The sequence below is a fragment of the Magnolia sinica genome, chromosome 8 (assembly GCF_029962835.1).
Source record: "Magnolia sinica isolate HGM2019 chromosome 8, MsV1, whole genome shotgun sequence".
Taxonomy (NCBI): domain Eukaryota; kingdom Viridiplantae; phylum Streptophyta; class Magnoliopsida; order Magnoliales; family Magnoliaceae; genus Magnolia; species Magnolia sinica.
Genome location: NC_080580.1, coordinates 82,918,366 through 82,990,454, shown reverse-complemented (window position 1 = coordinate 82,990,454; position 72,089 = coordinate 82,918,366). Strand labels below are relative to the sequence as shown.

The 72,089-nt window shown below is 41.9% G+C and overlaps 1 protein-coding gene across 1 annotated transcript; it reads right to left on the bottom strand.

The window, feature by feature from the left end:
• Window positions 1–37,090: 37,090 nt before the first annotated feature.
• Window positions 37,091–63,163, bottom strand: LOC131253536 (ADP,ATP carrier protein ER-ANT1). Its single transcript, XM_058254568.1, has 3 exons — window positions 62,810–63,163; window positions 42,241–42,612; window positions 37,091–37,738 (listed from the first exon to the last, which is right to left on the bottom strand). Exons 1-3 carry the CDS (start codon window positions 63,071–63,073, stop codon window positions 37,427–37,429), a joined length of 948 nt encoding a protein of 315 aa, XP_058110551.1. The 5' UTR covers window positions 63,074–63,163; the 3' UTR covers window positions 37,091–37,426.
• Window positions 63,164–72,089: the final 8,926 nt, after the last annotated feature.

Sequence of the window (72,089 nt, the reverse complement as noted above, 5' to 3'; positions counted from 1 at the left end):
TACCATCCTGGCAAGGCCAACCTGGTGGCCGATGCGTTGAGCCACAAGAAAGTCATAGAATTTGCAGCCCACTAATGGTAAGAGAGTGGAATATGGTGGAGTTCATGCAAAATTTCAAACAGAGACTAACAGTGGAAGAGCCATTCGAGAGTTTCATGCACCTCCACGTACAACCATTAATTGACAATCGAGTCATTGTGGCTCAGAAAGGAGATGAGCTATTGTTGAGGATGAGAGAGCGGGCAAGCGACGGGGAAGAATCAGAATGGAGGATCGGCTTGGATGGAGGTTTGCGGTATCGTGGCCGCCTATGCATCCCAAACCTTCACAATCTGAGGAGAGAAGTTCTCGATGCCACTCATAATTTAAAGTTGGCGATGCACCCGGGTAGTACGAAGATGTATCGGGATGTGAAGTGTTTATACTAGTGGGACAATATGATGGCCCAAATAGTAGATTTTGTATCCTGATGCCTTACATGCCAGCAAGTCAAGGCTGAGCACCGCCAACCCTCGAGTTTACTTCAACCCATGCTCATAGCCGAGTGGAAGTGGGATTTCATTTTTGGTTTACCAAGGATGAGAAAGGGGCATGACTCTATTTGGGTGCTCATGGACTGGTTGACAAAGTCGGCCCATTTCCTCCCAATTCGGGTTTCTAATTCTGCAGATGACCTAGTCAGTTGTACATCAAAGAGATCGTACGACTGCACGGAATCCCTCTAGATATTGTGTCGGACCAAGACACACGGTTTACATCTATTTTCTGGACTCAAATCCAAGAGGTGATGGGGGTAAAGTTGAAATTCAGTACCGTTTTCCACCCTCAGACCGATGAGCAAACTGAGCGGGTGAATCAGATACTCAAGGACATATTGTGAGCGTGCGTACTTGACTTCAAGGATAGCTGGGATGATTGTCTCCCTTATGCCGAATTTACCTACAACAACAGTTTCCAGACAAGCATTGGCATGACTCCTTACGAAGCTTTGTATGGATGCCCATGTTGGGCTCTACATTGTTGAGCGGAAGTCGGCGAGAGGAGCTTAATTGGCCCAGACCTGGTTCAGGCGACCTCAGAAATGATAGATATTATCAGACATCGACTCCTTGCGGCCCAGAGTAGGCAAAAGAGCTACGCTGATACGAGGCGGAGACAGTTGGAATTCAAAGTTGGGGACCACGTATTCCTCAAAGTTTCTCCAATGAAGGGAGTACTTCATTTTGGCAAGAAAGGGAAGCTCACACCGAGATTCATTGGGCCTTTCCAGATTTTGGACCGAGTGGGTGTTGTGGCCTATCCCCTCGCCTTGCCCACACCACTCACAAGCGTGCATAAAGTGTTTCACGTGTCAATGCTGAAGAAGTACGTTCCCGACCCTACTCATATCATCAAGTGGGAGCAAGTAGAACTAAGGGAAGCCCCTACCTATGTATTGTGACCCACACGTGTTCTAGATAGGAAAGAACAAGTGTTGCACAGCAAAGTCATCTCACTCGTGAAAGTATTATGGACACACAACACCAAGGAGGAGGCTACTTGGGAGACGGAAGCTGAGGTCCGCAAGAACTATTCGCAAATCCTCGAGGAGTACGAAAAGGTATAAAATTTCAAGGATGAAATTTTCTTTAAGGGGGGTAGATTGTAACGTCCCGAAAAAATCCGTACAAAGACCCAAGTTCAACCTCGGGCGGAACCACCCGAGGTTCATACCCGGCTAGCTAATTTTGACGAGGTTTACTTAAATGTTAAACATTGGGTGGATCAAGCTCGGGCCACCATTTTCATGAATGGTGGAGGGCTAGAATTGTAAGTACCACTGGCCCAACGCCATCCGAAGATCCAAGAGAAATTCAAAGGGCCCGCCCCTCTCGAGAGTGTCCTGAAACTTTGTAATGGACCTAGACCGGACGTTGGGGGTCCGTTAGACTTAAAATTATGGAACAATATCAGCCTTACTGGGCTCGACGACCACCGTGGGAGTCAAGCCTAAATAGTGTCCATAAATGCTCAACTTGAGCCGAGAGTCAAGTGCGTAAGAAATGTAAATACTCTAAAGAAATGTGTTGAAACTTAAGTGAATTGGGTTGTCCACTCTTACGTAAAGTTGAGGATTTTGGATTGTTGGTTTATGACCAAACTTCACACATGGATAAAAGAAAATTTCCTATACACGTCCGTATAACTGTGGCCCCGATTGAACATTTATAATCGTTGATCTTACACAGGCATCCCACGGCCGATCTGTTTATCCGATCGCACCGAAACTATGTACTAGCATCAATCCATTGATTGGGAGCCTACCCCATGGCATAGATGAACCCATTGGCCCTTCTAAGAACCCCGTTAGTCAGAAATAGCCGCCCATAGGGTATAAATATAAATAAAGTAGCCCTAGGGCCATTTACACACCGTCTACGGCTATAATAGCTCCCAACTCACCCCCTCTCTCCCAAATACGAATTTAGAAAAACCTAAGGAGAGAAAGAAGAGAAAAGAGAAGATAGAGAAGAGGAGAGTCTGGAGTAATGCTTGTAATGGGGGGAAATCCTCTCTCATCGATCCACAAGCCTAACCACCACCACGTCCGCTACCGAAACTCCTCCGACTATGACCTAGGGTAAGTAAAATAAATATCTATAGTGATGTAGGTCCCCGAATGACTTTTCTCCAACCTAACTAACCCATGCACTCGTTTAGGCAACCGACGATCCTTCCTTGGAAACATAGTCCTAGGACCGAGTCCAAGTCGAGCGTGCTACCGAAAGGTGCGGACTATAAATGCTTAAGTTGCGATTTATTAATGCTTTCATTATAGTTAATGATTTATGCTTGCTATGATTGCTGATGTAAGATTCCTTGTCGTCACATGCATACATATTTCTTTATGTAATAAATTGATAAATGCGAGTTGTAGTTAACATAATCTATGTGTTTGATGAAATGCCTAAAATGAGAAATTCATCAGGATTGCTTATCGAATGTTGACTTATATATTATGAATGTGTATTATCATGATTTGGATAGGAATGGGGCTACGATCGTAGTCCAGGCAACCGGTAAACTTTCACGTTTGGGTGGCCGAATTGGGTTGGCCACCTTGGGTAAATTCAAAAGAGACGGGTCTGACGTTGACTATCGACTGTGGCTAAGACATGCGAGGCGCTTATGTGCTCCATGTCGATTACGTCAGCGTGCGCCCATACCAATCGAGGTTGCTTAAAGAACCGGTTGACATATTGTGTGTTTACCATATATGAACATGAATGATTGAATCTAAGGTACCCCTCATAATTGTAAACATCCCCTTTAACCATGGTACCATGATCCTTAAGACTCGTGAGCCGGGAATGGTGGTATGGGACACCGTGTTCTTGCTGTCGGCCTACGCTGCGGTGATCAGCCTCCCCATAGTGACCGTGAGCACCACTTCTTGCAACTTGCCTATCGTATATGTTTATCTAAGAGTGACGAACCTAGACGGATCAAGAACATAGGAGTAGGACCGATACGGCTGTCCGATGCCTAGTGATTTGATTTGGATCAATATTTAAAAGGGAGGTATCCTAGCTTTCCCAAGTTACTGGATGAATGGGCATAATCAATCACTTGGCTAACATGATCATGCACCACATTGCATTAGTTAGAATGTGGCGAAAAGGCATTGGAGTCGCACGTTTGAGGAAGTGTTGTCATGTGCGAAACAGGTGATCGGAGTTGCGTGTTGAGGGAGTGTTGATGGGTGAGGGCATGCATCATTACATAAACTCCATTCTTGCATTAAAAATAGTAGTTAAGAAGTGATTACTTATTATTGTCTTATCATTACTGTATTGATTGACTTGATAACATGTGTAACTTTTGCTTTATAGAACCACTGAGTTGATCACTCACTCCCACTTTGGGATGGTATTTTAAAACACCAACCAGACGCTAGTGTTGATGCAAGTATGGTTAACATCGATGCATTGGAGTAGGACTTCTCGGATGATGAGGAGGAATTCTCCTATTTTCAGCTCTCAGGTGGGCCGATGTAGGCCACGTGCCGATGGACAGGAGGCACTGGGCACCTGGGCTTAGTTATATGTTACATTTACATTACCACATTTTGTTTACTTTTTGAAATTTTACATGTATATATTAAACCCAACTACAGTTTGGTTGCACCAAATTTCATGATATATATATATATATATATATATATATATATATATATATATATATATATATATATATATATATATATATATATATATATATATATATATATATATATATATCTATGTGTGTGTGTTTTGGATTTATGCATTGCCTTAATTACATTAAATCTGGAGTATGATACGTTGTTTAGTATAATTCTATATATGCTCAATTGCTCAATATGAAAGAAATCGGAATATTGTCTTCCACAGGACATAAGCGATGTTTGGAATCTCTGGAGTCGATCTTTGCTTGACCCCCAAAATTTAAGGTGTTACAGGTTTAACAGAGACATCTCATGTTTGCGTATTCTCTGATAACATATCTAAAAAATCTCAAGCCTCATTATGATCCTTGTCTTGAAAGGTTCCACCACACATCATCTCTATGAACTGACGGGTATCCATGGTGAGCCCCTTTTGGAACGCATCAATCACGTGTCATGGTTTATAACCATGATGTGGACAAGTAATTAGAAGGTCTTTGAAGCGATCCCAAGCTTGAAAAAATAGTTCATTCCCTTTTGGGGAGAATGGCATGATTTCTTATTTTAGTGCATTTGTTTTGTACTCAGGAAAGAACTTTTTCAAAAACTATAACACCTTAAAAATTGGGGGTCGCGCATACACTCGACTCCCGAGTTCCAAGGCATCACTTATAACTGATTTTCATTAATATTCATTTAATTTGGTTTAAATGCACAGCTTGGAATTTCTTGAAACATGAAGTACAACCACACAAGTCTATTAAAATGAAAGAGATCAAATATATACAGGTCCAAAAGAATATAAATGGGTCGCACAAGGCGTCGCCCAACACGACTCAAAGCGACTAGGGCCCTAATCCATACCCTACGGTAGTCCGAACTCAATTAAACGGACCCGGCAAAAGTCTGGAAGCAGAGAAGCTCATCTTCCCTATCCTTGCTCACCTAGCTCGGCTTATCGAGCCCCACCTCACCTGCAACTACGGGAGAGTCTGGTTGGTGTTTTAAAACACCGTCCCAGAGTGGGAATGAGTGTCAACTCAGTGGGTGCTATTAGTCCTAAGTTGTAACAAGCATCAATTGTATTATAAACTTAATGAAAGGCAATCATTCATAACACCTAGCTAATCTTGTTAATGCATATGCATGATAGATGATATGATGTATGTCCTCGCCACAACACTCCTTCAAGCGACTCCGTCTAAAGATTGCGTATGACCAACACTCCCTCAATGCGACCTCGACTATCGAGTCGTCAAATCCTAACTAATGCAATGCATGAGAAATGTTAACCGAGTATTTAGTTAGTTCAGTTCATCCAGTAGATTGAAAAAACTGGTACACCCCACGTATCAATGCCTTAAACTGGTTGAAAGGCCGAGGCCCCCCAACGTGTGAGGCTAAGAACTCGCGATCCTTGATCCCGTCAGGTTTCCTCCATCCCCGACTTTAAGCACATGGGGAGTGCTGAAATATGAGATCGCTCGCGGTCACTACAGGGAGGCGCTTCACCCCAGCGTAGGCCGACAGCTCGGACACAGTGTCCCATTCCACCATGCCCGGCTCTCGAGTCAATGGATCGATTTCAAATGGTTGGCAATGGGCTCCAATGGTTGAAGAGTGTTCCAGGTTCCATATGTGTAGGCAAACATGGTTAACAAACATGATTGATCAGTACGTGGATTAGACCTTGCAAGTCTAGGCGTGTACAAGACAGACGACATCGGGTACAACGCTACACTACCAACTACTGTTGCCCATCCTTACTCGCCCAAATCCGCCAACCTAGCTTCAAGGCAATCCTACCAATGGGGCCACCTTCTCTCACCTCAGTTTTCTGACCAACCTAGAGATTTAATAGTATTTAGTAACACTTCAATAATTCATGGTTTACTATCTAAACTCAAATAATATCATGCACTCATACATCAACATAGGAATCTAGATTTTTCCATAAATATAAGTACTAGCAATATTACGAAATGAATGTGCATGTGTATTGTGAGGGGTTAGCGGAGAGATCAAGAATTATATATTTCATAGCACAAAAATATAACAAGGGTAAACGTATCATACCTACTACAAGGAAACATGGAACAAGAATACATATATGAGACGAACATGCACTCACCAAATTCATGCCTAAACATGTTTGAGGAACAACAAGCAATACAAAATCGTTCATATCATTCGGATGATCTATCATGTGAGGGTTTGACTAGGTTCTCCCTATGCTACTCAAATATTCTACCCAAACACTCATAATCATGAAATTCATACTAAAATTGTTGCTAGGCCACCTAAGCATAATAGTCCGCACCTATGGATCTTTGGAGGCTTGGAAAACAACCTAGGAGCACCGAACTCGGAGTCGATCGGCCGGAACCCTAAGACAATGTACTTGCATGTTAGAATCTCATGCAAATCCACCTTCAACACAAAGGATTACAAAAAGATGGGTGCTTATCTCCCCAATCGGTTGGGAATCGAGCTTGGAGTGTGGATGTGGGAGAAAGGAAGGAGATTGCTAAAGTTCCAAGTTTCCTTGGGCTCCTCCACCAACAACACCCTCCTTCACTCTCTTCTTTCTCACTTCTTTCTCCTCTTTCTCTTCTCCCTTTTCCCTTTTCTTCTTAGGGCAAATTCGTATGGGGAGAGGGGTGCCCCAAAGAAGCCCCTTTTATAATGTCAGATTTGATGCAAATGACCCCCAAGTGTTGGGTTTTTACTATACTAGCCCTATGGGAGAGTTTTTCTAGCCTCTAGGGCCCACTATGGGGTATACATATTGATATACACCGTAGGATAGTTAGCCCTAATGATGATCTATGTATGGACATGTTCGGCCCGCCATTTGGATGCGCCGATCGACAGATATGATGAGAAGTCTGTTCAATGGTCACCGATGGTTGATCGGGGCCACGGCTAGACGGATATGAGCAGTGAAATATTCTTACTCCACATGTGAAGTTTGGTTATAAACCGATGGTCCGAAATCCTCAACTTTGCCTAAGAGTGGACGACCCAATTCACTTAAGTTTCAGCTTCTTCCTTTAGGGTATTTGCACTTCTCATGCACTCGTCCTTTGGCTCAAGTTGAGCGGTTCTGGATAGTACCCATGTCCGACTCCCGCGATGGATGTCAAGCCCAGTAAGATGGACATTATTCTATAGTTTTGGAACTAGTGGCCCGCCAACGAGCGGTCTAGAGCTTGTTCGGAAAATCGGGGCATTTCTGGAATGAATTAGGTATTGAGATTTCTCATGGACAATGATTAGGGTTTGGATTAACTATGTTCATAGTGTGACCTATTTATAACTAGTAAAAGTGGAGATTTGGTCAAGATTACTCTAAACCGTCGGTTTTAGGCTAAAAGAGTAACGGAGTTGATTTGGTCTATTAGTCAAGATCCGGGCCTTATCTGACTCGGCTTCGGTTAGATCTTTACTTTAGTTATGATTGTCTTGATTAGTTAGCGATGGGTCGGTTAGATTTGGGCCCTATGTGAGTAAATCATGGGGCTAAACTTGGTGTTCAAGTGATCGGGCGGATTCGTTGGCTTCCTACGGTTGATTAATCGGACTTGTGCGGTTCTTTACTGGTTCCACTTGTGCGTAAACTAACATTGAGTGTTAATGGTCAGTAAGTGACAATATAAGTTAATTACAAAAAAAAATTCAAGAATTTTTGGAAATCCAAAACAGTGAAAATTCAGGATATTACAAAAACTCTCTACTTAAGGCTTGCCATGTAGTGATGGAATTAGGTCTTAGAGAGTTGAGACATGCTTTGGCCCGATCCTTTAGAGAAAATGAGAATAACCTAAGCTTAAGTACGTCCCTATTGTCATTGTTTACTTATAATGTTCCAATTACTTCCTCAAAGTCCTTGAGGTGCAAGTAGGAGCTTTCAAAATCCAAGCCATGAAATTTAGGAATCAATTGAATTACACCTGGTTTAAAATCAATGTTCCATGTGTAAGAAAAGAACACTATGCAAGATGGTAAAATTGATCTCTCAGGGTGTAGATGTTCATGTAAAGTCCGTAGTTGGTTTAACACATTCCTATGAACTTCATTTCCATCCTTAAGAGAAGGATTAGGTTGATTTTCTTTGTTTTGATTTATAGTTGGATCTGGCAGATTTGGATTTGGATTATCAACTAGGTCTGCCATGGAATCCAAGTGATGTTGAGTGCCTCTTCTAAATGAATGATTAAGGCCTAGAACTAATCCGCCTTTGGAGGAGAGTCAATTGTTTTGTCCCTACTCCAATGGGACATAAACCATGCACACCATACAACAAATACCATTAATTCAAATAACAAGTATAATACTTAAAATAAATACAAAAATTTAACCAACAACCCAGGCGGCAGGGCTGACCGTGAGGGTTCATTCCACAAAGCAAAAAACTTAATCAACAACCCAAGCGGCAGGGCCGACCATGAGGGTTCAATCCACAAAGCAAAAATAAAAAATAAATTAACAAAAGTAAAACTAATGCAGAAATTAAACTATACTAATCTAGAAAATATATTCAGCGGATGATCTTTGTGATCAAACAGCAACTGGAGGACAACCATAGCACTTGAGTGATAAAATCCCAAGCAGAGCAACCTTATGTCATAATTAGTGCTTGAAAGACCCAACTGAATTTACTTTCAAAGAAAAAAAGAAAATCTACAAAAAATTTGGAGGGTTTAGAAGAGAACTTACCTTAGAAAAGAACTTACCTTAAATATCTTGCACAGATCTAATCTCTCTCAGTCTGTCCCCGGCAATGATGTCAAAAACTTGATTGCTTGCCTCTAAGTGCAAAGGATCGTAACTAATATCCCGTGAATAAAGGGTCGATCCCATAGGGAGATGAATTGCGAGAAGGAGAAAATTAAATGCAAAACAAACTAAGTAATAAAAACCAAACTGATGATTTGATTTTGGGATTTTTGAATGGATGTAATTTAACTGAATTAAAATAAAACCCGAGCTTTAAAGTTCCACACATAGGTTAATGTTCCAAAATCATAATGACTTAGATAACACAACTAGGATTTGAGCACTATGGTTAGCCTAATCAGAAAATAAAATAGTTTAAATATTTTAATAAATGATATAAAAGATTAGAAAATCATGTATTTGCACCATTGACATATATTCTCAAGCGTCAGTGATTTTAAGTATTCAATATCCATAAGATAATGAAAATCAAAGAAATATAGCAGGTTGAGAATCTCTCCTATCTAGGAAATCTGATTGATTCGGGGTAAGCCTATCCATCAATGTGGATCTCATATGATGGAAACATATGGATCTCACAAGAGGATCAAAAACCTAAACTTAAATAATAGATAACATGCATACACCATTGTTCTCATCATTAAAACAATCAATCATCATAACTTAAAGAATTATTAAACCCATGTGCTTCCCTTCTAGCTTGGGCTAGAAGGAACTTAGAAAAATATAACTAGAATAGAAAAAGAAAGCAATAAGAAATAAATAAATGCAAATAGAAAAGATTTAAAAGGAAAAAACAACTTATAAAATTGAAAACCCTTTAAAAACCCTAAATCTTGCACTTAAATGCTTTTAATCATGCTTAGGAATGCCCTAGGAAGCACTATTTATAAGTGGGGAGCTCCAGTTTTCATACAAAGTTGGAAAACTCTAGAAACCGTCTCAAATTTACATAGTTTTTCAAAATAAACTCCACGTTGCACAGTTTTCCAAAATAGACTTCACGGTTTCATAATACGCTTTTTCAGAACAATTTCAGGATTTTTCACTTCAAATCTTCAATTATCTTCATTCTTCACTTCATTTTCTTGGATCTTTGCCATTTGAATTCTTCAATCTTGGTCTCCTAGATCTATCCCATGCCTTGGTGATCTTGAGCATCAAATCCATGCTTTTAGCACCTTTTTTCAATCCAAGATCTTTAATTCACCTTGCAATACATACATGAGTAAAATAGAACATTAAGCTAATTCATGTTCATAAAACCAAGATATAAATGGGGGAAATTATGCATTATTTGAGTCTTAACACTTAGCAATTTGTCACGCCGCCATAATATAGATTCAATGACACTATCACTTAGGCATTTTATCAAACATGTGAGCCTCAATAGAGTAATACATTCACTAGAGCATTTAATCAAACATGTTAACATCAACAAATCAACGCATTTAATCGAGCATTCAATCAAACATATAAGCATCATTAGAATAACACTTTTAATCACATAAGCATTTTATCAAACATGTACGCGTCCATAAATAACCGATGACACATAATACAATCAAACATTAAATATGAATATGCTAGCTATTACAAACCATTCACCACAAGACATCATTAACTGAGACCCTCAGGGGTCGATAAATGGAAACCTGGGCATAATGGTTCGCACCTTTGCAATGATTCGCCCGACTCAAAGCACTCCTAGGATTAGGGATTGGGAAAATGATTCCTATACAAATTTCAAGGTAACTAGGTGAGATTCATGCACTTCAACATAGAAAAGCCTAGGTTGGGAAGTATGGTTCATTTCTTACGTCCCAATCGTGAGTGAGACGGATTCAATTGAGGAGAACGTCGAAGCTAAGGCTTGATCGAAGGGAATCCATTAAGAACACTCCAAGATCTCCCTCACAAGATCTCCCTCCTTCTCTCTTTCTCTCCTTCTTTCTTTCATTTTTGGACAAAATTCGTATGGAATGATGGGGTGCCCAAATAAAGCCCTTATATAGTTCCAGAAGTTGTGTAAATGGCCCTAAGGGCTAGGTTTTCATTATACTAATCCTATGGAAGAGTGTTTCTAACTTCTATGGCCCATTATGGGGTATACATATCAATATACACCATAAGATAGTTAGCCCTAATGATGATCTATGTGTGGATATGATCGGCCCGCCATTTGGATGCGTCGATCGATGGATATGATCAGAAGTCTATTTGATGGTCATCAATAATCCATCGGGGTCACGGCTATACGAATATGAGCAGGAAAATTTCCTTAACTCATACCTCGAGTTTGGTTGCGATCTAACGGTCGGAAAGCCATAACTTCGCGAAAGAGTGAAAAGTCTATTTCACTTAAGTTTCAAGCTTCATTATAGGTTATTTGCGCATTTCAAGCACTCGACCTCTGGCCCAAGTTGCGCAGTTCTAGGTACTATATTAATTCTCCACCCACGATGGATGTCAAGCTCAGCGAGACGGACATTATTCTCTAGTTTCGAAACTAGTGGCCCACTAATGAGCGATATACAACTTATTCGGAAAATCGAGGCATTTCTAGAATGAATTAGATATTAAGATTTCTTGTGTGTAATTATTAGGGTTTAGATTAAGTACATTCATAGTGTAGCCTATTTATAATTAGCGAAAACGGCGATTCAGTCTTAACAACCCTAAACTGTTGATTTTTAGGCTAAAGGAGTAACTGGATTGATTTAATTTGTTAATTAAGATCTGACCCCTACTTGTCTTGCCTTTGGGTAGATCTTTATTTAATTACGGTTGTCTTGATTAGTCAGTAATAGGTCGGCTAGATTTGGACCCTACGTGAACAAACCCCGAAGCTAAGCTCGATGTTTTAGTGATTGGGGCAGATTCAATAGCTTCCTACGGTTGATTGATCAGATTTGTGCGGTTCTTTACTAGTACTACCCATGTACAGGCTCACTTCGAGTGTCAATGGCCAATAAGCGACAACGTAGGATAGTCATATCGAAGATTTTCAAGGGTTTTTGAAAATTCAAAATAACAAAAATTCGAGACGTTACACCCATAAACTAAAGGGTACCCATCAAATGCATCGTGTTGATATCTGACACACATCACAGTGGGGCCCATACAGCTCAACCTCACGGAAAATTCCCACGAGATCGACCTTATAGTGTGTGTGTGTGTGGGAGGTTTTATCCGGTCGAGCTCATGGGAACTTCCCATGAGGTTGAGCTGTGTGGGCCCCACCATAATGTGTGTCGAACATCTACAACACTAATCAAATGCACCATTCCATGGTAGGCCTAGGGCTTAAAAATCAAGTCAATCCATGACTTTTGTGGGCCACACCACATACAGAAGTTAAGAGGGGCTACCCTTGATTAAAACATTCATAATCATTTGTTGGGCCCACCGAGATATGGTTCACAAATCCAGCCCATCCATTATGTGTGTCCCACTTGGATGAGGGGTCAGACCAAGTTTCGATGCATCCAAATTTTAAGTAGATCCCACCAAGTGTTTTTATATGTTTTAGCTATGTCTTCACATGATTTTAGATGATATGGCCCATCGGAGTTCCGTATACGGCTGATTTTTGGGATATCCCATAACTTAAAGGTGACCCATCAAATACATGGTGTTAATGTTCGATATACATCATAGTGGGGCCCACACAGCTCAACCACATGGGAAGTTCCCATGAGCTTGACCGCATAGAACCTTTGTGTGGATATATATATCCAAAACTTGTGTGGTCCACGGGAAGATTTTAATGGTCAAGCACAACTATTTCCGATGGCACGTTCCACGTGGTGTTTGGATCTGTTTCATTTTTGTGCTTGTGCCTGCTATGATCTAGAAAAACGGATGAAAGGCATGGATATAGAATAGATACATCAAGGTGGGCCCCACAGTAAGGGCGAACCGTCCCTTGAGATTGACATCTTGTGACGTCAGCACATGCCATGCCGACATAAGCAACGATAAACCACAATCATTTTAACCGAATTTTCGGCTCCAATAATAATTAAAGTTGCCCACGTTCTGACTTGGGCATTTATTGGGATCCCCACCTGCTAAGGATCTGTGGGCCCACTCCTGATTGCTTTCCTATTGTCGATCACACATGCCAACCGTCCCATCCAACATTGGACGGCTGTTGATTTCTCTCTCAAAAAACCATGTTGAAAAAGCGACTCCAGTGCCATTCCTCGCTTTTTATGGAAGTTAATTGATACTCCGGCAGTTTATAATGTTTCATACTCATGCATTCAGAAACCGTGCAGATGGAATTCATATAAATAAAAATAAACCGTCAGAATTACTCAATTCACTTCAGATAGACCTAAAATCAAGTAAATTTTCTAGATTCGAAACTCTTATTTTGGACATTTACATAAAGAATCTGGACTGTTTAGTATTCCTATTTTGGTATCCATTAGATGTCCAGTAATAAATTGAGATATATTTCCAGTTTAGGGACTCATATAAAGTGGGTCCCACTATTTAAACGGTTTGATTTATCTGCGTGCTGGTTGTGTATGAACCTTCATACTCCTCCAGAGTTTGAAAGTCTCCACCCTCACAGCCCCACCGTTCTGCCGACTCCTGCACTGAGGAATTACTGGTCCTGCTCATAAGCCAGTGTGGATTGTTGACGTTTGCTTACGTACATGATTACGGCCCACGATCCGATGATCTGAACCGTTCATCTGATAGTTATTATTCTCGATAGGGGATCCATTGAATCTACCCATTGGAAGATTCTAACCCTTCAATATTTTACGATTTTTTCCTCGTAACCGTTGACTGGGCTGGCCATGATTTTGAAAGGATTGATGTATTAATTTCAAAGATTTTTCATGTTGGTCCCAACAGACATGTGGTTTGGATTCAGAACGGCCGCTGATGAGGGACACGGATCAGCTACTGAACCTGACAGTAGCGAGTCGGCTACTGAAGTGACGTAACCATGTTCTATGGGCCCCACCATGATGTAAGTGTTGTATCCACACCATCCATACATTTGGAAAGATCATTTTAGAGCATGATCCAAAGAAGGAGACAGATCCAAATTTCAAGTGGACCCCACCACAGAAAACAGCAGGAATGACGCCCACCATTAAAACATTCTTATGACCCACCATGATGTTTATTTGAGATCTAACCTGTTTTTAAGTTAACACAGATATGGAATAAGAGAAAACATATATATCAGCTTGATCGAAAACTTTTGTGGCTCAAAGAAGTTTTTAATGGTAGACGTTCAATCCCCACTATTTTCTGAGCTTTGGATCTACCTCATTCTTTTGATCATGCTCTAGAATGATCTCGCCAGATGTATTGACGGTGTGGATACAACACACACTTCATGATAAGGCCCACAGAACGTGGTGACGTCACTTGTCGGGTTCGTAGCTCATCCGCGTCCGCTGATGAGTGCACGAGTGGGAAACAAGGACGCGGATTAGATACTGACATGTTGAGTAGCCAGTCGGCTACTGTAGTGACGTCACCGAGTTTTGTGGGCCCAACTATGATGTGTGTGTTGCATCCACATCATCCATCCATTTTGAAATATCATTTTACGGCCTGAGTCAAAGAATAAAGCAGATAAAAATCTGTAGTGGACCCTATCAGAGAAAACAATGGGAGAGTGATTCCTACCCGAGAAATTCTCTGTTGCATCCCACCGTAATGTTTATTTGAAATCCAACCTGTTCTAAAGGTAAAAAAGTTATGAAATACGGGAAAACACAAATATCATCTTGGTCAAGAACTTTTGTGGCCTTTAGAAGTTTTTAACTGTGCACGTCACTGTCCCCACTGTTTTCTATGCTGGGTTCCACGGGAGCTTTGGATTTAACTCATTCTTTCGATATTGACTTAAAATGATCTTTTCAAATGGATGGAAGGTGTGGATACGAAACATACATCATAGTGGGGCCCACGGAACTTGGTGACGTCACTTCACTAGCCAGTCTTGTTACTCAACCTGTTAGCTAATCTATGTGGACCCTACCATGATGTATGTCTTTGTCAACGCGGTCCATCCATTTTGCTAGCTCATCTTCGAGTATGAATCCAAAAAAGAGACAGATCCAAATCTCAAGTGGACCACACTACAGAAAAAAAAAATAATAATAAAAATAAAAATAAAAATGGTGATTGAACACCCACCATTAAAAACTTCTCGAGGCCACAAAAGTTTTAGATCAAACTAATATTTTTGTTTTTCCTTTCTACATATCTGCGTGAATAACCAACAGGTTGGATGGAAAATGAACATTACAGTGGGCCCTAGGAAATTTTTAACGGTTGGCATTCAATCACCACTATCTTCCTATGGTGTGGTCTACTGAGATTTGGATCTGCCTCGTTTCTTTGTCTCATGCCCTTAAATGAGATAAAATAAACGATGGACAGCGTTATAGTGGGGCCCACAGAGCACTAGTACTGGCAGCGTCAGTATGCGGTCCCGGAGCGTAGATTCCCTGTTTACTTGGAAAGAAAGGAAGCGATTGCGTACTGAGTAATTCATACGCTACAGCGCACTGAGAAAACTCTGGGCCCACTGTGGATGTATGTGCCTTATCCACTCCATTCATCAGTTTCGAACTCCGTGGGGCCCACTGTGGATATTTGTATCTTATCCACGCCATCCATCAGTTTTTACAGATGAATTTAGGGCATGAGCTCAAAATTAAAGCATAGTCAAAGCTCAAGTGGACCACACCACATGAAATAGTGAGGATAATGATATCCACCGTTGAAATCTTCCTCAGGCCAAGGTGATGTTTTTGTGTCATCCAACCTTTTCATAAGGTAAAAGAAAATAAAACACAAATATCGGCTTGATTCAAAATTTCTGTGACCCCAAAAATTCACACTGTTTACTATGGTGTGGTCCACTTGAGCTTTATGTATGCTTAAATTTTGGGCTAGTTTGTTAAAATTAGCTAATAAAACGGATGGACGGCGTGGATAGGATGCATACATCACTGTGGCCCCCACAGAGGTGGACCTTACATTGATATTTTCACCCGTCCATTTCTTTTGTACACGTCCGAACCATCCGATGAGTAGATTAGTGTGATTTTTGAGTCAGTGAATGTTCATGGCAGGGCCAACTTGATGAGTGGCTTCAATCTGGCACGGTTGCAACAGGTGTGGCCAATCTGAGTAGTAGATAGGCATGATTTTTGGCGACACAATGTACATTGCAGGCCCTGCCTGATTAGTGGCTTATATCTCACACACGTGTCACATTGACACGCCTGAACCGTCCAATTCATATCAGAATTTGGTCAGCATTTTTTTTGTTTTTGTTGATAGAGTTTTGAATGGGGGTGTCTTTGTTGAATGCATGTGAAATTCCAATGCCGGAACTTCTCATTGGTCCACGTCATTTGATTACTTCAGCTTACTGGTAACAAGGTACGCCGGATTTCTCTCCCATGGATTGTTGACTGCACCACAAATTTTAACGCCTGTAACCTTTTTTGAGTCTCATCATGACTTCTGTGTTAGATATTGTAACATTCCGTATAACCAGAATAGTATCCTGGGCGTCCACGTAAGATTTGCCACATAACCATTCACTTAAATCACTCGTACGTAGGGTACCACAAATAAATTAACCCAGGATTATCCCATTAAGAAGGACCAGTCTGGTTATGATCAGACTAAGTGCGGGCCGTCAATCCAAATAGTCTGTTTGCACTTAGCAATAGCCCGTGCGGGCCATGCAGCGGCCAAGGAAGGTCAGAAAAATCTAAAAATTTAGAGAACCGCAAATCTCATTGAGTTTGTGTTCCATCGCGGACCATGGACTCAGTAGATACCCAGAAATTAATTATCCACGTCATCACGGCGGCACTTCCCAAACGCAACTCACCCAAAGGCCAGAATTAAAATCTGACACTTGTAAATAAAACTGAGATAGCAGGTTTTGCAACCGTCGGATCTCTTCTACATTTACGGTGAAGGCCTAACGTATTTTTCTACGCCTGTCCACAAAATCTGGAACCCGATCGTGAAACGGTGACCGTTGATTGCAAATCGAGCTCGTACGGTAAAACCCCTCGTCCGTTTACCTTCAAATTTTGCATGACCCTTTATTGAGCCATGGAGCACCTATCCTATAAATTTCATAGCCATGGGGCCATCAGAACCACTCCAACGGCCAGAATGGACCCCACAGGGTCATTTATAGATCGGAACCGTACGATCAAACCTCACATCCGATCGCTCCCGAATTTTGCACAGCCCCTCATCGAGCCATAAGACACCTACTCACCAAATTTTGTGGCCAAGGGGGCGATAGGACAGCCCCAAAGCCAAAAGGGGGTCCTAGAGGTCATTGAGGGCAATTGTTAAAACTTAAGGCCAATTGACCCAAGCATAGGAAATAAAGCTCTAAGGCTCTTTCTCTCATGCTCCCACCATTACTCCAACAAACAAGAGAGAGAGAGGAGAGCAAAGAGAGAAGAGAGAGAGAAAGAGAGAGTGTAGGAGAGTGATGGTGGGCCATAACTCAAGTGGGGCCCAAAAGAGTCCGATTCTTGTAACTCCTCACCTCTTCCTCAACGAATCTTCACCCACAACCAGAAGAACCCCTCTCCATCGATTAGGTAGGTAATCCCTCATTTTTCTTGAAACTCCCTTATGTTGAAAAGGGATTTGCATGGAATTCTAACATGCAAATGTTATACCTTAGGGATTCCGACCAATCGACCCCAAATCCGTTCACTCCTAGGTCGTTTCTCAAGAACTCAACTGTAACGACCTTGGAATTTTTGTGCTAATCTTTTAATATAAATCTAATGATTTTGCATGTTGGATGATGTATTTGGGTAATTTAGAAAAACCTAGACAAGACTTTATACTTTAGGTCCTCCCAAATCAATATGGAATGATTATGGAATGTTTGATTTTTCTCAACATGATTGGGTATGCATTTTATGATTGCTTGTATATTTCGTGCTCGATGTTTGTATGATGTTTCCTCATAACATGTTTGATGCCCTAACCCTTGTGTATTTTGTACTATGAGACACATGAAATGCTTGGCTTCCTCACTAATCCACACAACACACATGCACCTTTATTTTATAATATTATTAGTACTTGCGTTGTAGAAACATCTAAATTTTATGTTTGGAAATATGAATTCATAACGTCGTTTGTGTTAATAGATTAACCCTGATTATTGAAGCGTTATTGAATACCCTCAAATCCCTAGGATGGTCAGTGTAAAGTCCCGTCCAACCAACACAGTGTCATGGGGCGTCCACGTAGGATTTTCCGCAGGACCATTCGGTTAAACCACTCGTGGTGGGGTACCACAAGTTAAATTAACCTAGGATTAGCCCATTAGAGTAAACCAGACAAGTCATGATAGGGCCTAGTGGGGGCCACTAAGCCAGATGGTCGGATACACTTAGCATCAACCCGTACGGGCTATACCGCGACGCAGGAAGGTCAGAAAATTATAAAAAATTTAGAGAACCATAGATCTCACTGGGTTTGTGGTCCATTGCCAACCACGGACTCATCAGACACCTAGAAGTTAATTATCTGTGTTGTTCCAGCAGCACTTGTCAACCCACCCAAGGCCAGAGTTGAAATTTGGCACTGGTAAATGAAACTGAGACTCCAGGCTTTTCAGCCGTCGGTTTTCTTCTACATTCACGGTGAAGGTCTAATGAATTTTCCTACACCCGTCCATAAATTCTGGTACCCAATCGAAGAACAGTGACCGTTGATCACAAATCGGACCCATGTGACCAAACTCCATATCCGATCGTTCCCAAATTTTGCATGGCCCTTCATCAGGCCATGGAACACCTATCCTATAAGTTTCATGGCCAGGGGGCCACCAGAACTGTTCCAACTACCGGAACGGACCCCATAGGGCCATTTGAAGATCGGAGCCGTATGATCAAATCCCATATTCGTTTATCCGTTGGATCCCAAACTTTACATGAACCCTTGTTGGGCCGTGTGACTCCTACACACCCAATTTGGTGGCCAAGGGAGTGTTAGGGCCACCCCAACACCAATGGGGAGTCCTAGGAGGCTATTTAGGGAAATTGTGGAAACTTAAGGCCAAAGGGCCCAAGTCTAGGAAATAAACCCTAGCTCTCTCCTTCATAACTTCCTCCATCTTTTTCCAACAACCAAGCTCTCCCTCATATCTCCCACCATTCTCCAACAACAACAAATCCCCCTCATAAACTCCCCCCATCCACCAACAACCAACCTCTCTTATCTCATAACTCTCACCACAACTACCATTGCCAAGGGAGTGAAAAGAGAGAGCTAGGGAGCAAGGAGAGAAGAAAGAGAGAGTGACGGAGCTAAGGTGGACCTTAGATCGAGGTGAGGCCCAAGGGAATCAACCCTTTCAACTCCCTATCCCTTCTCCAAAGGAAATCCTACACCACTACCACAATAATCATTCCGTTGAGCATCTAGGTAAGATCTTTCACCTCTTCTTCTTGAAATCCATGTATTGAGAAGAGATTGGCTTGGATTTCTCACATGCAAGACCTTGTTTTTAGAGATTTCGGCCGAATGACCCCAAAGCCCTCATTCCTAAGTCGATTTCCGAGACTCCAACGACCCATAGGTGCGGACTATTGTTCTTAGGTGGCCTAGCACCAATTTTAGTACGAGCTTAATGATTTTGATTGCTTGGATGTTATATTTGAAAGTCTAGGGAAACCCTAGGAATTGTATGTTTGTTGGAATTGTATGGATTTGCATGTTTGGCTCTCTCATGATGTTGTTCGTGTTTCTCACATGATTTTGTGTATGGATGATTACATGCTCATGCCGTGTTGATTTTTTTCATATATTGTTGCTTCATAGTATGTATGATTTCATTACTCTTGTGTATATGATTTCCTAAGATGGAGGAAGTGCTTAACTTCCTCACACACACCCACATCTCACATGCACTTGTTTCATGATATTGTTAGCCTTGCTTGCTATGAGAATCTGAATTGTATGTGAGAAGTATGAGGACATGATGTTGTTTATGCTAGATGATACATTGGTAGTCGGCATGCTATGAATCACTATTCGTACCCTTGGGTTGGTCAGGAACAGGAGGAGAGCGAAGGTGGTTCCGTTGGAAGGACCACCTCGAGGCTAAACCCATAGTTTTGGGTGAGGCGTGGGCGACAGTAGTTAGACTACATGGGTTGCTTGCACCCGATGTCGTTCCGTCACGTACTTGCCTGGACTTATGCGGTCTAGTCTACGGGCTGACCAACCTTGTTTGTTAACCCTATTTGCTCACATATGTATGGAACCTAATCCACCCTACAACTGTTGTAGCCCATCAATAACCCACTTGAAACTAGTCCACAGCCTCGTGAGCCGGGCATGGTGGAATGGGACACGGTGTCCAAGCTGTCAGCCTACGCTGGGGTGTCACGCCTCCCTGTAGTGACCGCGAGTAATCCCTTTCTCTCGGCACTCCTCATGTGCTTGAAGTCGGGGATGAGGAATCCGACGGGATCACGGACCGCGGGGTCTCGGCCTCACGCGTTGGGGGGCCTTGGCCTCACAACTAGCTTAGGGCCTTGATACGTGGGGTGTATCAGATTTCCCAACCTGCTGGATGAATGTGACGCAGAGTACGAGGAGCCTGGCGGCGCGAGTCTTGATGAGGAGGACGAGCTGTCTTACTTCCAGCTGATGGGCGGTTCTCCATCGGCCTAGTAGACGGATCTTGGATCGCTGGGTGTTGGACTCAGCTCATCATTCTTTTTGGACATATTTTTGTGATTTTGTTGGGCAACGCCTTGTGCGACCCATTTATATTATTTTGGACTTGTATATATTTAGCCACTTCATTTCAGTGGACTAGTCGTGGTTGTGCCTCATGTTTCAAGTAATTCCATACTGCACATTCAAACCTGATTAAACGTAAATTAGTAAAATTGGTTATAAGTGATACTCGGGAACTTGGGAGTCGAGTATATGCACGACCCTCAATTTTCAGGGCATTACAAGTTGGTATCAGAGCAATGGTTTGAAATTAATTGGGCCGTAGAACATGAACTCACTAACGCGTCCGCTGACTCTAGATGGAACGTGACAGAGACTTAGAATGTTAGGAACCATTACAGACCCTGAACCGATAATTGTAAACAGAGGGTACGATTCCAAGGAGTTAGGGATGAGTAGTAAGATGAGGTAGCGACGCTAGAGAATGAGTTCGGGAGTCTTACAAGACCCCAACCCATTGATAGAAGCAAGCTGGAGACTGAGTGATTGGACAGTGAAAACCATTGTCCTAGACCGAACGAGTTAATACCAGGCCGAAATTGATAATTCCGACCCAGTCTGGGATAAAGACTTAAGGGTGAACGAAAATTTACCAGAAATAAGAAAAATGTGGAAAAATTAGATTTTGGCCACTAACCGGGAGGAATCTCATGAAATAAATAGGCTCACTGCGTAAACCAGATCCTCCTACCACAAAATCATATATGGTACTTCCCCAAGGGCCTTACCGGCGCCTAGGAAATCGTAAAACAAGTGGACCCTGCCCAGGTACAAGGGGCCGGCGTGACCCCATCCGCGCACACCCCACCCGAGCACCCTGACCCTGCCTGCCATCCACGCTCGGCGTGACCCCGCCCAACAGTCCAGGGGCCCGGCGTGACCCTGCCCGACCTCAAATGTTGGGTCCGCTCCTTCCTTTCATTGTACACGCGAGTAAGGCCCATTTCCCTTACTATTTAGGACTATTTAGAGTATATAAAACCTATTCCTACTACTACCATTACCCTCCACCATCCCTTCTAAACCCTAGAGCAAACTCTCCCTCTGCCATTCTCAAAACCCAATCCTCAAACCCACCTTCTTCTTCTTCACTCTAACTCATCTCAATCTTCATTCTCTCAAACCCTTTCTAAACTTTTTTCAATCTCATTTCTTCAACTCATTCCTAATCACTTCTCAACTTCTATTCCTCAAATCCATTTTCTTAAACTCATGTTCAAATTCATCTCACTCAATATCTCCAAACCTATCTTTTTCTCCTTCACAAGTCCATCTTCAAACCCATTCTCAACACCATCTTCAAACCTATCTCAAACCCATCCACCAAATCCATTCTCAACACCATCTCAAACCCATTCACCAAATCCGCACCTCCCACCACATTGGCTATGGACCAAATAGGTCAAATGTTGCTTCTTATGAAACAACAGCAATAGATGTTAGCTGATATGATGGGAACTATGGCCCACAACATGGGGGTGCAACAACCGAAACTACCTGCCATGGCCGCACCCGTAACCAACATAAGCAACTTAATCGAGCAGTTTCAGAGATTTAGGCTGCCTACCTTCGCCAACACGCACCGCGCAAAGGAAGCCGAGTTCTGGCTCAACCGGGTCACCAAATTCTTCGACCTCTCCATTGTTCCGAAGTGGAGAGTGTCGAACTCCTCTCTTACCTCTTTGAGAAGGAGACTGACCTATGGTGGGAGAGCATTCTTAGGACCATTCCCAAGAATCACGTATGGACGTGGGAAGCATTTGAGGGCCACTTCAATCAGAAATACCTTCCTTAGACGTACCGGCATGAGAGGGAAAATGAATTCCTAAGCCTCCAAAAAGAAGGGATGTCTGTGGCGCAATACGAAAACTGTTTCATCGAATTGTCGCGCTACACTTCCCAGATAGTTGCCGACGAGGCGATTAAAATGAGGCAATTTACTAAGGGTTTGAAGAGCGGCATTCGCTCGAAAATGTGTTGTGCAAGCATCATGCATATACTGAGCTTGTTGAGATGTCAATACGAGCAGAACAAGACGAGGAGCGAGTCTCACGGACCCGTTCGCAGCTGGGCTTACGAAGCAGGATGGAGGGACCGTCCTCATCTTTTGCAGGAAAAAGGCCACGCCCGAATTCCCCGCCTAGGCTTGCGGTCACCCCGATCCCGTCCACACGACCTAATCGCGTGTGTGAGTACTGCAAGAGGATTGGCCATTCAGAGTCCTTTTGTTTCTCAAGGATGAAGGGCCACGGTTTCATGCCCCCTCAACGTATCAACAGGCCTTCACAGCAAGCCATGCAGATTCCTCCTTTGAGGGCGGTAGGACCAGACCAGCAATTCCGTCGCCCTCCTACACCACAAGTTAAGCCGCCACAACGGCCTATACAGCGACCGAACTTTCCACAGCAAGCACGAGTACATGCATTAGCGGCCGAGGGCCAGGATGCAGTCATCCCCACTCCTACGGCCTTCGAGGTGACAGCTCACATACAAGGTACTCTCGTGTTTCTGAAACCGGACTCACAAAATTTTCGATCGCCGAATCCGGCCGACACCTCCGTAGAACCCCATTCTCGGATCCCGGCACCCATTCACCAGGTTCCGATCCCGGGATACTACCAGGAGGGTTTAAATCATCAGTCTGATTCATAATGAGCATAACAAAAGCATAACCTACAAACAATAACCACAAGAACACCACAAAATCCACTATGATCAAAAACTTTTTAGTACAATGCGACAGAAGGAAAAATACAATGTAATGCAAAAGATAGAAACTCCAAAGCTCGACTACACGCTCCTGTTGCTCCTATGCTACGGCTGCGTCCTGGTGTCACCTGCACGCATCAATCGTGCATAAGCTTATAGAAAGCTTAGAGGGTGGTGTAAGTGTGTGCGCAATGTAAGCGTGCGCAAAATGCAAGGTCAGAGTAATGCGGAATCATGGTGATGAGCACATGAATGCAATCAACCATACCAAGGCTATGTGGTGCAGGATATGAATGCTATCGGCCATAACGCAGCCATGCGATGCGAGATGCAACTCAAGCATACCAATCCTCATCATGTATCAGTACAGTTCTCATTTTGGATAATCACCGGGGTTTAATACACTCCAAATGGCACTGTCGCTCTCGTAGCCGCACAGTCCAAGTGAGCGTAAGAAACCTCACTATCCGCCTGGTTAATAGTCTGCCAATACCTATCCCGCACGTCGATAGCAGACTCATTCGCGAGCTGGTCAAACTCAGCCTAGTATTGCCCCCCTATCCTCGGGCGAGTAAGGCCACACTCCTTTCCAACCGACCACGACATAGTGGGAGACACGGCCTCCTGGTATTCGGCCCTCGTGCGCTCATATATCCACTCGGTCTCGACATTGGAGTCATCCTCTGGTACCATTGGGTCAGGGACATCTATGGCGCCTGTATGCTAGAACCAAACATTTCCAGTATCCAACCCAGCCACCCACGATGTGTCTGTGAAGGCTATAGCCCTGATGTCGCTAGGGCATATAGTAACTACAATCACACAAATGCAAGTGCATGAGCCACACTATCAGTCATGCAACAATCCTGCGTGTACCATGCACTTATATGAGGCAACTCCGCCTATCAGGGAGCCCATAAGTAGTCCGCCCGAAGGCATATGATATGATCGGTCACTCCTCACATCAGACATACATATGATGCGGATGATCATGAATCATGGATCTATACTAAACATGTTATGTGGTAATGGGCTCTGATCAAAATGAAGATGGGCCTGGACGGCCTATATACTACAGGTATGGGCCTATTAATGGACCTTAGGGAGATTCGTAATGCGGATATTTAACCAACATTATCCTCACAATGTGCACTTCAAACCAACATTGCTCCCAAGGGATGGCCTTCCAAGAATCACACATTTCAATGGGCCTTTTGTACATCTTATTGGGCCTCGACTCATGGGCCTCTAATATATCAAATGGCCTCATACATGGGTCTTACATATATCAAGGTGGGCTCTCAACAAGGCCAAAATTGCATCAACATGGGCCTAGTCACACGGGCCTTGCATACATCACAGTGGGCCTCATGATATGGGCCCTAATACAAATCAAGGTGGGCCTCGACAAGGACCACCAATGCATGAATATGGGCCTCCACAATGGGCCTTAATTTATCTCCAAACGGTTGGACTGTTGGATGAAACACATGCATCATGATGGAGCCCACACTAATGGAGGGTATGATTTACAATACATACATAAGCAGGGCCCACCATAATGCTTGTTTTCCACCCTGCCTAGGGCCCAATATAATGTTTATTTTCCAACCACTGTTCATAAGGTCATGTGGACCAGGGTAGGGCCCACCAAAATATTTATTTATCATCCAATCTATTCATAAGGTCACGTGGGCCTGGATAGGGCCCACTGCTATTTATTTTCCGTCTAAAATAGGCCCACTGCAATGTTTGTTTTCCATACAACCTGTTGATAGGTCGTGTGGACCAGGGGCCCACTGAAATGTTTAGGTGCACCCAACCCCTTTCACAGGGCCATGCAGCCAGGGAGGGGCCCACCGTAATGTTTATTTTTCATCTAACCTGTTGAGCAGGTCACGTGGCAGGGAGCCCACTGTAATGTTTATTTAACGTCCAACCTGTTGATAAGGTCATTGGACCTTGGGGCGGATGTGGGGCCCACCGAAATGTGGTTTACAAATCCAGCCCACCCATTATGTGGGTCCCACTGGACTAACGGTCCAGGCCGAATTTCAGAAACATCCAAAACTCAGGTAGGCCCCACCAAGTGATTTTATATGTTTTGACATGTCTTCACCTGATTGTAAATGGTATGGCCCACATGAGTTCCGTATAAGGTTGATTTTTGGGATATCCCATAATTTAGAGGGTACGCAAAACTCACTAAAGCGACAAATCTTGGAATACCCTTTAATCCACCCTACTAAATAAATGATGAATTTGAAATACCCTCAAAGCCCCCAAATTTGTAGTGCCAAATGATAGGCTTTGTTATTTTATTTTATTTTTTCTAAATTAACTCTTGCTGAGAAGTTAAAAAGTAACGGGGAATGCTAATGTCCCCACCTTCATTGGGCAATACAAACCCATAGAGTCCAATATTGGGCTGTTTCAAATATACAGGAGCATCAGAGAGTAAATCAAAGGTAGGAAACTTGTTTCCTATGGTATGGCCCGTTCGAGAACCGTATTGGTTCCAAAATTTTTCTCAACGCCTAAAATAATCCAAGGAAGAGGATAGACGGCTTAGATTAAATACCTGAATCAAGGTAGGGCTTGCATGAGAGGCCCACCATTTTTTTCCCCTTAAAGTACACACCCATGCCTTCACTGTTCGCCAACGTCCAGTGTCCAGGGATGCTGGACGGCGTGCATAAACACCTTATTGTTGTGGGTCCCACGTAGATGTGGCCCACCAACATATATACATATAATATATATATTATATAATACATATATACATATAATATATATATTATATTATATATATAATACATATTATGTTATATATATTATATATATTATATAAAATATAACATATATATATATATGTATATATATAAAAAAAAGCATTTGGCCCACCTAAACAGTGGATGGTGTGGATCATCACCTGTAATAGAGTGGACCACACCGTCTGATGTAGATGGACGGGGTAGATGTAACACATATTGGTGGGATCCACACCATTACAAAGGAAGAGAGAGAGATAGAGAGAGAGATATACGGTGAGATAGAGGAACCCTGCTACTATGGGCCCTCTTGATTAAATCACATACATCCAAATGGGTCCCACCAACAAGTGGGCCCTGAAATTTAAAATAATGACAAAGCACCCACCTTATCTTCCTTCTTCTTGGTCCCTTAGACTCCAATGCTCCTTAGCTTCAACTTTGATGGAGGTTGATGGACTTTTGATGGTTGAGATGGAAGATGGGAAGGTGGACCACACTTGGGAGGGAGAGAAAGCTTGGACGTGTGGGGGTTGAGTTGCTTGGGAGAGATTTTCTTTTTGGAGAAATGAGGGAGAGAGAGAAGATATGGATGGGTGAGGTGAGGTGATGGAGTGATGGGTTGGGTTGAAAAATTGTAAAAGGTGTATGGTTGATGTTGAAAATGGGAAAAAGAGGAGTGGTGAGGTGGAAAGAGGGTAGACTTTTAAAAAAGGAGGAGATGGGTTATTGTACTTGAGGTAAGGCTTGCATTAATGGTTGATTGATGGGACTAATTGTAGAGATTCCCTCGAAATCCCTAACGCGCGGTGTTTCTTCAGAATAAACACTGATCGGCATCTTCTTGCCTGGGTATCGGTTTAGTGCGCAAGTCACGACATTGGAACCACGGCGACGACGCGGTAGCCAAGACATAAGTTTCGGATCGAGTCGACGTCGGTGCATGGGACCCGGCTTAGGATCGTGCACAAACTCTGGATACGGTGCTAAGGTTGCCGGAATTTGACCGGAAGGACCGCGGAAGCCAACGGAACAATACGGATTAGGACACGGGTCTTATACAAGGTACTCTTGTGTTTCTTTTGGTAGACACAGGATTCACTACTTCTCTCATATCGCATGCAACCGTCAAGCATTTAGATATACGCCTCACTCCTATCGTAGAGGTGAAAATCATTGCCACCGCCGGGACTTTTTCTGAAGCGACGAAGATGTGTTGTGACTGTCCTATAGACTTAGAGGACAAGGTGGTACTCGTGGACCTGATAGCGACCAAGATTTTCCATTACGACGTCATCCTGGGCATGGACTGGTTGACTAGGATGAAGGCAGAAATCGATTGTGACACTATATCTGTGGAAATACATGAGGACGACGGCACTTCCTTCACTTTCCCAGTCCAGGTCAGCCACGAACATCGAATTTTGTGTTATGCTTCATTGGAGGAGAGTTATGATGGACCCTCGATAACATGCACCCCTGTGGTTCAAGATTTTTGGGATGTGTTTAAAGCCATACCTGGACTTCCTCCTCGACGTGAGATAGACTTCACAATCGACCTAACTCCGGGTGCCACGCCTATTTCATTGCCGACTTACCGCATGCCCCATGTGAGATGGAAGAGCTTAGGACGCAGATCGATAACTTCTTAGAGTCATCCTGGGCATGGACTGGTTGACTAGGATGAAGGCAGAAATCGATTGTGACACTACCTGTGGAAATACATGAGGACGATAGCACTTCCTTCACTTTCCCAATCCAAGTCAGCCACGAACATCGAATTTTATGTTATACTTCATTGGAGGAGGGTTATAATGGACCCTCGATGACATGCACCCCCGTGGTTCAAGATTTTTGGAACGTGTTTAAAGCCATACCTGGACTTCTTCCTCAACGTGAGATAGACTTCACAATCGACCTAACTCAAAGTGTCACCCCTATTTCATTGCCGACTTACCGTATGCCCCCATGTGAGATGGAAGAGCTTACGACGCAAATCGATAACTTGTTAGAGTTAGGCTTCATCCGACCCAGCATCTCGCCGTGGGGAATTCTGGTCCTATTTGTGAAGAAGAAGGACGGCTCATTGCGATTGTGTGTAGATTATAGGCGATTGAACTATGTGACGGTTCGGAACAAATACCCGTTGCCCAGAATTGACGACTTGTTCGACCAGCTGAGGGGTGGTTAATGTTTCTCAAAGATCGATCTATAATCAGGATACCATCAACTACGAGTCAGGGACGAGGATATACAGAAAACGGCCTTTAAAACATGCTTTGGCCACTATGAGTTCCTAGTCATGCCGTTTGGACTCACTAATGCTCCAGCGGTGTTCATGTCCAACCAGAACAGTGTCCTGGGGCGTCCACATAGGATTTGCCACAGGACCATTCGCTTAAGCCACTCGTAGGTGGGGTACCACAAGTAAATTAACCCAGGATTAGCCCATTAAGGTGGACCAATCTGGTTATGATCAGACTAAGTGTGGGCCGTCAATCCAGATAACCCGTTTGCACTTAGCAACAGCCCGTGCGGGCCATACAACGGCCAAAGAAGGTCAGAAAAATCTAAAATTTTGGAGAACCGCAAATCTCATTGGGCTTGTGGTCCATCGCTGACCATGGATTCAGTAGACACCTAGAAATTAATTATCCACGCCGTCTCATCGGTACTTGCCAAACGCAACTCACCCAAAGGCCAGATTTGAAATCTAGTACTTGTAAATAAAATTAAGATACTAGGTTTTACTGCCGTCGGAATTTCCTCGGTCTCACCGACTATTACCGAAGGTTCATTAAGGATTTTTCAAAAATAACTCGGCCGTTATCCCAGCTTACACAGAAAGACCTCAAGTTTGTCCGAAATGAGAAGGTTGAGGCGACCTTCCAAGAGTTGAAAGATAAACTGACGTCAGCACCTGTACTCGTATTACCTGAGTAAGGGGTCAAGTACACCGTCTATACTGACGCATCTCGTGTGGGCTTGGGTTGCGTACTTATGCAGAAGGAGAGGGCGATTGCTTACACCTCTCGACAGCTAAGGAAGCATGAGGAGAATTATCCCACACATGACCTCAAACTAGCGGTGGTAGTATTTACCTTGAAGATATGGAGGCATTATCTCTACGGTGAAGAGTTTGAGCTCTTCTATGACCATAAAAGCCTCAAATACATCTTCACTTAAAAGGATCTCAATATGAAGCAGCGTCGCTGAATGGAAACGCTGAAGGACTTCAAGTTTGAAGTCTCATATCATCCTGGCAAGACTAATCTGGTGGCAGACGCCTTAAGCTGCAAGAGAACGCTCGAATTTGCAGCCCCGTTGATGGTGAGAGAATGGGACATGGTGAAATTTGTACGGGACTTCGACATGAAGTTAACTGTGGAGGAGCCATACGAGGTCATAGCCCACGTTCATCTCCAACCGTAAATTATCGGTAAAATCATCGATGCATAGGATGGCGATGAGGTGTTGAAAAAGATGAAGGAAAGAGCGGGGAATGATGTGGAATCCGAGTGGAGAGTCGATAACGATGGGGATTGCGGTACCAAGGTCGCTTATGTGTCCCAAATCTTCAAGGACTATGAGAAGAAGTTCTAAATGCCACTCACAACTCCAAATTGACGATGCACCCTGGTAGTACCAAGATGTACCGGGATCTGAGGAGAAACTATTGGTGGGACAATATGAAAAAGGAAATAGCGGAGTATGTGTCCCGATGCCTCATTTGTCAACAGGTCAAGGCCGAGGACTGCCGACCACCGGGCCTGCTGCAACCAATGCCCTTAGCAGAATGGAAGTGGAATTTCATATCCATGGATTTCATTTTCAGCTTGCCCAAGACTAGAAAGGGGCATGACTTAATATGGGTGATCGTGGATCGATTAACCAAATCAGCCCATTTTCTGCTGATAAAGACTTCTAGCTCCGCTGATGATTTAGCAAAGTTGTATATCAAGGAAATAGTACGACTTCATGGCGTCCCGTTGGAGATTGTGTCGGACCGAGACACTCGATTCACGCCGATTTTCTGGACGCACATCCAAGAAGCTATGGGAGTGAAGCTGAAATTTAGCATCACCTTCCACCCACAGACCGATGGGCAAACTGAGCGGGTAAATCAGATATTGGAAGACATGTTGTGGGCTTGTGTACTGGATTTTCAGGAGAGTTGGGACGACTGGCTCCCGTACGCCGAGTTCGCCTATAATAATAGCTTCCAGGCCAGCATCGGCATAGCGCCTTATGAGGCTTTGTATGGGCATCCGTGTCGAGCCCCACATTGCTGGGAGGAAATTGGCGAGAAAAACTTGTTAAGGCCGAATTTGGTGCGAATTACGACTGAGAATATTGGAATTATCTGGCGCCGCCTCTTGACGACCCAAAGCAGACAGAAGAGCTATGCCGACACTAGACGGAGGGACTTAGAATTTGAAGCTGGAGACCACATATTTCTCAAAATCTCGCCAATGAAGGGTGTTGTACGCTTCGACAAAAAAGGAAAGCTTACACCATAATTCATTGGGCCTTTCCAGATTTTAGACTGCGTAGGTGCAGTTGCTTATCACTTGGCCCTACCCACGCTACTCGCCGGAATGCACAACGTCTTTCATGTCTCCATGTTAAAGAAGTACATGCCCGATCCTTCACACATCATCAAGTGGGAATATGTGGAGCTCAAGGAAAATGCCACATATATCCTCCGACCCACTTGAATACTGGATAGGAATGAGCAAGTCATGCGCAATAAGGTCATCTCATTGGTCAAGATACTATGGACTATCCACGATGAAGAAGAATCCACTTGGGAGACGGAAGCAGAAGTCCATAAGAATTACCCAAGCCTGCTTTAGTAATACGAACAGGTATAAATTTTGAGAACAAAATTTATTTATAAGGGAGGTAGACTGTAATGTCACGTCCAACCAGAACAGTGTCCTGGGGCGTCCACGTAGGATTTGTGACAGGACCATTCACTTAAACCACTCGTAGGTGGGGTACCACAAATAAATTAACCCAGGATTAGCCCATTAAGGTAGACCATTCTGGTTATGATCAGACTAAATGCAGGCCGTCAATCCAAATAACCCGTTTGCACTTAGCAACAGCCCATGCGGGCCATACAGCGGTCAAGGAAGGTCAGAAAATCTAAAAATTTGGAGAACCGCAAATCTCATTGGGCTTGTAGTCCATCGTGGACCACAGACTCAGTAGACACCCAGAAATTAATTATCTACGCCGTCCCATCAGCACTTACCAAACGCAACTCACCCAAAGGCCAGAATTGAAATCTGGCACTTGTAAATAAAATTGAGATACCAGGCTTTATAGCTGTCAGATCTCTTCTACATTTACGGTGAAGGCCTAACGTATTTTTCTACGCCCGTCCACAAAATCTAGAACCCGATCGTGAAACGGTAACCGTTGATCGCAAATCAAGCCCGTACGGTAAAACCCCTCGTCCGTTTGCCTTCAAATTTTGCATGGCCCTTCATCGGGCCATGGAGCACCTATCCTGTAAATTTCATAGCCATGGGACCATCAGAACCGCCCCAACGGCCAGAATGGACCCCACAAGGCCATTTATAGATCGGAACCGTACGATCAAACCCCACATCCGATCGCTCTCGAATTTTGCACAGCCCCTCATCGAGCCATAAGACACCTACCTACCAAATTTGGTGGCAAGAGGGCGATAGGGCCACCCCAAAGCCAAAAGGGGGTCCTAGAGGGTCATTGAGGGCAATTGTTGAAACTTAAGGCCAATTGACCCAAGCCTAGAAAATAAAGCCCTAAGGCTCTTTCTCTCATGCTCCCACCATTACTCCAACAAACAAGAGAGAAAGAAGAGAGTAAAGAGAGAAGAGAGAGAGAGAGAGAAAGAGAGAGTGTAGGAGAGTGAAGGTGGGCCATAACTCAAGTGGGGCCTAAAGGAGTCCGATTCTTGCAACTCCTCACCTCTTCCTCAACGAATCCCTCACCCACAATCGGAAGAACCCCTCTCCACCATTTGGGTAGGTAATCCCTCATTTTTCTTGAAACTCCCTTGTGTTGAAAAGGGATTTGCATGGAATTCTAACATGCAAATGTTGTGCCTTAGGGATTCCGACCAATCGACCCCAAATCCGATCAATCCTATGTCGTTTCTCAAGAACTCAACGATCCATAGGTGCGGACTATTACTCTTAGGTGGCTTAGCACCAATTTTAATATGAATCTAATGATTTTGCATGTTGGATGATGTATTTGGATAATCTAGAGAAACCTAGACAAGACTTTATACTTTAGGTCCTCCCCAAATCAATATGGAATGATTATGGAATGTTTGATTTTTCTCAACATGATTGGGTATGCATTTTATGATTGCTTGTATATTCCTTGCTCGATGTTTGTATGATGTTTCCTCATAACATGTTTGATGCCCTAACCCTTGTGTATTTTGTACTATGAGACACATGAAATGCTTGGCTTCCTCACTAACCCACACAACACACATGCACCTTTATTTCATAATATTATTAGCATTTGCGTTGTAGAAACATCTAAATTTTATGTTTGGAAACATGTATGCATAACGTCGTTTGTGTTAGTAGATCAACCCTGATTATTGAAGTGTTATTGAATACCCTCAAATCCCTAGGATGGTCAGGAAACTGAGGTGAGAGAAGGTGGCCCCATTGGTAGGATTGCCTTGAGGCTAGGCTGGTGGATTTGGGCGAGTACGGATGGGCGACAGTAGTTGGACTACATGGGTCGTTTGTACTCGATGTCGTCCGTCTTGTACACGCCTGGACTCGCAAGGTCTAGTCCATGTACTGACCATTCATGTTTGTTAACCATGTTTGCCCACACCTGTATGGAACTTGGAACACCCTTCAACCATTAGAGCCCATTGACAACCATTTGAAACTAATTCACTGACTCAGGAGCCGGGCATGGTGGAATGGGACAATGTGTCTGAGCTGTCAGCCTACGCTAGGGTGACACGCCTTCCCGTAGTGACCGCGAGCGATCCCACATCTCAGCACTCCCCATGTACTTGAAGTCGGGGATGGGGAACCCGACGGGATCAAGGATCGCGTGGTCTTAGCCTCACATGTTGGGGGCCTTGGCCTCGCAACCAGTTTAGGGTATTGACATTGTGGGGTATACTAGTTTCCCCAATCTGTTGTTTGAATGGACTTAATTAAAAATCCGGCTAACATGATCATAACCACATCGTATTAGTTAGGTTGGCTACTCGGCAGTTGAGATCATACGCGATCGTTAGATGGAGTCGCTCGAGGGAGTGTTGTTGCGAGGGCATGCATCATATCATAATACGTGCACATGCATTAACAAGATTAGTTAAGATTTTATGAATGTATTGCCTTTCATTAAATTCATAAATAATTGATGTTTGTGTAACTTAAGATTAATAGCACCCACTGAGTTGATCACTCACTCCCACTCTGGGACGGTATTTTAAAACACCAACCAGACCCTCTCGTAGTTGCAGGTGACGCAGAGTACGAGGAGCCTGGTGGCGCGAGTCTTGATGAGGAGGATGAGTTGTCCTACTTCCAGCTGATGGGCAGATCTCCATCAGCCTAGTAGACGGATCTTGCATCGCTGGGTGTTGGACTCAGCTCATCATTCTTTTTGGACATATATTTTTTGTGATTTTGTTGGGCGACGCATTATGCAACCCATTCATATTATTTTGTACTTGTATATATTTAGCCTCTTTCATTTCAGTTGACTAGTTGTGGTTGTGCTTCATGTTTCAAGTAATTCCATATCTCGCACCTGAACCTGATTAAACACAAATTAATAAAATCAATTATAAGTGATACCCGGAAACTTGGGAGTCGAGTGTGTGCACGACCCAAAATTTTCAGGGCGTTACAGATCTACACCGTTCATTAATTTTTCCATATAAATATAGATCATGAGTTCAAAAATGAGGTACATCAAAAGCTCAAATGAATCACACCACATAAAGCAGTGGGATTAAAATAAACTACCATTGAAACTTTCCTAGGGCCAACCCTAAGGTTTATTAACTATTCCTAAGATCCCACATACCTGGAAGAAGTTAAAATATAAATATTAGCTTGATTATAGCCTTCTGTGTACGGAAATTTTCAACCCTAGTATCAATTCCTACCTTCTTCAATGGTGTGGTCCGCTCTTGCTTTGGATTTGCATTTTTTTTTCATTCATACCCTTATAATAATTTGGAAAAAAAAAAAATTTGGATAGACGGTATGGATATAAGAAATACATCATTGTGGGGCTATGTAAATTTCACACTTCTAGAAGTTCCAATGCTTGCTGCGTGGTGCAGGGGAGCGAATTGACGGTGCAGCCCTTACTGGAGGGTCTACCTTAATGTGTGTATTATGTATCCACACCGTTCATCTGTTTTCTCAGATCACTTTAGATCATGATACCAAAAACTAAGAAGATCCAATTATCAGGTGGACCACACTCAAGGAAACAGTAGTGATTGAACACTCTACCATTAAAAACTTCTTAGCGCTCACCTTATTAACGTTTCCATAGTTTTTATTTGCCATCCAATCTGTTGAGAAGTTCAAAAAATCCTGGATGAAGATTTTGTTTTTTTTTTTTTTTTTTAAAACAAATATCAGCTTGATATAAAACTTGTGTGGGCCATTAATGGTCAATCACCACTTTTTCCAATGTTATAGTCCAGCTGATAATTGTATCTGCTTCATATTTTGAATTATGACACAAAATGATCTGAAAAAACAGATGAACCAGGTGGATACAGAATACACACATCAAGATGGGCACCATGGTATGGGCCGCACCGTCTTTAGTGAGGCCGGGGTTGCACGTAAGCACATTCCAGGTCGAGAGAAGGAAACCTGAAGTATTGTCATGTGGAGCTTCTATGTGCCACATCATAATGTATGTATCAGATCCACACCGTCCATATATTTTTCCATAGTAAGTTACTGAGTAATACAAAACACAAGGTAGATCCATGGCTCAAGTGGGCCACACTATAGAAATAGTGGGAATTGGATGCTTACTATTGAAAACTTCATGTGGTCACATAAAGCTATGATCAAGCTGATATTTGTATTTTCCCTTCATCCAGGTCTGTGTGATATTAAGAAGAGGTTAGATGGCAAATAAACTTCACAGTAGGCTCTAGGAAGGTTTCAATGGTAGTCATTCAACTCGATTTACTTTCTTTGGTGTGGTCCACTAGAGTTTGGATGTATCTCATTTTTGGCTTATTCTTTATAATGATATGTAAAAATTGATTGATAGTATGGATCTAAAACAAATAATGGTGGAATCTGATAAGTTCCACAGGTTAAAAATCATGTTGTGTACCACACAATCTAAGCAACGCCACGTAACGATCCGCACTCGAAGAGTTTTTTATAATCTAAAAATTCATGCGAAAACTGGTGGTGATAAACACATAGATAGCTTAGTTATAGGGTAATGCGGACCGTCCAAATAGCTGACCTAAAGAGCATCGGCCAAAATGCGCTGAGGTAATACAGACCGAAAAATGCGCGTGCACGACTAATCGTACGTCCAACTAGTTGTTGTGTGGGTCCCACCATGGTGTTACAACATCTCGCTCTTTTTTCTTTTTTCTATTTAAATTTTTTTTCAAGGGTTAGCTTGTTAGTACACACCCATGTCAGTACACACACTCCATGTTAGCCACCCCCGCTAGGGATCGATACCAAGACCTCAAATGCCAGTTGATCTATGGATCTGGGTGTAACATCTCGCTCATCCAACAAGGTTGTCACACCAAAAAATGGAATGCCCCAATGATTAGGTTAATCCAACCATTAGATGTGTCCCACATGAATGTGGAGTTTCTTGGATGGTTGTTCATTGTTTTCTATGGTGTGTCCCACCTGATTAGTTGGATACACCCAACTTTTGGGGTATATCATTTTCATGGTGAGGCAACTTGCTGAACAGGCCAGATGTCATACAAACACATGGTGAGCCCCACACGCCAACTAGTTGGACGTACAACTAACCGTATGTGAGTCTTTCTCATATAAGCCATCCTATTTTTCCTTCGAATTTGACTAGCTAGCTATTTTACTCTTAACCATACATTTAATAGCTATTAATGGATGGTTAGGATTGCTCCATCAATGTGATTGTAGATATATGATCCATCCACAATTGGCCCCACAATTTGGACGGCCTGATAACTGCACATCAGTGCCACATGTGAGAAGGATGAGTCACCACCATTTTCTAAATAGAGCAAAACTAACAGTCTCATGCGACAGGATACATGGTGGGGGAGAGTACAGTAGAGTAGAAACAGAGTGAAGAAATAGAGATGGGTAAATCACCAGGCCTTGTTTGGATGCACTATTGCCATTGAATTAAAATAATTAGATTCAATAATTTAAAAAAATCACAAAAAGCCTATGAGAACTTTCAATACAGCCATTTATTTTCCACTAATGTATCACATATGCAGGATAATAAGGTGGGCCACACCATGATGATCACCTGGTGGGAAAATAAGGCTGACCCACTCATCAGGCAGGACATCTAAATCAATGGACAGCTGATGTTATGACTCAAGTGTATAGGTGTGGCCCACCCAATAGCAGATATGAGCTGATTTCATGACAAATCGCCTTCCTGGTGATACCCACCTTTTCAAGGATTGGATTTCCTTTGAGCCTATGTGATTACGGTTTACTAGTTTCTGCTTTGATGGAACAAATGCTTGAAATTCAATTCTACAGTGCTTCGGCGCCAGAAAAAAGGCCTCCTTCCTGGCCCGGAAGATCGCTTTGCTTCCAGCGACTAGCTTCTACCGCTGACACTTGGACTTGGAAGCAAGCTAAAGCTACCTTGAATCAATGAATGAATGAAAGCTTATCTCATTGCTTATGTGATGGGAAGAAATCAATGTACATTGACATCATGGGTAAAATGTAATTACAAGACTACCCCTTCAAAATATACAGAGAGGAATCAGTGAAACATTTCATGCTCTCTTCTTTTCTTTTATTTTTCTTTTTCTTTTTCTTTTTTAATTACATTTTTTATGTACAATTGAAAGATGCTCAACCCAATCAATTTCACAAGTTTTTTCCTTTTTACTTACATTGCACTGCTTGATGCAGTAGACAATCAATTGAATCGATGGAAAACGGCATTACGAATTCCACGTTGATTTAGTCATGTACATCGTAACCAATCACTTCAAGCGACTCAACTGCGGCTCAAAACCATATCCATGTCGATTTGCAATCCGATGGAGAAGATCATATCCAGCTAGGACTCCTGCCCCAGCCATTCCTAGAAGCATGTTCGCTGTCACCCCTCTATATAGTGCTGGGAAACCCTCTTCACGAACAATCTGTCGGAAGGCATGTCTGGCACTCTTATACTTGGAAGGTTGTCCAGAAGTCATCATCATTCTTCTGCGCAAAGTATCAAAGGGGTACGCACAAACCCCGGAAACCGTTGTAACACTCCAACCTAATGCAAAACTAGCAAAGAAGTTCCCCTGCAACAACAGACAAATTCGAACTTTGAGACCTAGCTACAAAGCGCAAATGGACACGAGGCATCTCACATGACAATATCTGAAAAACCCAATACACTGACATGTCCACTTCACTATAATATACAGGAATGCTACCATAAACTCTAAAGAAGCACACACCGAAATGTCTCTGTTGTACACATTGCAGTTGTGTAACATGATCTGAACCATTAATTTCGTTCAAGATCATATGGATGGGTAATCACTAGAAGGCTATATGGGTATGGTGGACAGCTAGTGACTAGAATATGGACTATTAACACAGTTGAAAAAAATTGCCAATGGCCAACATACAACGAGCTAAACTCACAATGATCAAATGGTTAGGATCACACAATATACTGGGATATCAACTGGTTCAACACTCCTGAACTGATAAACTAACCAACTCTCTGCAGCTAGGTGTTGCTTGTAAGATTTCATATACAGAATTGAGAGAGGATCCTCTACAAATGTTGTAAAATAAGCCTATTTGACAACTCTATAAAAGTAAATGTTATTCACCTGTAGGCGTGGCAATGGGTCAGGTCAGATTAGGTTTGGGTGGGGGTTGTTTTCTTTGTCCGCTACATGGCTTCTTAATAAATTGTTGCTTCTCACAAAAAAAAAAAAAAAAAGGAATTAGGTTTGGGTCACAACGGAAGACGGATCCATTCAAAGCATTTACTGAAAGGGTTGAAAATGTCAAGTGTCAACCCTAACCCAACCCATCTACAGATGGGTCAACCCCAACCCATCTTTTTTTTTTTTGGCCGTTAGAACAAAATTTTATTGAGAAAAAGGCCAAGGCCAGACTATACAAAATGGGAAAAACTATACACCCTCCCAAGAACCATTAAAGGTCCGCCTAGTTGGCCAAAAACTGATCTACAGCCTTAGTAGCCATTGCCCATTGAATTATATGAAGCTTTGCTTTCGTGAACACTTCCTCAACTCTACTCGAGCGATTTCTAAAAGTTCTATTATTCCTTTCCAACCATAGGAACCATAACCCCACCAACATAGAAAGGTGCCACACTTTACAATCCGTGATCCCATGCATGCCTTCATGCCACATAAAGAAGAATTGGCCAATGAAATTTGACGAAACCCATATGACTCCAAAGAGGTTGAAGAACCAATGCCACACCTGTCTCGCAAAGTCGCAATAAATAAATAGGTGATCCACCGTCTCCTCACCCTTGAAGCATATCACACAAATATTCAGAAGAATCATCTTCCTTTTCCTAAGACTATCAACTGTCAGAACCAAGGTATTCAAAATCGGTTACATAATGGCCATTATGTAATGGTAACGGTCGTAACCGTTACACGTTACAAGGTCGAAACGACCGTTACAAAAAAAACAAGCCATAAAGGCCCTATAACGGCCCCCTAACAGTCCTGTAACAGTTGTTTCAAAAAATAAAAAAGAGCCATTATGGCCCATATCATAACGGTAACGGTGGTGGCCGTTACGACCACTGTTACCGTTTTGGAACACCTTGGTCAGACCATTGTTGCACCCTACTAGCCAAGCAAAAGCCGCCACCTTTAAAGGCGCGTAACGCCCCACTTCTGCCAATGGACTTATCCCGCTATTGCTATGACCTACCTCCAAATACTTATAGAAGGATCTAACCAAAAATAACCCCAACCCATCTGACCCATTTAATTAAATAATATAAACAATAAATGGGAATTTTAGAAATTACTACATTAATTCAGTATTTACATCCAGGTACCTTTTTCAGAAAGGTTTTCCATAAGCTACCCCATTAATTCATCCCAGTACCTTCCACTAGATTTCTTGATGGAAGCTGGGGGGTTTTGCAGTGGTGGCTCGGGTGAGCTCCACTGTGATGTTTATATGAAATCCACTCCGACCACCACGTGTCACCCCATGTTAGGCCCAAAGCATCAAAAATCAGCCGCATCCATGATTCAAGTGGACTACACAATTGGAAACAATGTGCATGGCAATGCTCAGCCTCCACACTGTTTCCCTTGGTGTAGCCCACCTGAATCACGGATAGGTCTGATTTTTGAGCCCTAGGCCTAAATTTTGGTTTGAAATCTAATGGTTGGGGTGGATTTTCATATAATCATCATGATGGACCTTTAAAAATCGAGGGCGGACGTCTCTCTCCCAACTGTTTCCTTTGGTGTGGCCCACCTGAATCACATGTCAGCCCGATTTTTTATCCCTGGAAATAACATGGGATTACAAGTCTAATTGTCAGCATGGATCTCTCATACATATTTAGGTAGGCCCCATCAAAAATCAAGTGTGGCGTCTTGTAAAGTGTTTTTTATTAAGGAAAATGCATCAAGTCCAACCTGTTGGACCACGAGTTATGGTCCACTCAGTGGATAACTTCTAACCTATTAATCAAGTCAACATCCCTGCCTTCCAATAGGTTGGCCCCACAATAAGGATCACCTAATGAAAAACTCCATCTAATCATTTGGTTGGCCAAATGATTGGCCAAATGATAGAAAATAATTTTTACCAATGATAAATAGCAAAATACAAGTGAGGCCTAGTAAATGAGATGTGACTGATCTTTTCATGAAGAAATCATCATGATGATTCCAACCTCTTGGATGGGTTGGACATTGCACACGTATGAAAGGTTGGAAGGTATCTTTTGAATGGACCGTAATTTGTGGTCCGACTAGTTAGATGTGTGACCTTCTCTTTTTTGCAATATATCAACGTAAATTTATGAATAGTCTGCCATTGATTTTTTAAGAGGCCCCCGGTAATGTATGTGTGAAATTCACTCCGACCATTAGATGCATAATCCCACTTTAAGCTCAGGATAAATAAAAAATAAAAATAAAAATCAAGTTGACCTGTGATTTAGGGTGGACCACACCAAAGGAAACAATTGGGAGAGAGAAGTCCACCCTTGATTTTTACAGGGCCCATCATGACGATTATATGAAATCCACTCCAACCATTAGATTTCAAACCAAAATTTAGGCCTAGGGCCCAAAAATCAGACCTATCCGTGAGTCAGGTGGGCTACACCAAGGGAAACGGTGTGGAGGGTGAGCATTGCCCTGTACATTGTTTCCAATTATGTAGTCCACCGGAATCTTGGATGGGGCTGATTTTTCAGCCCTGGGCCTAACATGGGTTGACACACTTGGTGGTCGAAGTGGATTTCATATACACATCATGGGGGGCCCCCCAAATCCTCCGACCCCTTGCTCACACCATCAAACCCCAACTTCCATTAAGAAATCTAATAGAAGGTAGTGGGATGACAATTACTTGAATTAATGGGGTAGCTTATTGAAAACCTTTTTAAAAAAGGCATTGGGATGTAAATATCGAATTAATGTAGTACTTTGTAAATTTCCCAAAATAAATTGAAAAAAAAATAGTTGTGATTTTGTACAAAAATATGGAAATATCTAAAACATATTAATTAATATTAAATGAAACCTTAACATAACCAAACTAAAACCATCTTAACCAAGTTTTGGGTTTTTTTAACATATTACATCATAATATATAATACATGTATGTGGTCAACCTTCAGCTAGGAGGCAAGGATGGACAGTATTCATGATCCATTGGATCCAGCCTAGCAAAAACCCAACCCCAACCCATTTAATTTTGGGTTTGACAAAACACAACCCAAACCCAACCCATATGGGAAATGGGTCAACCCGAACCCTGACTTTCCGGGATGGATCCAGATGAGGTTGGTCGGTCATCATATTTTGCCACCGCTATTCTTTTTTCTTTTTAAAAAAAAATAAATAAATAAATAATTTGCGCACGCACACACTCACACCGTAGTGGGATTTCACCACATATGGATGCTCGAACCCCTGACTGGGTGTTGAAACTCCTGAGAGTCTGCCACTGCTATTCCCCTACGTGTGAAGTTATTCGCTTGAATGGAAATCTGGTAACCTACGTGTAAATGTAATTCAACTGTCTGCGTGGGGTTCATGTTTTATGTGTATGCCAACAAGTGAGACTGACTATAATGATGGGATAAACCCCAAAACCAGGTCTATACAGTCATTAGGTGAGACACACCATAGAAAACAGTGCACATCCACCCAAAAATCTCCAAATTCACATGGTGGCCCACGTGATGGTTGGATAGCACTGATTTTTGGGGCATCCCACTTTCATGTTGGGGCAACCCTGCTAGATGGGCTAGACGCCATACCCACACCAGTGGGCTCCACACGTAGAGTTGTAGAAAGAAGCTTATTCTTCAAAAGTTGTAAAGGACCTGGCCTGTGCAGAATTAAATACATAAGAAAATAACATGAGAGAAGACCAATCTGGCCCTCTCCAGATACAATAAATGGGCATGGAAACCTGTCACTGCAATTTGTTGAGATTGAGGTAATGAGAGAATGATATAAACAGATCCATGGTGGATCCTCAAGCATCAGATACTGAAATTAGCTAAAGCAAGTATTCTGGGACAAGATCTAGAGCCACTTACCTCAAGTGGCCCCACGAGAACGATGGGCTTCATAGTATCATAGATTCCAAAATACAGCCCACGGTAGAGAGTGATCCCTGTGATTGAAACCCCAAAGCCTCGATATAAGCCAACAATTCCATCACTTGATAGGGTCTTCCTGTAAACATCTAGTAGTCCTTTAAACTGGTGTTGGCTGCTCACTCGACATTCCAAGGCATCTGTGCCAAGTCGGGTGCGTGCATAATCCAAATGGTATAAAAATAGAGAAGTCATTGCACCAGCAGCACTACCAGAAGCTACATTGCCAGCTAACCACTTCAAATACCCATCTTTTTCCTTTGAGCAGCCAAAGAGACTCCGGAAGTAATCCTTAAATGCAAAGTTGAAAGCCTGTTTACAAGACAATGATGCCCGTTATGGCAGACCACCCATTTATAAAAGTTTTGAGATAGTAATACGGATCAAAATAGTGAAAAAAAAAAATTTAATTTCCACAAGCAAAATGCATTAAACATCACTAATAATCCTTTTGTATTGTCAGGCCTTGAGTCCATACAACTACATCCACATATTAGTGATCAAGGGTCATTACATAATGGCCTCAGTTCAAAAGGAGAGTTTGTCCCAAAAATATCCCTAATAGAGTGATCCCATGTTAGTATGGTGTGCCATGATAAGCCAATGATGATGGTTATGATCATGTACATAGATGACCACATGTTTTTGGTTTTGCCTAATGTGTCATAATTAAATGTGTGGTAAACCTCACTTATCTTTGATTTTGCAGGTTATAGGGAGGGATTCCTTTGGTTGTACTAGGGGAGTGTGAGATTGGACACAATGGCCCTTCACCAATGGAAAATTGTATTTTATGGATCTCAGTACCCTAAATTCCGACCCTATGTATTTTATGTTATCTAAAAGATCTAAATCACCATCATCTAAGCCCGGTCCCGACTAATTGGGATCGGATAATCTAAACGATCTACATAGAATACATAAACAGCATCATATTACATAGAATATACAGAAATGCACTAATATGAGTTATATCGTAATTTCTCAACATATACAACTATTTGTTAACACTCCCCCTCATGTGAGCACAGGCTGAACACCCAGTTTGCTACATATCCAAGGAAGACAATCTCAAGGAAGCAACTTAGTAAAAATATCTACCAACTGCTATGAAGGAACAAACATGGTGTGCATCTGCCCTGAAGCAACTTTCTCATGAACAAAATGGTAAAAATCTTGATGTGCTTGTGTGTGCATGAAAAACTGGACTTACCTCCATATATGTAGCATCATCATATCAAAGCACAAAAGGGCCAAGCATGGAAATATGAAGATACTAAAGTAGAAACTGTAGCCAAGTCAACTTAGCAGTTGTAGATAACATAGCATGATACTCAGCTTCAGCACTAGAAGAAGAAATAACGGGTTGTTTCTTCACACACACCAGCAAGGTATTCTGTATCAGTAACGGTGGCTGTAACAGTCATCACCATTACCGATACAGGGGTGTAACGACCGTTACGACCCCTATAACAGTTGAATTTTTTTTTCTTTTTTAATCAAGAAAAATATCTAGAAAATCTAGAATAATTTAAATATTCCAAATATGTATTCATTTTTTTTTTTTTTAATTTTTTTAACATGTTTACAATAGCGTAACGGCCTACTCGTTGGTAAGAGTGTTGTATTGGACTATCCGGTGAATTTATGAACATAGTTATATGTCTCTAATGTTTACACAATAATCAAGCATTAGAACTACAAATCGGGGGGGAAAAAACATAAATACCATTTTTTTTTTCAATTTTTTGAAAAAATGGCACTCAGAGCTTCTATTTGCTCAAATCGCTTCGATCTACTGTTTTAATCCTAAAAACTATAGTAAGAGTGGTCGAAATCTGCTATAGAATGATCTAGGAGAGTTTTTGAAATGAGAAAAGTGGGGGAAATGAGGAGAAAATGAATTTAAATAGAGAAAAAAAAATGATTGTAACCCCATCATTATGTCTTGTAACGGCCGTTATGGCCCCCTAGTGGTTGATACAGTCCCAAAAAACCAACTATCCCGTTTCACCCCAGTATTGTGTAACAATCACGGCCATTACCCATACGACCGTAACAGATGTAGAACACCTTGCACACCAAAAGACAATTGTGAGGCCTAAAAATATATTATAGCCAGAAGTAGATCGTTTGTCGCCACACGATCCAGCCCGGTCGGTATTATAGTGTGCAGTTAAGGAGAGAGGGGAACCCAAGCAAGTGTGAAGGCCATGAGAAAGAGTCTCTTTCACAAACCGGATAATATGCTTTGCAATATGAATATGGAATGTCGTACGCTGACGCATAAAAAGACACATTAAGTTCATAGAATCATAGCATAAATCAAGTCTAATTGACTAAGGGTGGTTATATTGCAACGGTCAAATGGATCAAGAAGAGGATCATAGTCAAAAAGGGTAGTCTTAGAAGAGATGACAAGAGGAGCGAAAGATTTGTAATCACCCATGCCATCAGGACAAAAGGTCCTAAAATATTTGGTCTAAGATAGAACAAACCCCTAAGAAAAAATGATACACCTTGAAAGTAGTGAAGAGAACCTCAGTCCTACATGGGAAATTGGCTCATGAGAACTGAAAGAAGGGAAAGAAGAGAGGACTCAGAAGAACCAGTGTCAATAATATCATCAAAATACAGAAAACGAATGATAAGACCAAAGGTTCTGAGTGAGCAAACATAGATTAGTGAATAAGACTACATTTAAAGCCAGCTCAAGTAAAACATTGTTGAACCACTCCAACTAAGCACGAGGAGCTTGCTTCCATAGATGGCCTTATGCAGATGACAAACATGATCCAAGCGAGAGGAATCATGAAAGCCTTGTGAGTGTTCCACAGAAAACTCTTTGAGAAAAAGTCATGAACAAAAACATTCTTACATCAAGTTGTTGAATGGAACAACCTCGAAAGACAGCAACAATGAAAACAGCACAAATGGTTGCAGGCTTTACAACAGGATTAAAGATTTTGTTAAAATCAAGAGCATATTGTTGATTGTAGCCTTTGGCTACAAGACCAGCTTTGTAATGTTCAACCAAACCATCAGCACGATCATTAATTTGATAGACCCAGTTGTTATACACAAAATTCATATTGGGATGTTGAGGGACACAAGTCCAAGTCTTGTTGGCACAAACTGTAGAAGTTTATTCCATCATAGCTTGACAACAATGAGGATATCTAGGGGCAGCAAGTGTATGAAAAGGATCATTCTCAACTTAAAGAGGGGTAAGAAGAGCACAACAGGCCTTGGAGTGAACAAGCAAAGAAGAAATAATAGGATAAACATGAGAAAGAGAAGATTGTGCATGATGAGCATGCAGGCAAGTGATCATGAGATGAACGGATTAACTATTGGTGGGGAAAGGAAAAGGAGTGTAGTCTTGGGCTGAAAATAAAACAGCTTAAGAGAACAGGATAGGGAAGACAAATAACGCTAAGAAGGATCTCCACCAATTAGGGAGGAAGCAGGAGATTCTCGCCGTTACGTGGAGGAACAAGAGAAAATGGAGTTAGAGAGATGAGAAGAACAAGGAACTGAACTCATGGCTCCCCTCAAGATGAAAGAGTGACCATTAGTGATGAGGACATCCGACCATTTAGAGTGTATCAGAGGAGGAGGAGATCGGCCCAGCCTTTACTTTGGCTCAATGACTTGTACATGAGCCCGGATAGGCCACACTAAGGCCTTGAAGATCCCACATGCATGATCATGCATCTTCGAAGACCCTATGCTAGGAAGATGCATGTGGGCTGTTTAGCTGAGTCTTGACCGTTGGATCGTGAGGACACGACGATCGGACCATTGGATCGTGTGGATCCTTCAATCGGATGATTGCATTATTGTGACCCTTGGTCACTTTGATTACTTTGATCATGAGTGTTTAGATTAGCATATTTTATGTTTTTTGTTGATTATTCCTAGCTTAGGATTAACATATTTATGTTTTATGGTGTCACACGTAAGACATTTTTATTTGAGGGGCATTATTGTAAAAATGCATTGTTGAGACTGTAAAGGGGGGGGGACGTCCAGGCCTAACCCTTAGACTTTGGAATGAAAAACTTTGTTTTACTTAGAAAAAACATCCTCTCTCATGTGAAGTGAGAATCTCTTGTGAAAAGAGGCTATTTTCAAGGCTATTTTGGTGTGAATCCAAGGGTGTGAAGCCCATTATCTTATTATTCTCCCTCATTCTCTACAATTGAGGTATTTTCTCCATCTCTCTCAATCCCTCTTTATTTCTCTTTACCTCTTCCTTTTACTTTTGTTCACAACCAAAACCCATCCCCATCACATCCAAACCACCTAAACCTAGCCCATTCAAACCATATGACCATACGGACCAAACCCCTAGACCGTATGTCCATACCGTTATGACCATACGGCCAGCCCTCCCTCTCTCTCTTTCCCTCTTAATCCTTGCTCCTTTACCCCTTTAAGATCCCTAGGCCTAAAACCTTAACCCAATACCCTAGCTCTCAAAACCCTATTTCTCCACAAACCCTAATTCTCCTTAGCCCTAATTCCAAACCCTAATTTCCAAATCCCCAAATTTCCTAACCCTAGAATTGTGCCAAATCTGCCCATTGAATTTAGAACTATGCCTATGCTAATGTAAGAGTTCCAATCTCTCATTGGGCCTTAGGCTTTCATGCTTACATGATTCATGCTTGCGTGGGATTGTGAGTTTTACACAAATCTTAATTTTATTGCCTCTCCAGTACTCTTTTAATCATGATAGGATAGCATGTTATCGTATTTGATTTATTTTAATTAATCAATTAATAATCTCCTTCATCCATATGGTTAGATCACATGTCATGCATCAAATTTTGGTATCAAAGCCTAGGATTTTAGCATAGGTTTACATAGGGTCACCACATTCATCACATCTAGGGTTTTGTTGGTGCATTCATTGCATATAGAGTCTATGTTTACATATTACGGCGTCTAGGTTAGTCACTTTTCCTTTGTCATAACATAGCAGCTAGAGTCTCAAGTCTTAGGCCCCTTAGTTTGTCCATTGTTTATGCCCACGCTTTCTGGGCGAGGTTTTGGTCTTCACCCTACCACCATGTGCCAAGATCAGATTCTCGAAACTCTTAATGCCAAAGCTATACGACTGGAGGTCCTTACGGCTCAAAACAGAACCACCAACAATCATATTACTCAAATGGAGACTTCCCTTCAAGCAAACACCGACAATGGGAAAGATGGACAGTCCCAAGTGGGAGGTGCAAAGGAAGGTCACGTGGGAGGTCATGTTGGAGGACGTGGAAGAGGTCGTGACCAAGGTGTTGGCCATAATGGGGTGCATACCCAGCCACCCCTTGGAGAGTATCACGATCGTTACGATCCAGATGAGCGCATTTTGAAAAGCATCAAGATCAAAGGCCCTAGCTTTGATGGTCGTCTAGACCCAAAGGCTTTCCTCTACTAGCTTGCAAACATGGACCACTACTTTGAGTGGTATAAGATGTCTAATCGCCGTCGTGTGAGGTTCGCCAAGATGAAGTTGGTGGGCCAGGTTAAATTGTTTTGGACCAATCTTAAAGTTTGGACAAGACCCGATTGTAAATTGGGTTGAGATGAAAGAAGCGCTGAAGGAAAAATATCTTGCTCCTCTCTTATCGCCAGAAATTATTAGATCAATGGCAATCCCTTCACCAGGGAACAATGCCTGTGATAAATTACATCACCAAATTTGAAGAATGCATGATGTGATGTACCGTCAAGGAGGACCCACTAGTGACTCTTTTAGTTTTAGGATGGGCATCCGATCCGATATTCAACACGAGCTGCTCTCTCACGATGTTGGCACCCTTCAACATGCCTATTAGTTGGTACAAGAACTTGAGCGGTACTTAAAACCGCAATTTGGGAGACAGTTTAACTCTCGTGAGTCCAATGTTAAGACTACTACCCAAGGAGTTAACTCTAACTTTGGGAGTCAACCCAAACCCTTTGCTGGCACTCAAAGTAACCCAAAGGACTTCATGGGCAAAGGAGTAGTCAATACCAGTTCGTGAGGAGGCAAACCAAGGCGATGCTATAATTACCAAGGATATGGCCATTTCTCTTATGAGTGTCCCACAAAAGTGACCTAAGGCCCTCGTGACTGGAGAGCATAAGGAAGATGAAGATGACCAGGGTGATTGTGAAGAAGAAGAATATCACCATGTCATTGGCACAATGAAGAAGAAGAGAAGACCGTACCACATGCAGTCATCAAGTGCGCCTTAACTCAAGCTAAGGGAATTGATGATCGGCATGGGAATACCATTTTCTATACTTATGCCAAATGTAGAGAGAAACTGCAAAGTGGTCATCGATAGTGGCAATTGTACAAATGTGGTCTCCAAAAGTACCATTTCTAGTTTGGGCCTGAAGCCCGGTGCTCACCCTTAGCCTTATAGAGTTTCATGGGTTGATGCGTCCTCAATGCTAATCTCACAGCATTGTCTTATTCCCATCCAGTTCGCATCTTATAAAGACTCATTGTGGTGTGATGTTTTGCCTATGGATGTAAGTCACATCATCTTGGGCAAACCTTAGCTCTTTAATTGTGATATAATAATAATTGGTCATTCGAATTTTTGTTCCTTCATGCATGAGGGCAAGAAGATAAAGTTAAATCCCCTTCCGCCCAAGAGCACCCCAGAAGTTAAAGAGGTCGTTAAAAAGGGTAGACAGAAGGACATGAGGAAATCGCAGCCCAAATCTCTCCACATATTAAATGCCAAAGAGTTTGAGCAAGAGATTAAGGCGGATTCAATAGTGTATGCCCTCGTGGCTAGAGAGGCTACACCCGAGGTTAGAGCAAAGTTGTCACCCGAGGTGAATCTGGCACTGGAGGAGTTTAGTGATGTTTTTCCCAAGGATTTACTGGATGAGCTTCCACCCATGTGGGACATTCAACATGCCATTGATCTTGTCCCTGAGTTGACTCTACTAAACCCTCCTCATTATCGAATGAACCGTACGAAGCATGTGGAGTTGAAGAAGCAGGTAGATGAGCTCCTTAAGAAAGGTTTCATTCAAGAGAGTTTGGGTCTGTAGACCGTGCCAGTGCTTCCCACGCCTAAGAAAGATAGCACTTGGCACCTTTGAGTGGACAGTCGGGCCATCAACAAAATCACGGTCAAGTATCAATTTCCCGTACCCCGACTTGATGATATGTTAGACATATGGCAGGTATCACGATTTTCTCAAAAAGATAGATCTCAAGAGTGGGTATCACCAGATACGTATTCACCCAAGGGATGAATGGAAAACAGCCTTCAAAACGAAGGATGGGCTCTACGAGTGGATGTCCGTGCCTTTTGGTTTGACTAATGCTCCAAGTACGTTCATGCGTGTGATGACCCAAGTGTTGAGGCCTTTTATAGGGAAGTTCTTGGTGGTGTACTTTGACGATATCCTCATTTATAGTACCTCCAGAGAACTACACCATCTAAGGCAAGTTTACGGGATCCTTAGGGAAGAGAAGTTATATGCAAACCTTAAGAAGTGTTCGTTCATGTCAAATAGAGTTATCTTCTTAGGTTTCATAGTTTCACCAAAAGGCATGTCTGCGAATCCCAAGAAAATCAAGGCCATTGTAAGTTGGCCTGAACCGGGGAACATTCATGAGGTACATAGCTTTCACAACTTAGCTACCTTCTATAGGCGGTTCATCAGAGTCTTTAGTCCCATTATGGCCCCCATCATAGATTGCATAAAGATATGGGAGTTTAAATGGACTAACGTCGTGTCAAAAGCATTTGAGGAGATCAAGGACAAGATGATAGAGGCTCTTGTCATGAGCCATCATGACTTTTCTAAAGTTTTCAAGGTTGCTTGTGACGCCTTTGGGGTAGGTATAGGCAGAGTACTTAGCCAGGAGGGACACCCTGTTGCTTTCTTTAGTGAGAAGTTGAATGAAGCAAAGCAACAGTACTCTACTTATGACAAGGAATTCTACATGGTAGTCCGGTCCTTACACCATTGGCAACATTACTTACTACCGCAAGAGTTCGTCTTATTCTCAGACCACGGGGCCTTACGCTATCTTAACTCCCAAAAGAAATTAAACCCAAGGATTGCCAAGTGATTTGTGTTTCTTCAAGAGTATTCGTTTGTTCTGAAACATGAGGCTAGGGTCGAGAACAAACCCGCTGACGCCCTTAGCCGTAGAGTGACGTTGCTTCAATCTAAGAGCGTTGAAGTCATTGGGTTCGAGAGTTTGAAGGACAAATATCCCACATGTCCAGACTTATATACGTCATTTTTGGATGGTCAAAGGAATGATAGTGGGTTTGTCCAGATTGATAGCTTTCTATTCAAAGGAGAAAGACTCTACGTTCCCAGCACATCCCTATAAGAGTTCCTTGTTTGATAGCTTCACGCCGGTGGAGTAGCCGGTCATTTTGGTCATGACAAGACTATTGCCCTTGCGGATGACAGATTTTATTAGCCAAGTCTCAAGTAAGATGTAGCCAAAATTATAGGGCAATGTCAAACATGTCAGCTGGCAAAGCAAAAGAAGCAAAACACGGGTTTATATACACCTTTGTCAGTGCCACACGCTCTGCGGTAAGACCTCAGTATAGATTTCATGCTTGGGCTTCCCAAGACAATCAAGAAGCACGATTCCATTTTCGTGGTAGTGGACCATTTTTCTAAAATGGCCCATTTCCTACCATACTCTAAGTCGTCTAATGCCTCCAACATCGCGAAGCTATTCTTTACGGAGGTGGTTCACTCACATGGTTTGCCGAAAAACATCATGTCTAACCAGAATGTTAAGTTTATGAGTTATTTTTGGAAGATACTTTGGCACATGATGGGCACGAGATTACAATTTTCATCGGCATACCATCCTTAGACTGACGGCCAAACATAAGTGGTCAATAGGAGTTTAGGGAACCTATTACAGTGTCTTGTGGGTGACCATACCAAGATTTCGGACACGGTATTACCTGTAACCAAGTTTGCATATAATAGTTCGGTTAATAGTTCATAGGCACGATGTTGTCAAAGTGCCTTTAATCTGGTGATGCAGTGTTGCTCAGTTGACCGAACTCCAGTGGGGTCGACTGAGACATGTTGTGATGTTCCCGGTCGACCGAGAGTCTATTATGTTTTTGGTCAACCGAACAGGATGCGCAAGTTTTAAAAAGTGTGGGTTTTGTTTCCAATTTCATACGGAAGTCTATATAAGCCTTTGTAATACAGAATTAGGGGTAATCCGTGTATTGTAGAGAGAGCCTACATGATTTCTAGGGTTTTGCAAGGGGAGAAAGCTTGGGCTTTTGAATCTGTAAGTTGTCCATCTCTTGTAACTTTCTGATTATAGTGAATTGTTTGTCGCTCGGTGCCATGGTTTTTTTCCTGTAAGGGTTTTTCCACATAAAATCTATATTTGTGTGATTGCTCGATTTTCGTTTTTCTATTCGTATGTTTGATTCATTCTAAAGTTGCTCCCGCGCCTAACGTGTGGCAGCTGCACACGGGAAGTGGTATTAGAGTGTAGGCTTTATGTTGGGTTGTTTAGATCAAATATGAGACATCGGTTCAAAGAAGTCAAATGTGAAGTTCGAAACGGAGAAGTTTACAAGCAAAAACAACTTCGAATTATATAAGAAGATAAAAGCCCTCCTAATTCAACAAGGATTGTTCCAGGCACTCCTTAGCAAAGCGAGGCGTCCTGAAACTATGATGAAAGAGGATTGGGACGACCTAGATCAGAGGGCAATTAGCGCAATTCAATTGTGCTTGGCCGATAATGTCCTATACAATGTCATTAATAAGATGACTACTGCAAGATTGTGGGGGGAGTTGGAGAGCATCTACATAACAAAATTACTCTCCAATCGCCTATATTTGAAGAAACAATTGTCCACTCTAAAGATGGTGGAAAGGTCGAATCTATCTAAACAAATTAGTTTGCAAACTGATAAGTGTGGAGGTGAAGATCGACGAAGAAGACAAAGCCATAATCTTATTGACGTCCCTTCCAGATTCTTACGAGAATTTGATGGATACTCTATGCCATGGTAGGGATACCTTAGACCTTGATACCGCTATCCCAACCCTTCAGTCGAAGCAATTGAGAAGGAATAACGGTGGGGAAGGTACCTCTACAGATGCACTAGTTGTTAGGGGAAGATCGTCTAAGCAAGGGAAGGGGAAATCACAATCGAGGTCCAAGTCGAAGGGCAGAGGGAAGTTGAAGTACTAGAATTGTAGGAATACGGGACATGTGAAGGACTGCGCAAGCCCTAAAACCGAGGAGAAATCAGATACTTCACCGAATGAGACTAATTCATCAGAATCCAGCGAAGAGACGAGTGGCTGTAACGTATTGTTTGTGTCCAAGGTCGGACACTTGTATAACGAGTGGATTTTGGATACGGGGGCATCGTACCACGTGTCCTCACCGGAATTGGTTCACCACGTACAACGAGTATGATAGTGGCATGGTTCTTATGGGCAATGATCATGCCTATAAGATGATTGGAATTGGTTCAATTCGTATGTGAATGTTCGATGGGGTGGAGCAGACTCTCACGGATTTGAGGCACGTTCTTGATTTGAAGAAAAATCTGATCTCTCTAGGAGCTCTCGATGCACTAGTGTGCAAGTTCTCCGGCTATGATAGTGTGCAGAAAGTTTCAAAGGGGGCACTCACTATAATGAAGGCACAGTGAAGCGGAAACCTTTACAGGTTGATCGGGAGCACTATATCCGATGGAGCTACAGCGTCTGTAGCAGAATCCATGTATACACATGTGTGGCATGCGCGCCTAGGCCACATGAGCGAGCGCAGTATGAAGGTACTACTCGATGTCTCGATCGTGGTTTAATTCCTACTTTTAAAATGTTTTTATTTGGATGTATATGAGCATTACATTTACGGTAAACAATCAATATTGTCATTTAAAATTGGAAAACATATAAATAAAGGAAAACTTAACTATGTGCATTATGATGTGTGTGGGGATCGTCGCCCATTGTTTCTAGAGGAAGGTCGTCATTCTTTGTAACATTCAATGACAACTTCTCTAGAAAGGTATAGGTTTATTTTGTGAAATATAAATCCGATGTATTTGTCATCTTCAAGTAATAGAAGGTTATGGTTGAAAAACAATCAAGGCGAAAGATGAAAGTTCCGAGAACCGATAATGGTGGAGAGTTTACTTCTAGGGAGTTTAATCAGTTTTGCAAAGATGAGAGGATCATAAGGCATAACAAAGTGAGGCATACACCAAAGCAGAATTGTGTGGCCAAGCGTATAAATCGGACTCTTTAGAAAGAGCCTGAAGTATGCTGAGTAATGCCATGTTAAGCAAGGAGCACAATCTGAGGCTGTTAACACGACTTGCTATTTAGTAAACCGATCTCCGTCTACATCGATTGATTGTGAAATCCCAAAAGAAGTATGAAGTGGTCGTGAAGTTGATTGCTTGGGACTCTACACATTTGGTTGTGACGCTTACTCTCAATGTACCGACAATTGAGAGAGATAAGCTAGACCAAAGGGCTAAAAAGTGTACCTTTGTCAGTCATGATAATTGAGTGAAATGATAGAAGCTGTACAACCAGGTTTCACGGAAAATCATATTTAGTTGTGACATCAAATTCGAAGGTTCCTTGTATCGGAAGGGTAAGCACAAGGAAGCTGAAAAATCGGTTGTTAATGTTGAAATAGACAAAAGTGAAATACCTGAAGAATATGAGCCGCAAGAAGAGGTATAGGAAGAGGTGGTTGCACCACCTATCAGGAGGAATCCATCGAGAAATCGCAGAATACCATTAAGATACAGGAATGACTCAAATTTTGCATTTGCCCTCAATATGGTTGAGGGGGATCCGTCTACCTTTTAGGAAGCATTAGATAACCTTGATGCTGAGAAGTGGATGGCGACGATGCATGATGAGATAGATTCTCTGTACAAGAATGAAACGCGAGTTCTAGTGGAGCTACTCGTTGGGAGGAAAGCGATTGGATGCGACGTGCGAGTGGATCTTCCATAAGAAATTGGATAGGTACAAGGTAAGACTGGTAGCGAAGGGTTATGCTCAGAAAGAATGTGTCATGATGTAGGACACATGATTTAATGCTAGCATGCAACATGAGGATTATGAAAGAGTCCACAAAGTAATTCGATTAACAAAAGATGTTAACCTTGTAACGCCCCAAACTTTTCAATACCCGAGTATTAAAAGTTCTCAAGCGTTACCAAGAAATTTACTTAGTATGTACACGTGTACAACACCAACCTAGCTATCCTAACCTTACATCCATTCCCATCAAGAATCTAATCATTGGGAATGATCTTCATTCATAGATCCAGCAATCTGACCGTTGGTTTTGAGATAAGACTATCCATCACGTGATTTGACGAAGTACTTTCCCATGAATGACATGACGAATAACTCCCTATCCGTAAGGATTTAGATATACATTCTTTTATAAGAATTTCTTAGAAACATGCCTATAACCATGTAGAGCCATTAGATTTCTCAAAATTCACAGATCAGCAATAATTACGAAAACGCCATTAACCTAGACCCTTGAATTCTAGATCACGTGGTTCCCACGATTTGTTTCATGTGAAATTTTATACCAGGCCTAATTATCATAAATTAACCGTACATGTCGAATTTCAGCACTTAGATCGTAGTAAATTAGTCATTTGACCTCTACATCCGTTCGTACACTTATTAGATCAAGATTCTGACCCCCTTATCTTGTTTACACCATATGAATATGCTTAACCCACCATTAGAATTACAATATGAGGAACTTAGACATGTAAAAAAGTCACTCGAATCTAATAATATACATGTCCTACCCCTAATTACTCCAGAAAACCACCTTGTGTTTGTCCATTTACAAAACTAACAGTACAATCACCCAGATACATTATTAGAATGCTAACCATCAAGTTCCCTTATTTTTAGCAAGTCATCTGACTGTCCATTAGGTTTGGATCCGCCAAACGGGCCACACGAATATTGTGCTAAACCGATCATCATGAAGATCTCAGTGTATATGCCCAAACCACCTGGTAGCTCGCCAATTAGGTGTGTACAAACATTATCATGGAATTTTGAAGCATGTTAGCCATTAAAAGAGCATCATGATCATCCTTGGGAGATCGGGGCCCAAACTAGACCAATAGAAAGAGGAGGTAAAATAAGGTATACTCGTCAAAATTCAGAATATTTGGACGGTACACCCTAATGCAAGAGACATCGGAAGACAGATAGGAAACTAATGGCAAAATTGTAAATAACAAGGGTCATGTGCATGGCAACTTATGTGAGATTGTTCAACGGTGAACACCCTCCCACTCGTTGGCGAATCGTGTGGCCCACCTTAAGATCAGATCTATTTCAGATTTGGGGCCATAGGTCAACATAACGTGCTGAAGGTGGTGAAGGGAATGGATTCCCCGGAAGTCATCACAAACGGACCCCACCTATTTTGAACAACATCTTGGAAAAGGCACTCGTCCGTAACAGCGGACGACTAGTACCCCGGGCGTGATAGCGAGTTTCACTCCCACGCTAATTGATGGTGTGGCCCACCCAAAACACGGATCCACCCCATATTTCGGCCCCTGACCTAACATGATCCTACCAAACCAATGAACGGGGTGGATCTGTCAAAGGACGGCCACAAGTGGGCCCCACCAATCCAAAAATTCGAACCAAGGTCGGCATCTCTCTCTTAGCACTGTAACATCGTCCGAAGAAGGCTCAACCACGAGACTTCCTTGCACCTAGGATCTCTTACGCAACCCCCTCTACCCTATCCCAACCGTCTGAAACCTCCTATGGAGTATTCCGATCCGAGCCTAGAAGGTCCAGCTGGACCGGAAAATATCTCACACGCCAAAATTGCCAGTTCTCACCTTCTTGCGGAAAGAAACCTCCGCGCAATGGACCCACGGATCTGATCATCACCACAAACTGGATCGCCAGGGAAAGTCGAATAGCCAATCCGATCCACTTGTAGGCGTCCAAACACGGCGAAAGGCTTTCAGGTTGATCCACAATCAAGATCGACACCATCTGGCTGGGCCATCCAGAAGAACCTCTTTGAGTGGAGATGTGTCAGATTTACATCTACCATTAGAGCATGACTCATCTCCCTTGAACGGTTGATGGACGACAGCCACTGTTCTAGGGCCAAAACAAAGATCATAACCGTCCATCTGTTGGCTCGTTATCGAAGGACCTTTTCACAATGTTCGGATGGGATCGAAAGTAACAACAAGTGCGTACTTCGAACCTGTGCGCAGAAAGGAGCGGAATTGCGTTCGTTCTTCACGCCGCAACAAGTGCTGCGAAAGGATTTTCCGCAAGAAGGGTCTAGAAACCCCTTGTGCCTATAAAGGCCCTACATTCGATCGAGAGTGAGGGAAAGAAAAGAAGAAAAACAAGAGAGCAAATGAGCAATGGCCAGCCTGCTGGATGTGGCAGCAAGGAGGGAAGAAAGAAAGGAAGAAAGAGAAGAAAAGAGGAAGAGAAGGAGAAAGAAAAAGAAAGGAAAAGAAAGAGAAAAGAAAGAAAGAAAGAAGAAAGAAAAGAAAGAAGAAGGAAAGAGAAATAGGGAAAGTTGGGTTACGAGTGGAGCTGAGTCGACTCAGTGAAGAGATATATCGAACTCCAAGTTCTTCTTAAAGCAACGAATTACGGTGAGTCACCCATCCACACCACATCATGTTTAAAGGTCGTTATTTAGCCCACATATTTAGTGTAAATCCTAGACTCGGATCATAGACTCAAACTTAATCCTAACTGTTCAAACCATGTGATTTAGGATATAGTTTAATGTTAAGGTGAATACGTGGACATCTAGTCTTGAATGAGGACAATTTGATCTAAGATGAGGGTTTTATCCTTTAAGCTTACACTAATTTAAGTTATTATATTTATCCTGCCTTTCCATGCTTTTAAAGATGCGAATTATCCTACCTTTTCATACCTTTAATGATGTGAATTATCTTGTCTTTCTATACCTTTAATGATGTGAATCATCCTGCCTCTCATGTTTATATTTTTCTGGAAATTATCCTATCAATTGATTCAGTTATTATCATTACAACTATTGGCCCTTTTGGGATTATGACCTGATGTCAAATACCGATGATTCCTTTGAAATTATGTGAGGCCATGGATGCAAGCCTTGCCCCTGCCTCGTCTCTTTATTTGAGTTGGCTCTGTCACTCGTCTCTTTATTTGAGTTGGCCATTGCTGCTCTCCTTATTATAGAGTTGACCATTGTCACTCTTCTCTTATTATGATTGGTTATCGCCACTTGTGTTGAGTTGACCCTTGTCGCTCTTCTCTTTATTATTTTGGCCTCGTGCCGCTTCTCTTTACGGCTTCGGCATAGGTCTTGCTATTCCAAGACCTCCATAATTCAGTTTATATCCTTCATGATTCAGATTCAGTTATATGTTTTAAGATTCAATTTATCTCTGTAAGTGCAAGTGATGTGTAAGATGTATCACAACTAGTGATTCAAATATTCTATCATGGACGTAATGCGCTCTGAGTAGAGACCCTCTTGGGGCACGTAAGTCCTTGAGCCTTCGGGTAGTAGTGCACAAATTGATGTGTGTAATTCACAAATGCAGTGTCACATCACCCCGGGATTGGATGTCGCAAATAGTCGTTCCATGAACAATCGTTGCACGTAATTCACCCAGTTCATATATTGTGTGCTCTGAGGAGTTCTCATAAATCCACGATAGCGTTGGCCATGCCGGCGAATATCCATAGTTATGGGATGCGGGTCGAGCTGGTTATCTATAAATCGTACTCCACATTGTGATGATCACTACGTATGATGAGCCCCGCACACTTTGCTAGGCATGCATCTCATGTAGGTTGTTTGCGCATGCTGATACCCTTGTGTTAGTGGAGCACGGGACGTATCAGACCCTTACTTTACCTGTTATGAATCTCTTGAATTATTGTTAATCTTAAAGGATAACCTTCACTATGAGTAAGGCATTGACCCTCTCCCAACCGTACAGATTATACAGGTAACGTACAGCTTTAAAGACTTAGAGGGCCGCTTCCTGTAGAAGACTACGCTGAAAGAATTCGAAGCTAGATTATTTAATTAGATTTATACTTCCGCTGCGAACGCGATGAATGTAATAAGCTTCCATTGGGAAGGCCTTGATTATTCCTTTTACTCTGATGATATATAATCAATACAATTGATTTGATTCTTGTGAATGTGACCTTCATGAATGAATCTGGATGTGAACAAACAAAAAAAAAAAAAATTAGGGTGCGATTTCAGAGCATCCAGTTGTACATTATTAACACCTGATTTTCTCGGACACGAGTACATACCCTGGCCGTGAAAATTCGGGATGTTACAAACCTACCAATTAATTAAGAGTAAACAATAGGAAATAAAATTTGATTTAACCTAAATCACATGCCCGCATGCTAAGAAATCACATAAATCAATTAAAACTAGGACCGATGGAAGGATAGAACTTCCAATTTAGCATAGGCACGTTCTACACTCAATGTACAGATTTGTACATTTTACGATTAAGATTAGGAAAGGGGAAAATCTAAAATTAGGAAAATTAAGGTTCATAAGAATTGGTGATTTTGGACTGAGGATTTTTTTTAATTGGGGAAAATAAGAAATTGAAGATCTATGGTTTAGAAGGTTGTAATGGAAGGGAAAAGAGGAAGACAAGAAGAAGAGAATACCTTTTGAAGAGGAGAGAGGATGTAAGACGAAGAATATCCTTTGAAGAAGAGGAAGAGGATGTACCTTGAAATCCACCACCAAACAAGCTTCTACACTTCCACAATTTAATTGGAATGGAGGGTTTTTTTTATTACTAGAAAATAAAGAGAAAAATTCTTTCACACAAGAGAGCTTCACTCTTCTTTTTTTTCTTCTCAATAACACCACTAAGGTTAGAACTCCACCCTCCCTGTGCTTTTATAATTAAAAATTCAGAATTAAAATCCAACATAATTACAACTATATCACTCACTTAAGTAAAGTGACTCATCATCCAAAATAAGAAAACTAAAACATATATTATCAATCTCAACCATCAAATAACTCCTAAAAATAACAAAAAACATAAAGAAAGCGAGATTAGAGTCCAAGGGGCTCAAATCTAAAAGATCTGGTGGCCCGATGGCCTGAATAAGATCCAATGGTCGGATCGACAAAAAATAGAAATCTTATGACTAAAATAATCTCTTAAGCAACTCACATGTATCATCCCAAGGTGGGGTCTTCCTGATGCACGTCCAATGCATGTGGGGTCTTCAAAATGGCCTTGCGCAACCCATCTGGAACTCAGTACCCATCCACAAAGAAAGTTGCGTTGATGTGAGTGGTCATCTCCGTCTCCGGTACATCCGAGTAGGTCCTCTGATGTCCCCATCAATTCCCCTCGGCTGAGAAGATTTCACCTCTGGCGAAATAAAGCTGCAGTGATGCTCGAAGAGATCTGAATCTCGTCGCTGAAGCTCTACCTCTATGATCCACGTACTATTTGATTTTGGTCTCCCCTTCCACTTGACAAGGTACTCCTGGTAACCACCATGCTGTGTGGAAACCACTTTTTCATCTAAAATATCCTTCATCTCCTCTCTTCTCATAGGTATGGATGGTACGGATGGTAAAGGTTGAGAAGAGAGGTCAAGTAATGGCCATGGATTTTGGGACAAGTCAGGGGCATCATCATCAAAGTTCATGTGAGGGTTAGGGGACTGTCCATGAAACAGTACAAGATCTTCCAAGTGTAATGTGGAACTGATACCCATGTTGGGTGGAAGATCTATCAAGTAAGCATTCGAACCCAGTCTTTTCAAGATTTTATATGGTCTAGCGCTATGGGCTTGTAATTTTTTTGTGGTTCTCTGTGAAAACCTTTTTGGACATATTTTAATCATGACTTCATCACCCATAACAAACTCTTTAAACTTATGGTGTGAGTCACCAATCATTTTGTATGTTTCATTACTTATATTGATTCTTTTTCAAATCTCCACATTCAAGTCATGCGTATCTTGTGTAGATGCGTATGCAAACTCTGAAGGCCTATGGAACACAAACATGGGTATGCAATCTATAAGGGTCCTAAGCTCATCTACTTATCTTTCCAAATCCACTTCCTCCCTAGGACTCATTTGATCGTAATAAAGGTTTGGTAGAGTCAATGCGTGAATGTCCTGCACGGGTCTAAACTCATCCGGTATGCCCTCTGGAATAACAACACCGGAGTCCTCCAATACCGGACTCACCTCAGATGGTAACTCTATACTACCCTCGGGTATAACCTTAGGTGGCATCTCCATAATAACCTTAGGTGTGACCTCACTTGCCACGTGGGCATACAACGTCAAATCAGTTTTAGTCTCTCTTTCAGACTTTTTGGCATTAACTATAGGAAGAGACTCAAGTTGGAGTTTCTTCACATCTTCAGGGTCACATGTCTTGACGTCCTCCTTTTTAGGGATACTTTTGGGCAGGAGAGACTTCAAGACAATCCTTTTGCCTCCATACAGAAACGAACACATATTCGAGTGACCGAATAGTGTTGTGTCCATGTCATACAACCAAGGCTTGCCCAAAATGATGTGGCATATATCCATAGGCAAAACATCACACCACAACGTATCCGTATAGGAACAAAACTGGATGAGAATGAGACAACGTTGAGAAACCATAATTGAAGATGCATCAACCCATGAGACTCGATAAGGTTGAGGGTGAGGAACAACTAGCATGCCAAAGCGGTACACAGTGCAAGCAGATACCACATTAATGCAACTGCCACTCTCAATGATCCCATAAGTGTGGAAAATTGAATCCCTGCGCCAATCATTACTTTTTACAATTTGGCTTAAGGCGCGGCTAATAATTGCAAGTGGCACAGTCTCAACTTGATCCTTGACTTGTAATTGGACATCTTTCCGAGTGTCGGGGTTTGCCTAAAGGGAGGCTTCAAGCCGATTGACAAGCACTTTGATCACGGTCAATTGAGTTGTGGTGATCCTATTGCGTGCTTCAATAGCCATCAGACGGTTGTTGATAGTGTTAATGGCCTCGTCAATCTGCTCTAGATTCATAGTGGGATGTAGGCCAAAACCACGTCCTGAACGAGTGAGCATACACAAGGACACTCTAAGGAAACTCTGGGTCCTAGGACAATGTGATGACAATGATAGTACTAACCTAGAGATCATGCTAGACACACTAACCAGAAAATTCAGCAAGTCGCTATCCTCTAATCTTATGTTGAAAATTCAGCAAGATAGTAATCCAAAGGTGCCAAACTGAAAATTCAGCACGGGTGTAATCCGAAAATTACAAACTGAAAATTCAGCAATGTGACAACCTGAAATTACTATGCTGAAATTTCAGCAATGGTATAAGTAGGGCTGCGAACTGAAAATTCAGCCATAAGATACTCCAACAAAAATTCAGCAATATGATCCTATATACAATGCATACTCTACTAACCCTAGATGTGACTATAACCTAGATGCAACACAAAAATCCTATGCTAAACTTATGCTCTGATACCAAATTTGATGCATGATGATGGAAACTATCCCCGGATACATGTTGATTGCTGAAATTAATGTGTAATTGATCTCTCATCATGCATCCTAGGATAGTTTCCATCATCATCATGTCGACTTCGGTGAGATATAAGAAAGAAGGTTATCCAAACACAGAAACCAAGTTACACATAAGCAAGTTACAGCTTACATCCAAACAGGATTACCTGTAACTTATTTACAACTTCAAAAAACTTACAGGCATCCAAATGCGGCCTAAAGAAAATAAATACCAACTTCTCCAATAAAAAGTAAATAATTTCCAGAAAAAAAAAAGTATGCCTTCTAAACAGTCCAATTTTATAAAGCATAAGCTCTGCATTTCTTTAAAAGCTCAAAATAAGATCCCAAAAGCCTCTTTTTCTTCCTTTTTTTTTTAATTCAATCAATACAAAAGCTCAATTCTCAATAAACCAAACAGCCATTTTCTTAAATAAATAAATAAATAACCCATTTCTCTAAAACTTAATTAAATATTCCATCACAAGAAGAACAAGAAAAACAGAAGCCTAATTATAAAATAAACAAATAACAGCAATCAGTTCAAAACAAAAGGCCCAAAAAAAGAATCCACCCTTTCACTCTCTATCACATGCTAATTTAAAAACAACCAAAGACAAATATAGAATAAAAATAAGAACTAAAGAGAGCAACCATTTCTATCCACGATGTTTGATAAACACACCCTTTCTTTTATTCCAACACTAAAAACAAAACAAAAAAGAGTACATCTATCAAATGGGTGGTTGTAAATATCAATCCTCCACAGCAGAAGAAAAAAAGTACCTTGTCCCTTACATGCAAAAACAGAGCAATAAAATCCAATTCTCAGATCAACAAAAGGATTAGAAATTTAAAATAAATAAATAAATAAATAAGAGGCTACCTGGGTGGGGAAATATCTGATGACATTGGCCTGATTCCCTCTCCAGAGGGCCAAAAGGCCTTCTTCCCTCAAAACCCTAGTAAAGCAATCCCCAATCCCTACGTAAGGCTTCCTCAGAACTCCTCTCTTCATCATCTCTCCTTGGTTCTGCAGCAGCAGCTTCACCCTCTCTATCGGCGCTGCTGCGCTCTTCGCGATCGCAGCTGCCACGCCGCCCATCACTAAATCCACGGCCAGTCTCTCAGATGGGCTAGCAATCCCCATCTCCTCCTTTCCGATGCAGCCCTCTCTCTCTCTCTCTCTCTGGCGCGCGCGCGACGGAGAAATGGGAGGTTGAGATTTGAGAAGACGGGATATATCGTAGTCCGTGCGACTCTCCCAAATTATAGGACGCGGATTGAGTACTGACCCTGCCAGTAGCGCTCAGGTGCTCTGTGGGCTCCATAATGATGTTTTTTTTGTTATATCCATTCCGTTCATCCATTTTGGATCATTATTTTAGTTATTAATTAAAAAAATGAGGCAGATCAAGATCCAAGGTAGACCACACCACATCAAAACAGAGATGATTGAACGCTAACCATTAAAAACCTCCCAAGGCCCACTATAATGTTTATTTTCCATCAAACCTGTTGATTAGGTCAAAAAGACATGGATGAAGGGAAAACACAAATATCAACTTGATCCAAAACTTTTATGGCCCCAGTAAATTTTTAACGGTGGGCGTTCCATCACCAATGTTTCCTATGGCGTGGTCCACCGAGATTTTGATATGAGACTAATGCTCCAAAATGATATGGGAAAATGGATGGAAGGCGTAGATAAAACGCATACATTATGATGGGCCCACAGAGCACTGTTCAGTGGCGAGTTGCTGGTAGCATTGTAGTTACAATCCGCATGCAAACGTTATAGTTCGCGGGAATTATGGTAGTCCGCGGGAGATTTGGGTTTTCAGCCTCTTACTTTTTTTTTTTCTTTTTTTTTTTGGGGCGGTGTTAGCTTGTTAGTAAACACACGTATCAGTCACCAATATCAGTACACACTTATGTTAAGCGTTGAAACGAGGCATCTCCACTCAGCCTGCCAGTTGTTTTAGTCTCGTATCTTTTTCTGTCTTTTCTTTTCATTTATTTTAAAATTTATTTATTTATTTATTTAGACATGAACACACACCCCACGCACTCAATTTCATCACCTATGGATACTCAAACCTTTGACCGGGTGTTGAAACTCCAGAAAGTCTACCAGACTCACCCGAGCAAGGGTAAGAATCCCTGATGCTGATGCAGTTTCGTGGATCCCTGACTGTGGACCTACCTTGCTGTACGTGTCTTATATATTATATCCACGCCGTCCATCCGATTTGCAAGATCATTTTAGTTTGCAATTCCAAATATTTAGAAGATCCAAAACTAAAGTGGACCACACAACAGAAACAGTGGTGATTAAACACCCACCATTCAAAACTTCTCAGGGGCCACCGGAATTCTTATTTGTCATCCAACCTGTTAATAAGGTCACAAAGACCTGGATGAAAGGTCCACACAAATATCAGCTTATCCAAAGACTTTTCTGGCTCTTGAGAAGTTTTTAATCGTCGATAACCAGTTTTTCCAGTGGTGTGGTCCACCTGAAATTTTTATATGCTTTATTTTTTTCTCCATATCCTACAATGATCTGTAGAAACGGATGGACAGCGTAGATATAAAACACATATATCATGATGGCCCCACGGTCGAAGATCCACCGAAGCTAGATCTCTTCGGATCACCAACCGTCACGTTAACGGTAGCAGATTGGGTGAGGCGGGGCCGTGCGCCGCCATGGATAGGTAAGCTTCACGGTACAATCGCAACACGGATTTGTAGCCTAACATAGGCTGTTATACTTCATAAGTTCGCTATTTATAGCAATGGATGTTTACTAGACATCTTAGCCGTCCATTAGATGGCCCACACACAATCTAGATGTCCTAGTGTGCGCCTGGTCCGTGTAACTCGAGCATAATGCATCCACGCACAACCACGATTGTTACAAAACTTCCCAACCGTTCACATTGGATGTCCTACTGTTGCCGACGCCCCTGATCTTTTGGTCTGCTTAATGGATAAAGCGAATTCTTACCAATGCACGGCTGGGATCATCCCTCGAATGGCATATCTGCATGTGCCATTGCATAAATGGTATTGTTAATTTAGCATATGTCCACGGTAGGTGATGGTGGGAGTTCATTTTAGCACTTGAGCTCATGAATAAAACAAATACAAATATCAGGTACTCCGTGGCGTATAGGAAACATTGATGATTAAACGTACCATCATTAATATAGGAAACATGGATGATTATACGTACCACCATTAATATCTTCCTAGGCCCACCGTAATGCTTATTTGCCATCCAACCTATACATAAAGTAGAGCTGTATACCGGTCAAGCTGGGCTTACTCGGCTTGGTGAGTAGCTGACCCAGCTTGAACTCAGATCAGCTCAACTCGGTCCTCGAGATTGACTGGCTAGCTCGACTCGGTTCGGTAGCTCGGGCCAATTTGAGCTGAGTTCAAGCCTTTGTGACATTTTCTCAAACACATGGAATGCACATTCAATTCTCATAGTATGCAAAACAGCGGCAGCAATTTGCAGGCATTTCATCAAACACTTAGTAGGCAGCATTAAAATCAAAATACAAGGGTAGTTTTATCATATAGAATTTTTTTGTATTAATTTATTTGGTATCATACCTTCCTCACCGCTGGCCGATCCTGCAAAGAATATATGTACCCGAAACACCACTTCATTAAGTCATTTCATTAAACATTTGGTGAGTAATGTCAACATCAAAACAACCAAGTCATCAAACTGATTCGATCCAAATTCAATTCGGGTTGAGGTTCGATCCGAGTTGCTTCTAGCTCGGACAAGCTCTAACTGGACTCAAAAATTTTTTCGAGCTCCAAAAATCAGCTCGACTCGACTCGAACTTGGTTTCGAACTAAGTCAAGCTTTTTCGAGTCGAGTCGAGTGAGTTAACCAAGCTAACTTGGTTCATGTACAACTCTATTACAAGGTCAGGTAGACTTAAATGCGGCAAAAAAAACAAATATTAACTTGATCCCAACTTGTTTATAGTGTCATTCACCACTGTTTACTATGGTATAGTCAACCTGAGATTTGAATTTACTTCATTTTTTGTATAGTGTCCTAATATCAACTGTCATGACTGATGAGTAGGCACATCAGTAAGGACCGTGGCCCTCTTAGGTGAAGTCAGGGCTGCTCCTAAACCTATACACCAGCTGTTTAAAAAACATTCTGTCAATCCAGCACACGTAGCAATTTATGTCCCAGCATCCGAATCTGTCAAGCAAATCCATATCCAGTAGTAGCTCTACTAGCAACATGGGTAGCATACCATTATATTAATGCACTGGCTCAAGAATGATGATCCACTTGCCAAGTGGGCTATAATTTGCAAATTTAATGTATAGCTTTGAAAGACTTTTCGAATCACTTTTTTTACACTATTTTGGAAACCCAAGAACTTGATAGTATAGATATGTAAAATACAGGATTTCCAATCCTAGTAGGAAAAGGAAGGAAACAGATGTTCAATTGAAAGTGAGTAAACAGAATTCTATAATTGATCTCACAGATCCATATAGAATTCCGTGGAAAGCCATACTCGATGAAAGTCGTATGTGCAGCTTGGAGGGAGATCTTTCATATTTTTCGAGATCCACCCTACAATATGAGGTCAAAAAGCCAAAATAAGTGACTTGTTTTTAGCCTTTATAAAAAGAAAACTGATTCTTGAACCTCTTTTATGCTCATTTCAGGATAAAAAAATTTCTAATCCATCCACATATTTTCAATATTAGGGCTCACATACTTATTGAACTAAATTTTCTTTTTGGGAAAACATATACAGGATGGGTTTATGTCTAGGATAGCAATACAATGACACCAAGCACACACAAGAGAACACAGATTTAACGTGAAAAACCCTTGCGGGAAAAAACCACAGTACAAAGCGACAGATCTCCACTATGAAAATAGAAATTACAAAGAGAGAGAACTTACCCGATTCGAACAACCTCGAATCTCACCCTTGCTACACCCTTTAATTTCCCTAAAACCCCTTTATAAAGCCTTAGAATTATTTCTCATCCCCTAGAAAAGCCCTAGGAACACCTATTTATAGTTTAGGCAACTTCCTTTTTGTATCCCAATTACGAAGAGACCCTTTCGCATCCCAGTTGCGAAAGGACCCTTTCGCATCCCAGTTGTGAAAGGATGCGAAGGGACCTTTTCGCATCCCAGTTGCGAAATGACCCTTTCACATCCCAGTTGCGAAATGACTCAGATTTAAAACATATCGCAACAATCTCCACCATGTCTTCAGTCTTCAACCGTGTAGCTTCTTGACCTCTTCTCTTATTTCTACATCACATCATAGCTTCTCCTGCACACTCCGTCTTCCTTTTACACCATCACTAGGCCCGAAGAAGTTTTACAGACCTTAAACTTCTCTACAGGAACGATCTAGGAGAGCATGTTCATTAGATCAGAATCCACATGCCCAACCATCTTTGCTCATGTCTTCTCAAAAGGAAAGACGTAGTCTCTTACCATCTCACCGCTACCCAATATTGCTTGCCGAGATACTTGCTCACAACACTGACAGCCTGTGAAATAATCGGTCTAATCCAGACCATGGCATACACTGCCAACCGCATTCGAATAAGGCTTATGAGATATCCTGCTTTTCCTCATCTATTTTGGGACATGTCCTGAGGAAAACTTGAGGAGAGACGTGTAGGGAATGCTTTATGGCTTTACTTGACCATCACATCCTTGATTAATACCTACACATAAGGTATTCCTCCTATGATTATCAAAACCTACTCCTCCTTCAGTCTCAATGCCGAGAACCATCTTTGCAGCCCCCTCCGATCCTTCATCCTGAATGTCCCACTTAACCGAGTCTTCAGTACATTAATTTCAAACATGTCATAATTGGCGATCTACATGTCATCAATTCCTGACTCACCATGAATGAATCAAACCACTGCTTAGGCGACAGGTTGAACCACGACCTCCTGCAGAGTCTTTTCTCAGCCCCTTCAACTTCGAACTACTCTGGTTGCTTCATGTATATCTGCTCTTCACTTTCCCTTGCAGAAGTGCAGACTCCACATCCATCCTTCCAGCTCAAGATCACATTGGCCGACCAACGCCAATTACGGATCTAATAGACACCTGCTATACTGTCGGCGCGAATATCTCTGAGAAACCGATCCATTCTCTCCGAGCATAACCCTTCGCTACCAACCTCGCCCTGTATCTATGCTGTATCCTCCTGAAGATCCACCTGCATCTAACCGCTCTCCGGCCCATTGAAAGCTCCACCCGCTCCCATATGTCGGTCTGGTACAACGAATCCATCACATCGCCCATAGTCACCTTTCACTTCTCAGCACCAGGCTCACCTAGAGCCATCTGAATAGTAGATAAATCCCCTGCGATATTGGAGTCGTCCATGTACGTCGCCGATATCTTGCGACCATGCCGTGTGATTCTTCTCACAAGTGGCTGCTCCACCTGCTCTGTATCCATGTCCGCACATCTCAGCCTTCCTGCTCTGCCCGCTCATGTGACCATGCCCAACATGCCACACACATGCAGAGGTGAAATCCGCTACATCCACTGCAGCTCCACCTTTTGAAGTTCTCTCGATCAACCTATACATGTTACCGAGTCGTTGCGCTTTCATGATTACCTGTGCCCCCTTAGATACCTTAAGAGTACTATCAATACCTATGTACTTGCATCCATTTGCCTCAAGTACACCAAGAGAAATCAGATTCTGTTTCAAATCAGGAACGTGCCTGACATCAGTCAAGGTATGTTCCACCCCATCAAACATCTTGATGCGTACCGAACCAATAGCCACAACATTACAGGCAGTGCCATTGCCCATAAATACCTGTCCACCATTGCACTCCTTATAGCTGGTGAACCAACTCCGATGAGGAGTCATGTGAAAAGATGCCCTTGTGTCCAGCATCCACTCGTCCTTACGATCATCGTATGACCGTTTGAGCGAAGAAACAGATAAAATATCACCATCACATCTACTTGATCCATATGACGTGACAGCATTGGCTTCCCTGTATGAAGCCTCAGAATCTTCTCTCTTCAATTTTGGATTTTCACAATCTGTTTTCATATGTCCTTCCTTCCCACAATTCCAGCACTTTACATTTCCTTTGCCCTTGCCCTTGGATTTGAATCTAGAACCTGAAGAACTTGTACCTTGTTCAGAATTCCTACCCCTTATAAACAGTGCATCAAAAGATATCCCCATGTCGGCGTTGAGCTTTTTCATGGTCTTCCCTTGAAGGGCCGAGATAACGGTGTCGACACTCAGGGTTTTATTCACTAAGCACATTGTGTCCCTGAATGACTCATACGACGCCGGAAGAGAATTCAGCAACATACATGCTTGTTCTTCATCTTTCATCACTTCCTCCATATCCAACAATTTACAAATTAATTTATTAAAGTTGTTAATGTGAGCCTCCAGATCTCCACCATCTGCCATCTTGAAGTTATACCACTGCCGCTTCAAGTGCAGGCGATTTTCAGAGGATTTTTTTACATAGACATCTTCTAACTTCGCCCATAACTTAGCCGCAGTTTTTTCCCTCATGATGTTATAGAGAACCTCATCCGTGAGACATAAACGGATCGATGATAAAGCTTTCTTATCAAGAGTATTCCAATCATCATCAGTCATAGTAAACTTCTGCTCCTCAAGAGCATCATCTTCGTCTTGCTTGATTAAGGAACTCATCATCTTGATTTTCCATAACTTAAAATTATTTTTCCCTGAGTACTTCTTAATCTCATACCTAATGCTCGCCATTATTACTAATCCCTGAGATTCAGCTTGCCAGGATTGATAAATGTTGGGATTTATGCTGCGGAATCACACAGATCTAGATCTAGGATAACAATACAATGACACCAAGCACACACAAGAGAACACAGATTTAACATGGAAAACCCTTGCGAGAAAAAACCACGGCACAAAGCGACAGATCTCCACTATGAAAATAGAAATTATAAAGAGAAAGGACTTACCTGATTCGAACAACCTCGAATCTCACCCTTGCTACACCCTTTGATTTCCCTAGAACCCCTTTAGAAAGCCTTAGAATTATTTCTTATCCCCTATAAAAGTCCTAGGAACACCTATTTATAGTTTTGGCAACTTCCCTTTCGCATCCCAGTTGCGAAGGGACCCTTTCGCATCCCAGTTGCGAAAGGACTCAGATTTAAGACATATCGCAACACTAACCTAATGGATGGATTAGATAAAGTTAAAGAAGCAACAAATGCATAGATTTTTCCTATGTTTTAAATCAACTTACCCAACAAAGTGCAATCCAAATCCCTCTTTTCAGTGCTTTTTCATTGGATTGTGTTTTTTATGACTATCTCCTTTGTTTTGCGTTTTTCTTTTTCGAGATCAGCTATCATGGTATGGCACATTTGTCTTAGCTTGAAACAACCTAATAAAGCGACAATATGACGTGGCATCATTTGTGATGGGTAGAGTGCACTGAAACGGTTTGGTAATTTATACTTGATGGTGAATGGAAAGATCTTCGCTTCATTCGGACAGTGAGCTAGTAAGGCCGTATATTCTAGCAGTACGAGTGAGACCAACCCTTTCTAACGAATGAATCTAGTATACAAGAGCTAATTCGAGTGCTAAGCTTTTGCTATCAGTAATTCAATGAAACCATTTGAGCCATCTCCCTCAAATACATCTCTATTTATAGTACAACCAGACACGCTATCGCTCTTGCATTGGGTTGTGGATTGGTTTGCAAATCTTGTTAGCTATTGGGTATTTGCTTTTGAAACAGTTTTGTAAATATCAAAGCTCCCTTTGTGTACTCTTTTAGCTGCTTGAGTGATCCTACTCTAGCAGCTCTTCCTTGAAGTGAAGTTATAAAGAAAGCTCCTCTCACTATCCAATGCAGCATTTGACGTTGGGGAGCAATAAATAAAACTCGTGTCTCTATTTTTTAAAATATGAATTTGCTTTGCTGAATTGATAATAGGATCTTCTTTCTGGTTACAACTTTAAAGAAAAGGAAAGAACTAACTGAGAAGTTAAAGGATTTTTCTAGAACCTGGAGGCAAGTGAAGAGTTCTCCATGTGTTCTTCCCTAGGAATGATAGGTTGCTTCCTTGACCAAGTTATGTGAATGTTATACTATGTTTTTTTTCAATTTGTACAAGCGGGCATATGCTCTAGTTACATTGGACTGATTTGATGTGTGTTGAGGCATAATACATGAGAACAAAATGGCCATCTTGCCTCCTAATTTGGCAATTTGAGAAATGCTAGGCTAATACAAAATTAAGGATCTGTTTGGTAGATGCCTGAAAGTGAGTTAATCGTATTTTAGCTAATACTAGATAAGTATTAGAGATCATGATTGTTGGCTATCAAGATTTTATTTTTTAAAATTTTCAACAAAATAAGATATGATTCTAGTCGTATGTACATGATTAAGCTTTACCCAACTTCTCATGTATATTATTTAATTTTACCCAACTTCAAATGTGATTCTCTGACAATCAACCATCAGATTGGACCAACCCACCTGTTGGGGGACCGCGGAAGCACACAGAGATGAATCAACACCAATCAAGCACAATGAAAACAAAGCAATTTTAACGTCAAAAAACCCTTTCAAGAAAAAACTACGGCATAAAACGACGGATAATCATTATGAAAGCAAAAATTACAAGAGTTAGAGAATACCCGATTCGAACAAGCCTCGAATCACCCAAAGCTACTCCCTTGAAACCCTATGAACGAATTGAAAAAGCTATGTAACACACCCTAATCCCAATTACACTCCTATATATAGCCTTAGGAAGAATCACAATTGGAATTGGAAACAAATCCCATAGATATGCAACTTTGCGTAACTTTGTGTTACATTTGATGGGACCTTCAATGGGACTTCGATGTTATCGATAGACCGTCAATGGCATCGAACCCCACTTCGATGGCATCGAACTAACACCAAAACAGTCCAGAAACAAAACATAAAAAATCATATTTTCTCGATTTCAATTTGATAAGCCTCGATGGCATCAAACTTAAGTTTCGATGACATGAAACTAAGTTCGATAGCATCGAATTAACACCCAAATAGTCCAACAACCAACTGGATAAATTCTGAATTTCTTT

Coding starts and splice junctions, on each gene's coding strand:
- LOC131253536 (XM_058254568.1), bottom strand. CDS start 63,073: ATGGGGATTGCTAGCCCATCTGAGAGACTGGCCGTGGATTTAGTGATG. Junction 42,613..62,809: donor TCAGATATTTCCCCACCCAG/GTAGCCTCTTAT, acceptor TCTTGTAAACAG/GCTTTCAACTTTGCATTTAA. Junction 37,739..42,240: donor TTCTCGTGGGGCCACTTGAG/GTAAGTGGCTCT, acceptor CTGTTGTTGCAG/GGGAACTTCTTTGCTAGTTT.